Source organism: Ipomoea nil, unplaced genomic scaffold (assembly GCF_001879475.1).
Source record: "Ipomoea nil cultivar Tokyo-kokei standard unplaced genomic scaffold, Asagao_1.1 scaffold2510, whole genome shotgun sequence".
Taxonomy (NCBI): Eukaryota; Viridiplantae; Streptophyta; class Magnoliopsida; order Solanales; family Convolvulaceae; genus Ipomoea; species Ipomoea nil.
In genome coordinates, this window is record NW_017618938.1 from 131,555 (window position 1) to 203,643 (window position 72,089).

General features: G+C 35.8%; 1 protein-coding gene across 1 annotated transcript; it reads right to left on the bottom strand.

Moving 5' to 3' along the window:
* Positions 1-28,589: 28,589 nt before the first annotated feature.
* LOC109153574 lies at positions 28,590-34,329 on the bottom strand. The gene is made up of 2 exons (XM_019301430.1): positions 33,917-34,329; positions 28,590-28,928 (listed from the first exon to the last, which is right to left on the bottom strand). The coding sequence occupies exons 1-2, from the start codon at positions 34,289-34,291 to the stop codon at positions 28,590-28,592; spliced, it is 714 nt and encodes a 237-aa protein (XP_019156975.1). The 5' UTR covers positions 34,292-34,329.
* Positions 34,330-72,089: the final 37,760 nt, after the last annotated feature.

The window sequence follows — 72,089 nt, forward strand, 5'->3', positions numbered from 1 at the left end:
TGATTGTCAAACAAGGACATTGTGAGTTAGTTTCTCACTTCAATTTGTTGTGTGATTTGAATACTCTCTTTGTCAACAAATTCCTCAAGTAGTTAATATGATTGACTTTATTAATTTAAATTTTTAAAATTTTTTCATGGTATTAATAAAATACTTGGTAAATAAATATATAACATTATTTTGTATTATAACTTTGATATTTAATTAAAAAATAGTGCACAAAAAAAGATAATAGACAATGTAGTGAATATAATCAATTGATGAATTTAAATGTAAAGAATTTTTACATTGGAGAAAAATAAAGACAATATAACTAATGAAACTATTTCTCTTAATTAATTTATTAATAATGAATAAATTTTTTTTAATAAAGACATTGTAGGGACAATGTAGCGAATATAATCAATTGATGAATTTGAATTTCGAATGTAAAGAATTTTTATATTGGAGAAAAATAAAGACAATATAACTAATAAATTTATTTCTCTTATTTAATTTATTGATAATGAATATTTTTTTTTTGAATAAATGCATTGTTGACACATAATTCTAAATTAAAGAAATGCATATGTATTATATTTTGTTGTAGCTACTAAATTATTATTTAATTTAATAAGAGTAAAATAGAGTACTAATTATGCTAACTTTGATTAGGATGGGGTTCGAACCTAAGACCTTTTCTTATTGAAATCAATGAGTAAGTTAACGGTGAACTAACGGAAATTAACGGAAAATATAATATTTAACGGAAAAGTTAACGGAAAATAATATTGATTAAGGATAAATTAGGAAATTTCAAGAAAAAATTAAAATCTGATCAATCTGAGCCATTCATTTGATTAAAAAATTTGACCGCCATTTTTTCTACCCATTATAGGCCTAACTCTCTTGGACTCTTATTAGTATAGTAGATATAGTAGAAATCAATGAGTAAGTTAACGGTGAACTAACGGAAATTAACGAAAAATATAATATTTAACGGAAAATAATATTCATTAGGGATAAATTAAGAAATCTCAAGAAAAAATTAAAATCTGATCAATCTGAGCCATTCATTTGATTACAAACTTTGACCGCCATTTTTTCTACCCATTATAGGCCTAATCTCTTGGGCTCTTATTAGTATAGTAGATATATAGTAGATATAGATTATATAGCAAACAAAAGAATAAATTCTTAAAAGTAATCAAGGAGAAATATAATTTTGCCCGGCCTGGTCCATAGAGTGATTGGTTTTCTAGAGTAAAAGAATGATTGAAAGAAGGGGGTGACAAATTATACTATAGAGAAGATGAGCCACTGATAAATGTTCATATATTTTTAATATATTGAATACTCATTTGTAATTTATTGAAAAATTACTTTTAGGTATTGTTGAAAATAATTGTTAGGCGCTCTTTGGGTGCCTATCTAACGCCTATTTGGCGATTAATTGGGGCTTAGGCGCCCGTGTATTTTTTTTATTTTTTAAAAATTATTTTAAAGTTTTTCAAAATTTTAATACTTGATAATTATAAACTATTTAATAGTTAATACTAAAATATTAAATATTAACCTAAAAACATCTTGAGTTTGAATAATTTATGGTTATTTCGCTTCAAACAATGTCGTTTTGAGTGAAATATGTTCACTACTGGAAATTATGGAATTTCCGACCACCTGAAAGTGATCTTAAATCAAGTCGAAAGCCTTGTTCCAACCACTTTTGGCATCCGAAAAAATCTTTGTTGCTATTTCCAACCACTTTTTGCTTTCGACTTGATTTAAGATCGCTTTCAGGTGGTCGGAAATTCAATAATTTCCAGTAGTGGTTTTTTGAAAGAACAATAGTTAATCGGATGACTAGGCGGCCTAGTCAGTGCCTAGGAGGCATAGGCGGTCGACACTTAGACTGCCTAGTCAGCCGGCCACCTAGACCACCAATTATGGTGATACGCTAGGCGACTGGCCAGTACCTAGTGCCTAGGTGGAATTTTTGCAACAGCGCTTTTAGGTAGTACAAAAAATGAATTGCAGTACACTAAAAAGGAATACTCAGTATACTAAAAATAAACTTTATGTAAGTAGTCCACTTAGCAATAATGCAATCGTTATGCTGTGCATCCGTATGCATGGTGTATACGGATGCCAAAACGACGTCGTTTTATTAAAAAATGCGCGTCTCCCCTTTAAAAAAAATTCAGGTTCGATTCTCAGCAACAACATTATATTGTTCATTCATTCTGGAATTTTAGTTCATAGATTATGGAAATATAGTTCATTGATTATGGAATTATAGTTCATCGATTATGGAATTGTAGTTCATCGATTCTGAAATTTTAGTTTATAGATTATGGAATTTTAGTTCATTCATTCTGGAATTTTTAGTTCATAGATTAGATTATAGAATTATAGTTCATCGATTATGGAATTATAGTTCATCGATTATGGAATTTTAGTTCATATGTTGTTGCCGGGAATCGAACCTGATTTTTTTTTAAGGAGAGACGCGCGTTTTATTAAAACGACGTCGTTTTTGCATCCGTATGCACCATGCACATCATAATTTGCCGCAATAATGTGGAACATAGTCCACAAACCACAGTATAATGATCAGGTGTAGGTTGGACCTAATTAAAGAGTTAAGGACGGGTACATATTGGGCGTCATATGAACATATACTACAATATAAAGAGTCAATAGCATTCAAAGATATAAAATCATGGTACACGTGATTCAACCTTTTTAATAATATTATTATTATTATCTGATTCAACCCATGCCTTCTTGTTTATTTTCTGCCACATGACAACTAAATTTGGAAATATCTACTAGAAGTCGACCCGAATTGTTGTTCGTACACGCAAAGTACACGTAAAGTCGTAAATGCACCTGCCACAAGTTGCAATCATGCTTCAAGTTTTGTCCACAACATCAATATATGTAATGTGTGTGTAATTATCTGATCTTGTAAATAATTTTTAACTTTTTCATCATTTTTAGCTGTTTTATGGCTAATATAGGTGTTTTATGACATGGTAAATTGCTTTTGAGATTGTCTTTTTTTTTTTTTTTTTTTTTTTTTTTTTTTTTTTTTTTCTTTTTTTTAAAAGTTGATTTTGAAAAAAAAAAAAAACCATTTTGAGAGTTTGAGTAACTTTTAACTTTGATTTTTGAAATAAATTATCAAATTTCTTTAAAACCCTCACTTCTTTTATCAAATTATAGGATTATTTTACCTCATTTTATGAACTTTTTTTTTTTTATTTTAACCCACATATTTTTATTTTATTTTAAATTTTATGTGTTTGTTTATGAAAATAATTTTTAAATTAAATATTCTTTAATTATAATTATCATTATTTTTATTATAAAATAATTATTAACATATTTTTTTTATATCTATGTGTAATTATTAATAATTAATAAATTATTATTATAAAATAGATTCATATTCTCAAAAGTCTCTTTTCTTATGTTATCAATTAAAGTTAATAATTTGTTGGATATTTATATAGTAATTAGTTGAATATATTAATCCAGACATGTCTACTGGAATCATAAAGAATATTTTAGTGTTGTGGAGTTGAGATTATTATGTATGTTTGGTAGGAATTATTTTATTTGATTGATCAAGAATGTTGAAAAATGTACCTGGAAGAATTTTTAGAAGGAAGCAGTGTTTTACGGAAGTACTTGGGAATGAAGGAAGCGGCTTCTTTCGAAAGGACTAATATAATTTGAAATGGGTGATATCATCGGAAAGGAATCAACTTCTTTCGGAAGGAAGTGATATCTCCCGAAAGAAAAGAATGTCTTCTAGGAGGAGATGACATCTTCCAGATGGTTTTGGAAAGTTTTTCCAAAGTAATAGGAAATTGTAATATGTTCCCAGGAGTTTTAAATATTATATTTATTAATATAATGAATTCTTCATTTTTAATACATAAATTTAATAAATAATATAAATATTAAATTTAAATTATTGTAATCATTATGAGAATAATGATTGTGGAAGTTACAGAAAACTTCCAGTTTCATTACTCAGGTATTAAGAGGATTAAAGAAGGGATGCCTGATGATGGATATAAAAATAGAAATCCATGATCAGTTGCCAACACACAAGCAAAAAGAGTGTATTATTCTTGACTAAGTAATTGCAGTATTTATGAGAGATTATTTTCGTAGAAGACAAAAATTCCAAGTTGTTGCCTTGGTGAACTTATTAGAAAAGTAACCTAAAAAATTTGAAATTGTTCTTTGCATCTCAAAAGTTTTGATTTATTCACCATTGTTGCTTGCTAAAGGAAATCAGAAACTTTTAGGACAATGTGTCTTCACCATTTTTCTAACATAATTTTCACAAACACTTATTCACAAAAAAACTAATATAATCAATTAGTAGCAAACCATTAACAACTAATTGTCAAACAAGAGTCGTTATGCTGTGCATCCGTGTGCACCATGCATGGTGCACACGGATGCAAAACGACGTCGTTTTGACGTCGACTTAAAAAAAAATTCAGAATTACATAACTACACATCCATAATTTCATAACAATACATCCAGAATTGCATAACTATACATCCAGAATTGCATAACTACACATCCATAACTTCATTACTACACATCCAGAATTGCATAACTACACATCCATAACTTCATAACTATAAATCCAGAATTGCATAACTTCATAACTATAAATCCAGAATTGCATAACTTCATAACTATACATTCAGAATTGCATAACTACACACCCATAATTTCATAACTATACATTCAGAAATTATGCACAACATAATGTTGTTGACGAGAATCGAAACTGATTATTTTTTTTAAGTTGGACGCGCGTTTTTAGTCAAAACGACGTTGTTTTTGCATCCGTGTGCACCATGCATGATGCACATGGATGCACAACATAATTTGCCGTCAAACAAGGTCAAAGTCGCATTTAACTTTTTTTTTTCTTTTTTTTTTTTTTTTTAATATTTGCATGGAAGGGGAAACCCGAAGACAAGTTATTACAGACTATTAACTTGGGCATTCACGCTTCGCCATCTGGGAATGCCAGAGGCATCATCTTCTAGTACTCCTCTGGCCACGATCGGAGGGTCTGGGAATACATTGAGTCCTCCCGGAAGATTTCTGGAAAGCTTTGCCAGGCAATCAGCAACTCGGTTTTGCTCTCGGAGTACTGCTACCACCTGCCAGACCTCTAGTCTACTGAGCTCCTTTTTGCAAGCCTCTAGTATATTATGAGCCACAATGCGTGGGGGACTAGTGTCAAGCATATAGTTCACCACCTCATCCGAATCAGTCTCAAAAATAGCTTTAGGGAAGCCTCTGTCTATAGTCAATTGGACACCCTTTAGAAGAGCCCAGGCTTCTGCTTCTAAGGGGGAGCAGTTTCCAAGTCGCATTTAACTTAATTGAGCATATATTACCATATTATTAATATACTTTTGAGATAAGGGTCAAATAGGCCCTTCAACTATATGCCAAAGTGCAATTGACCCTCTAAACTAAGAAATGTTCCAACTAGACACTTATGGCATGTTTGGCTCATGGAATAGGTCAGGAATGGAATGACATTCCTTGGAATAGCATTCCTATTATCCAAAATTCATTCCGTGAACCAAACGTGCTGTTAATCTCTTCACTTTTAAGCAATTTAGCCAATACTTCTTAAATTTGTGCAATTAATTAGCTTATTTTGAAGGTAAATTCAAGGTAATATCATGTAAAATTAATTTTTTTAAATAATAATTTAAAAATAAATTTAACAAAATTACAGATTGTCGGCTTCTCCATCTAACTGGACAATGAAGCCAAGCCAGCTTTCTTCGTCTGGTTGGATGGAGAAGTCGCCATTGCCGGAGGTGTTTTTTTTTTTTTTTTTTTTTTTTTTTTTTTTAATAAATTTGATTACTTTATATTAAAAATATGTTTTTTAATTTTAATTAATTTTTTAAATTAAAAAATTATCGATTACTTAGAGGTAACTTGTTAATTAACTTAATTGCATAAAAATGAGAAGTTAAAGGACCTAATTGAAACTTTTCTAAGTTTAGGAGGCTAATTGCACTTTGACTTATAGTTGAAGGACCGATTTGACCTTTATCCCTATACTTTTTATTTTTTATTTTTTTATTTTACGTGAAGACTGATAAATTACAAGAGTACATGACAATGCAATATTAAATAGATCAATAAAATAAAATTTCAAGAAATTAAACATATGACACACATTTTAAAATCCATAAAGTTCCATAAATAATAATAAGATGATGAATTGATTGATCCAAAAGACACATTCCCTGTTGGGATTATGCATAATTTTTTAATAGAGACTAAAGATACTTCTCCGTTTGTGTTTCATAGATTTATGACTATGATACGTCACAGATCGAGCATATATACTAGCTTTGCTTAGCTTGATCTTTTGTGAGCAAACAAACAAAATTACGAAAAATGGTCCATCGATGTTTAGGGGGAGGAGTGAGGAGCGCTGTATAGTCTCGTTAGTGGGTACTGGGTAGCAAACTAACATGGTGCAATAATGCACAAATTATATTCATTTGTCTTTACTTATCTAAGTAAGAATGTTTTTGGCAATGTTCTGTTAATCTTAAGAATAATGATTATTAATTCCTAAAAATGGTAAGTGTTTATACACTAGTTTACTCTGATATTAAATTAAAACATGTGTTTATAATCTTAATTAAAAATCTAAACTAATAATTAAATTATATATTTATGTTTGTATATTATATGTTCAACAGTTCCTCATCAGTTCAACTATTAAAATAGCGGCGATGCATCATGCATCATTGCATTTTGGTGTGGATGCATGAATCTAGGTCAAACAACCCACATATATACATCAGTTGCCCTGTTCATAAGAATTATTTTTCTTCAACACTATTAATTATTTTAGCATTATTGAGATTGAGATGGCATCGCAGCCGTGCATTGTACTAACGCGTGCACGGAAATGTGGTAATATAGTTTCAGGGTATTGATCTAGTGGATAAATTTTAGTGTGGTAGGGTGGGAGTTCGATTCTTACCACAAACATTGGAAGGTTTGAATTTGGGTTTGACTACTTATGTGTAAAAGTGTACAATTTTGTGTTTAAGTCTAGAAGTAGAAAATTAGTTAAAGTAGAAAACGTCGTTGTGCCCAAAGCAGTGTTGCAAAAATCGCGCCGATTAATCGGCGCCGCCCTGCCGCGGCGAGGAAGGCCGGAATCGGCCTCCTCCGCGGCTAGGCGGCCGTAGGCGGTTTGTCCCACCAATTTCTCAAAAAAAAAAAAAAAAACTTCTTTTGTAATTTTAGTTTTTTTTATGTATTTAGATGGTTTCAACAATATTTTCAACAATTTTATAGCCACTTAAATAAATAGTTTGTAAGAAAAAACTATGGGAATCTTATGTTTTATTAGTGAACTAGCCGAGATACGCGCGTTGCGTGTAGCGGAATGATTATAACTGATGCCCAATAGTTGTATAGTTTATTTGTTTTCCATTAGAAATACATATGAATGCATAGTATAAATGTGTTGCGGCATAAATTCAAATTGTGTTTTTCAATTGAAAAGCCATACCAATGTTCGAATTCGAATCTCCATGCAAATATTTCCGAATAACAAAATAAAATAGTAATTACTAAAGAGACCGTGGGGGTTAAAAGATTAAATCTAATTAAATTCGTTTAGTATTTAGTAACTTTTGCTTACCATGACATCATTCTAACGTAATTTATGTAACTTAATGTAATGTATAAACGATTACTATATAGAATATATGTTAATTATAGTAATATAGATACATTTTCTTCTTTTGTAAGTAATCGTTCTATAATTAAATAGCGACTATTACGAATGAGAAGTCTTAAAATATAGTAAAGACAGTTGGTCCCAAAAGAGGTAAGGTGAAAGTCTAAAGGAGAGGGGTGAATAGACTTTCAAGCTTTTTCGCATAGCACAACAATTGCTAAGGCAACAGAGAAACCAAGACTCTTAACTAGATTGTTAGAGTCCGGTGCACAGCGGAAATAATAAACGATACGGTGTGTGTGTATTTGTGTCAAGATTATTCTCGTGAGAAGCAAGCAAGAGCAGTAAGTAAAGAAAGCGGTAAAGAACACAAAGCAATTTATAGTGGTTCGGAGGTGGTGTAATCCTCCTACTCCACTTGCTCTTATCTCCAAGAGCAATTCATTATATCCACCACTTCTTGGTTCCAAGATACAATGAATTCCGTGATCTAGTGCTTTGATCACCAAGCACACACTAATCACGCCCAGTGCCACCAACACTGCTGCTTCGGGTTTCACATCGCCGCGCTACTTTCCCAGGATTTCACGACTCCGGGTTACTTTCCCCCCGTCTTCTACGCTCCTGTAGAAACGCTCCTTCCGTGATCTAGTGTTTTGATCACAAAGCCCGCACTAATCACGCCCAATGTCTCCGACACTGCTGCTTCGGATCTCACAACTCCGTGTGACAATCCAGGATTTCACAACTCCGTGTTACTTTCCTCCTTTCCCTTGTTTTGCTCCAAAACAAGTTTGCCTTGCTTCCAACTTCGAGACTCTGTAGATGATCTTCAACGATGTGCTTAGTCTCTTGTAGTTGATGAAGATTCTAACACTCTTGGATATTTCTTTTGTAAGCTCTGTATGACTCTGAGTATTTATCTCACAAAGAATATGTCAATTTAAGCTCTTGAGATGGAAAGCTCTTTTGAATTTCTTATGCTCTGTTTAGCTCTGTTCTTTGCTTCTATTTCGTTCACCCCTGCTTTCCATTGCTTCAATCTTCATCCTTTTATAGCTGGTAATGAGAATCTGTCCGTTGGAAAGAAACGTTCTCATTTTTGAATTTCTTCTAGCCGTATAGCCTTTTCAGAGGATAAGATAACGTTGCAGATATGCCAGAGATTCTCTGCAAGTTGAGCTTGAGGTTCTCGCAAAAATGGCGTCCCAAAAACTTCATCTGGTGTAGATCATGCCTCTTGGGATTTCTATCTTCAAAAATATAATCTAAATTTAGACTTCTGCCCAAGGGTGAGATACGTAAACTTCATCCCTTCAAATTGAATCCCTATGGAAATTTCTTACTTCATCCCTTCAAATTGAATCCCTATGGAAATTTCTTCCCTATTGACTTACTTCATCTGATGGATTTAAACTTGGCTTCTTTAAAATATGTGGGATGTGAGATTCAAACCTATAACCTTGCATATGATATTTCAAACTTCTACGAACTCGTCCATACAACCTTTTAGTCATCATCTCGTTTCACTTGGTGTACACCTTTCTTTCTATAGATGCTTGATCTTCAAGATAGCTTCATGCAAACTTCAAGTCACGTTCTTTCTTCTTCGGGATTTGTTGAGGGATTTCTTCTTGAATATCTTTGAGAGATTTCTTCTTCGGATGAAAGTCTTCATAACTTGTGTACATATTTTCATATGCATACATCTTCCTCTTCTGTTTGCCATTTTCACTAGGCAAATTCTTGATTTTAGGCTTTATATCTTCTTCATCCATTTTCCTCAACTAATGAATTTATTTTTCCCTTTCTTGGTCTATGACTCGACTAGTCTAACTAAAATAAAATTGGGGTTCTACGATTTACAATATGGCATATCAAAATCTATTACAATTTATTCCTAACAAAGGCATAGGATCGCGATCTTTCGATTTCTATCAACATCAAGTATGAGTGGGCATGGCGTTTGCATAAGCGGCGTAAAAGTCCTATAGACAGACTTAATTATAGTTAGATTACATAGGTGTTGTAACTTCTTGCAGTTTAGGTCTTCAAGATTTTGAAGAAAGGAAGACTAAAGTTTGAGGAGATCGGATACGTGCAGAAGCGTTCTATCGTACAACAATGGGTTCTTACAAGATTTTAGCACGCGAAATCAATATGCTCAATAATACAAATGCAACCGACTTGCGATTTGTTCAGATATACGAACCTGATGTTTCAATCGGGTCGAGTGGGCCCGTGTCTTTGCACCTGATTTGTCATGACCGTGAGGTATTTTAGTTCTATATCTGTAATGGTAACACAAAAACTGTTATTGTATGGTAACACAAAAACTGTTATTGTATTTTAGTTCAAATTCGTCAAAAAAAAAACGTTCAAAACTTTAATATACATATATACAACCATAATATGTATATATATAATAGCAATACAAAATTAACGCATATATATATACACAAATTGAAATTAACGCATATATATACACAAATTTCAAAACAAAATTGGTAAATCATTATACCTAACCTTGCTCTGATACCACATATAAAACTATAACAATAGGCATTGAATGATTTAACCAATACTTTAATCGGAAGCGTTAAATCACTAACCTGATTCCATGAGCGATTGATGAAGGTTTTAGCCCTTTCTTCTTAACAGCTTCTTTCTTTAGGTTTGCAGAGTGTATTCAGAATACTTTTCTCTTCTCCCTCTAGTCTTTCACGTTTAGTATTCTCTGTGATAGGATAGAAAATAGTTTATGGCCCTTATATATTGCCTGCTAACCATAACAGCCATTCCATATTAAATATTGGAATTATGGCAATAATGGGCCATAAACTCATACCATTAAGTATGCTTAATAGCCTCATTTGAAAGTCAGAGAGAGGGGAAAGAATAACCCCATGATCCGTTACATATTTTATTCCCATTACCTATCACAACGGGATTTTAATTGTCCAGATCACTTTAATACATGGACCAAAATAATGTTAGAATAAAATATTCTAACATTCTCCCACTTGGTCCATGTGTATCATTGATGCATTAGGATAACTTTAATTTGCGAAATATCCCAAAACATCAATGAACTTTTACTTAAATTAAAGTTAGCTAGATCATGGCGGTCGCACGTTATTTGAACAACATGTTCGCTTCCATGCATCATAGGTCAACTTTAATTTCGATACTGACAACCATATGTCCAAACAGAGATATAACATTAATTGAATTCAACCAAGTCAATATATCATAAAACTGAAAACCAAAATTACAATGATAACAAGGCTCTATCCAAAACTCCCATACTCTCCACATGACAGGAGAAGGCTTTCGGTGCTAAACCTTTGGTCAAAGGATCAGCAACCATAAGTTCAGTTTTGATATGCCAAATTGACACTCTCTGTTTCTGTACTTCTTCTTTAACTGACAAGTATTTCAATTCCATATGCTTAGCACCCTTAGAGTACTTGTCATTCTTAAAGAAGAACACTGCTGCGGAGTTGTCACAATAAATTCTCAAAGGTCTAGAAATACTGTCGACTACTTTAAGCCCCGAGATCAAATTCCGCAGCCACAGTCCATGATTTGTGGCTTCAAAGCATGCCACAAATTCTGCCTCCATAGTGGAAGTAGCGATGACTGACTGCTTCACACTTTTCCAAGAAACTGCTCCTCCAGCTAATAGGAACAAATAACCAAATGTAGATTTTCTCGTATCTACACATCCAGCATAGTCTGAATCAGAATAGCCAATCACTTCAAGTGGATCTGACTTCCTATATGTAAGCATGTAATCTTTTGTGCCTTGTAGATATCTTAAAACCTTCTTCGCAGCCTTCCAGTGTTCTATGCTGGGATTACTTTGATATCGACCCAACATACCAACAACAAAGCTAATGTCTGGCCGAGTACAAGTCTGTAAATATCCCAAACATCCAACCGCTGTTGCATAAGGTATACCTTCCATTTGCTTTTGCTCAAGTTCATTTCTGGGACATTGAGCTAAACTTAATTTGTCTCCTTTCTGCATTGGAACCACTCCCGGAGAGCATTTATCCATCTTAAATCTTTCCAAGATCTTGTTAATGTATCCTTTCTGAGACAATCCTAATAATCCTTGTGTTCTATCTCGAAATATTTCTATTCCAATCACATAGGATGCCTCACCCATATCTTTCATTTCAAAGGTCTTGGAAAGAAATACTTTAACATCACGCAACATGGCCTTATCATTTGCAGCAAGTAAAATGTCATCAACATATAAGACCAAAATAGCAAACTTGCTCCCACTGACTTTCATGTAGATACACCGATCAACAGTATTTTCCACAAAGCCATAAGATGTAATAATACTGTCAAATTTAATGTACCACTGTCGAGAAGCTTGCTTAAGTCCATATATTGATTTTTCTAATTTACACACCAAATGTTCCTTTCCTGTGGTAAAAAACCCTTCTGGTTGGTCCATATATACTTCTTCCTCTAAATCACCATTTAGAAAGGCAGTTTTAACATCCATTTGGTGAAGCTCTAAATTGTAATGAGCCACCAATGCCAAGACAATCCATAACGAGTCCTTCTTAGAAACTGGGGAAAAGGTCTCGTTATAGTCGATGCCACTTTTCTGAGTATAACCCTTGGCAACAAGTCTAGCTTTATACCTTTCGATATTACCGTTAGAGTCGCGTTTGGTCTTAAAGACCCATTTGCACCCGACTCTTCTTGAATTTTCAGGTAATTCTACAAGGTTCCAAACTTTGTTGACTTTCATAGATTTCAACTCATCTTTCATGCATCTAACCATCTTTCAGAACTGTCACTTTCAATGGCTTGTTTGAAAGAAACTGGATCTTTATCAATGCTCAAATCATTTTCTTGTTCAGCAAAATATATGACGTAGTCATTAGAAATGGCAAGCCTCCAATCCCTTGTAGAGCGCCTTAATGCCATTTCTTCTCGTGGTTCATTGATTTCTTGCTGAATTGTGATTGATTCATTTTCATTGGTCACAATACCCTCATGTGGGTTTAGGACATTCTCATGTTGTTCCGGTGCACTAGAGGATGGCAATGTGATAACCGGAGCTACATCTTGAAAGAAATTTTCATGTGAAGAGGTTTCAACATGAATTTCTCGAATGTCCACCTTACATAGTTCTGTGCTCCCACTATTTTGACCATTTTCAATGAATCGGGCATTCCTAGTCTCTACAATCCTCATACTATGGTTAGGACAATAAAACCTGTACCCTTTAGACCTTTCTGGATAGCCAATGAAAAAACCACTGACTGTCCTTGGGTCAAGTTTATTCTCACGTGGATTATACAACCTTACTTCTGCTTGACAACCCCATACATGGAGATGCCTTAAACTCGGTTTCCTTCCTGTCCATAGTTCATAAGGTGTCTTATGAACTGCTTTACTTGGAACCCGATTTAATAAATATGTAGCGGTCCTTAACGCATACATCCACAATGAAGAAGGTAAGGTACAATTACTTACCATACTTCTAACCATATCCATGAGGGTTCGATTCCGCCTTTCAGCCACGCCGTTCTGCTGTGGTGTTCTAGGCATTGTATACTGTGCACAAATGCCCCTGCTTTTGAGAAATTTAGCAAAAGGACATGGACATTGTCCTTTTTCGTCAGACCTACCATAATACTCACCCCCGGTCTGACCTCACAATTTTGACTTTTCTATCTAACTGCCTTTCAACCTCATTAATGAACACCTCTAAAGTGCCCACAGACTGAGATTTATCATGCAGTAGATATATATAGCCATATCGTGAGTAGTCATCTATAAAGGTGATGAAGTACCTTTCGCCGCCCCAAGAAGGAACATCGAAAGGTCCACAAATGTCGGTGTAAATTATTTCAAGCAGCTCACTACTTCTTGTAGCAGGTTTCTTGGTTATGTGTTTGGTTTGTTTTCCTTTAATACAATCCACACACACATCCCAATCACTAAAATCCAAGGCAGGGAGGATTTCATTTTTCTCCAACCTTACTAACCTTTCCTTGGATATGTGTCCCAAACGTTTATGCCACAAGTAAGCAGAGTTTTCCTTTAATGCACTACGTTTAACTCCTATACTACTCTCAACATGAAATAAGGATTCAGCAAAATTTACATCAAGATTAAAACGATAAAGAGAATCAATTAAAGTACCAAAACCATAATATTTAATGTCCTTACATAAATGAAAAGTACGATTCTCAAATTTGATGCAAAATCCCAACATATCCAACTTACTAATTGAAACAAGATTTCTAGCACAGTCAGGGACATAGAGACAATTTGCTAGATCCAAATGATATCCAGTATCTAGGATCAATCTTTACGTCCCTATTCCCTCTATCCGTGACTTCATCCTGTTTCCCATAAATAAGAATTCATCAGTTTTTCTTGTGAGTTGGATCGAACTGAATCCCTGCAAAATATGAGAGACATGAGTAGTAGCACTGGAATCTAACCACCAGGTATTGTTTGGTACTTCTATAAGGTTTGATTCAAAAAACATAGAGATAGAATCATTACCTTTCTTTTCAAGCCAAGCTTTTCTTTTCGGACAATCTTTTTTCAAATGCCCCATTTTGTTACAAAAGAAGCACTTGACTCTTTTCTGGGCTTGACCCGACTGAGTGTTATGTTGGGTCTTGCCCTTTTTACCTGGTTTTCTTTTATTGGTGCTTGAATTTCCTTGAGATGTGAAGTGGATGGAGTGATTTCTTAACTTCTTTAATCTTGTTTCCTCTTGAGCCAGCAAATGTTTGGTTTCTTTAAAACTCCATTTTTCTTTAAGAGTATTGTAGTTCACATGGAACTGTCCAAACTCTGCTGGTGGAAGTGAGCTAATGATTAGATGAACTAGCCATGATTCAGACAACTCCATCCCCATCCCCTTTAATTTTGCGGCAATATTGGCCATTTGATCGCAGTGATCATGGATTGGCATAGACCAATCAAACTTCTTAGAAGTCAGTTCCGTCATCAGGTTCCCTGCAATTGACTTATCTGCAATTTCAGACATAGATAGCTCTTTCACTGTTTCTAGAAATTCAGATGCAATGTCCACTTTTGGCATCATCGGCTTCATATTTTCTGCCATGGTAATCTTCATGAGGTTTAAACACATTTTATTGGACCTCATCCATTCTTCATGATATTCCTTCTCTTCTTGCGAGCTTTTGTCTGTGAGGGCTGCAGGTTCCTTTGCGTTTAAGGAAAGGTCTAGTCTAGTTAAGCCCAAATAGAATTGGACTTGTACAGACCATTCTTGATAATTGAGGCCATTGAACCTCACAACAGCATTCATTGAAGCCGAGAATTGAGCAAAAGCTGAAATTTCATATTTACACTTTAATGCTCATATTTACACTTTAATGCTGTTATGCTAAGCGTATAACCAATTCAGACTTTACATAACTTTTAATAGATGCCAACAATACATAAAACAATAATAATGATAATCAAGTACTAGTCAAATAACCAAGTCATCTTTGGATAAACAAAGCTGTTTGACAAAGCACTAAAATCATATTCTTTAAGTATTATAAATTATTTGTAGTGATTCACCTTTGGGCAATCTCAAAGCAATATAATTTATAATTATTGTAATTGTCATCTAAGGCATCTCAATGATTTGGGCAACATAAATTCTATTTTTAATCAACATCTATCTCCATCTAGCTAGATCACTTTGGTGATTAACAAACTAAAAAAATAGACATCCTTAATGAGTGAAATAGAATTTTATTGCCATACACAACATTTATTTAGTCCAAATATTATATAACATGGTCACTTTGGTGACTCTTAGAATCCTTAATAGACTATAAAACAATTTAAGTAGGAAAAATTTAATTTATTTTAACCTAATTGTTTCTTAGCCATGCCACTTTGGTGACTAACTAGCTCCTCACAACAATAGACAAAATAACAATGATGCTAATTTGAGAACCATACAAATCCACGAATCACCAAACCAATAATTTATTTTAATCTATTTGTTCCTTAGCCAGGCCACTTTAGTGACTAACAAGCTCCTCACAACAATAGACAAAATAACAACAATGATAATAATAACAATAATAATTTGAGAGCCATACAAATCCACAAATCACCAAACCATAATAATTCATGAATCCAACAAATCTTTTCTTCTCATAATTAAAAACAACATTTATATTATTATTATTATAAACAAAATAAAATTAAAAAAAAAAAACAAGTGGGCTAGGGCTCTAGCCAAATTTGGCTAGAGCCCTTCACGTACAGCCCAAAGGAACAAAAAAAAGGATTCTCCAGCCTTGCGCTGGAGAAGCAGCAGCTTTCGCTGCTTTCCTTCTCCAGCCGCAAGGCTGGAGAAGTCAGGCCGTCCGTCTAGCCGACAACAGGTAATTTCAACACTGTACCTCTTTAATTTGTCAAAATTATCTTTAATTCGTCAAAAAAAACATTCAAAACTTTAATATACATATATACAACCATAATATGTATATGTATAATAGCAATACAAAATAAACGCATATATATATACACAAATTGAAATTAACGCATATATATACACAAATTTCAAAACAAAATTGGTAAATCATTATACCTAACCTTGCTCTGATACCACATATAAAACTATAACAATAGGCATGGAATGATTTAACCAATACTTTAATCGGAAGCGTTAAATCACTAACCGGATTCCATGAGAGATTGATGAAGCTTTTAGCCCTTTCTTCTTAACAGCTTCTTTCTTCAGGTTTGCAGAGTGTATTCAGAATACTTTTCTCTTCTCCCTCTAGTCTTTCACGTTTAGTATTCTCTGTGATAGGATAGAAAATAGTTTATGGCCCTTATATATTGCCTGCTAACCATAACAGCCATTCCAATATTAAATATTGGAATTATGGCAATAATGGGCCATAAACTCATACCATTAAGTAGGCTTAATAGCCTCATTTGAAAGCCAGAAAGAGGGGAACGAATAACCCCATGATCCGTTACATATTTTATTCCCATTACCTATCACAACGGGATTTTAATTGTCCAGACCACTTTAATACATGGACCAAAATAATGTTAGAATAAAATATTCTAACAGTTGCGGATGACCTTTGTTTTTAATATTTTAATATCATGTTTATTTAATTAACGCATAAAACAGAACTCTAGTCTAATCGATAATCGAATAATATTTTTCTTTTTTTCAGAAAAAGTTTACTGGTTGCGGCTGACCTTTGTTTATAATAAGATTTAATTTAATAGGATGCGTACATTAAGATGCTCTGTACATAGATATAAATATGTTTATATATATATATATATATATATATATATATATATATATATATATATACATATACGGTACACATAGTATATATAACATAATATGATACGATCGTAAAAGTTTTGACGTTGATATTGAAGGGCCGAGTACTACTTCAACCGAAACACCGGCGTGCGAGGAGTTTGTAAATGGAGTGTCAGAAGTTGTTAAATTCGAAGACATTTATGAACAAAGAAAAGTAAGTTTTGTTGTGCTAACGAGGCAACCGTAATTGTTTAATTATTTAATTATTATAACGAAATACCGTTGAAGCAAATATATTTCGTGCCATAATTCCATGTAGTAAATGTACCATAACTCAACCGGTGTGTTTTGAATTGTTAGATTGGCGACTTTTGGAGCGGTGGGAAAATTGATCGGATTGAAAATTCTTTTGACTGGTTCGATATTCGTTGTTCTTGCAATAGAAGACTTCTTCCCCGTATTGATGGACAACATGTTTGCGGGAAATGCAACACAATTGTGGCAAACGGAAATGTTGGGTACAAGCTGACAGTTGAAGTGAATACTACAATCGGCCCTATTCGATTGAATTTGTTTGACAAAGAATGTGAGCAACTCGTTGGTATGAAAACATCAGAGGTTCTTGCATTGCAAAAGAATAGTCAAGATCTTTTCAATCTGTCGAAACAAATACAGTCCTTTGCTGGTGTTGTCTTACTGTTTATGGTTGAAGTCAAAAGGGAACACTTGGAGAGCAGACAGCTTGCCATGCGTGTAAAGAAGATTGTAAATGATCCGGTGGTTGTTAATCTTTATTCTGAAGACTTGTTGGGGAAACCGCAATTGGATTTGATTGCCGATACAGTTGAAGAAGATCATGTATCTTCGAATGAGGTTAGCTATCCTAAGTACCAACTGTTTCTTTATGTATATATTTTAATTTTGCGATGTTGACATATTACGGGAATGATTTGGCTTGAATAAATTTGTAGGAGACTAGCAGCGATGATAATGGTTATTCCGGAGATGAATAATGATTCAGTATGACTCGTGCACTTGTTTCCTTGTGTCTTTTTGGATGTATGGGCCTTCTTTACATTTTGACAGTGGATATTAATTTGTAATTCACATTGTCGTGTGATCGCTATTTTCTTGTTTTTGTTGGACAGTTATTAGTTAATTAATATGTAACAATCTTTGCTATGTTTCGATCAATTGCGTTTGTTATTTGTTTATCTTACATATTTTTGGGCTGTTAGTTGATTGATCGAATAAAATTGGTACCAAAGAGCTGCGGTATAGTTCGGTTTTTTCCCGGCACAATAGTATTGGACCGGAGTATAATCACATGTACTGTATGCAATTCCGGAACATGATGCATGACTCCATTGTCTAAGTATTTAGTGTTAACCGGAACAAAAAATAACGTTACTATGATTCGCGCTTTTTAAAAATGCAAGGATGTATGTGCATTGTTTTATTCAATTGTTATACAACTTATTCACATTTGTAGCCGGGTTGCTTTGTACGCAAGGACTGCAACACGTATTTCTCTATACGTCGCGTATTTCTTGAGAGGTTGTTGGAAGTGTGTAGTTTGAAGTATCGAAGAGTTAAACAACCCATTGATTTAATAAGCTAGTGTACAGACTAATTCCATTTTACGGGACGGTTTAAAACATGGTACATATAATAAATACAATGGTATACTTAAGCTATGTAAAGAACGACTCAAGTAAGCCAGTATAACTGTATGTAAAAAAAACATATAATAATAGGCATACTTAACCTGTGTACATAACCATCCAAGTAGACCAGTATAAGCATGTGCAATGAAAAAAAGAAAGACATAGGAGCATTGACGCAACAATTAGCGCGGGCATAGGAAAACGAGGGCAAGAGCATAAACCTTTCTTAAACCATTGGTGTTCATACAATGACTCTGCAATGTTCATAGCGGTAGCACAACTCTTATTAGGGTCGTTTGCGGTTGTGCCTTCAGCCCATGTTTTTCATTGCATAGTAAGTTCGCTCAACCGGAACGCGCAAGCGTAGAAAACAACTCATTGAACGATGTCCTGCCAAACAAACAGAAAGAAGAAAGTGTAACCCATGATGATTATGGTAAAAGTATAATAACAAGAAGAAGGTCAAAGTAACTGTGCTTGGTGTGGCGTACTCCGCAACAAAAATGTTGCTACATGTGTAAGAGCATATAAGCACAGAAGAATAAGGCAGTTACTTTGAACTCTTCGATGTTATTGTAAAGTTATCGTGATTACCAATGGTTACAAGTTTCAAGAGGCAGAATTGATTGGCTGGACATCATACTACATCTTGTTTACCTCCCAGCTTGGCATTACCGGTTGAAGGGACTCCTTATTTCTGATGCATTATATGACTCCATTCCTTGTTTCGCACATCAGAGCTGAACAGATTTGGGAGATTGTTGCTTGTTTTGGGAGGGTTTGTGTATTGCGGTAGATACATAATCGTATAATGTTGCAGTTTCACTAAAGTGTGGAAAGACATGCTGGCTAAATCGTACGGTGCAAGGTTCGTCGAGATGTAGAGAAAACATTCATTGCTATATTGCATGTTTATGTTTAGTGAAAACTGATGAAAAAGGATTGACAGAATAGAGGTGTTCTTGGGCTCGGAAGACGGGCTGCACCACTGTATGTGCCGATAACTTGAAATGCATTTCTTGTGTTTTATAGAAGGTTTCCATCCTTACGTGTGTTGATTTGTGTCGTTCTGAATGACCGTTCAATGCAGTGAGCCTGTGTAAGATCAAGATCTTTTCAAGTTCCGAACGTTTGGAACACGATAAGACTGAGCGTAAAATCGCCACGACTGTATATCTTTTCTTTCTTATCTAATTTAGAATAACTGTTATTATTATGGAATACTTATTAGTATTACGACTATTACGTATTACGGAGTAGTATATATATTAGTATATTAGAATTAGCATATTAGTATATTTCTTACCAGTATATCAATATATAATTAAAATGGACGATATTTGAATAATATCAGTCAATTAATCAATAGACAATGAATAATTACTACAATCGTAATAGTCACAATATTTGTTCTTAGGTCCAAAAGAAATGCCGCAAAATTAATATGGGTAGTATATTATTAGTGTCAGTATTATTTGACTCTTATATTATTATATATATTATTATTATTATCGATATTGATTAGTATTTCATTTGCGTGTTCCTGCAAATTGGTTTGGGAACTAATGTCCGGAAGCGAGAATAGTAATTATTTCGCATTAGTTGGCTTTGGAATTGTAAGGATTCAATTTGTGAGTTAAAGTCAAGGGCAGGGTTATGTTTTCCGTTGACCTCATAACTACAGACGAAAAGATCTAGTTGGCCGGGGCAGTTCGTGATTCGTTGGAACGAGGGATCAAGCGGGATGGACTATTGGGTTTCACGTGAATATATAACTGAATATATAACCAATAAATGAAAAGTGAATTTCTTTTCTTATGCCTTTCTTCTCTTTTATAAGCGATGATAAGGGTTGTGCGTATTCAAGTTTGCGGTATTGTTTGTTCTAACCAGCACATATTGTCCAAGTGTTAAGAAGTCGGAAAAGCGCAAAACGTTACAAAGACGCACAAGCGTGAACGTACATCGTTACAACGGTATCATTTAAGGCCGCGTCAAATAATAATCTGTATGATTTATTTGTTTTTTTTTTAACAGTTGTTAGTACAATAGGCAACATAAATGTTTCCATATGGCATCATTATAATAAGAATCTTGTTTTTTTTTTCTTATATAATTGTAATGTCACGATAAGGGTGTACATTTATTGACTAAATTGACAATTGTGCAGTACATAACTGCAGTACATGTGCTATGAAATGCGATTTGATAGTTGCTTTGGAAAAACAGTAAGGTACGAAAGTACTAACACAGACGTGATGTCCTTATTGCGATAGGAGAACCAGAATCCGACCTACCATCATTTAATATTAACTTTCTTATCTAGTACACAGTACATATGTACTTATGTATTTCATTTCAGACTAAGAAGTGGGAGTCTATGTAGTAGTTTCCTTTGAGTAAAACTCTTTTATTCGGCAATACTTTAGTACGAACTACGTTTTTAATAGTTTGGTCAGATATAAAAGGACGGAATACAATTTCAGACCTTCGAAAACCACAAAAAAAAAAAGAAAAAGAAAACATAGAAAAGGTCGCCGCTTAAAACGACGTTACATATATAGGTTGTCATAGCCTCATTCTCCACGCTATAAGTGACTGTCGCAAGGCGTGCGTCGTCAGTTTCGAAAATCGCACATTTCACCCGTTCACAAGAAAGCTACGAGCTGTTCAAACCAACAGGACTTCCCAATTGAGATAGAACAATAGTTATCCGATCCCCCTTTCATTCGGGCTATTTGGACTTTTCCCTTATTTTTGACAAAGGTTTGTTTGATGTTCAGTTTAAAAATGGAGCTGAATTATGTTCATTTTAACACGTCCATTACTGAATCCGTAAAGGACGACATTTGTTCTGCATTAGAAAAGTCTCTTTCCCAGTTAGCACAAATAAATTCCCAGTATCTCGATGTACAGTAAATGTAGTAAGTATTACAACCCGGGTGTATACAACCCGTATACCTATTCGAAGAGTTTGTTGGTTTTTCGGAAGGGCTTTATTTTGGCCATGACGAATTACATATTTATATCGCATAAGATGGAAACAGCTAAAGTATCACAAACGGGTATGTATTTTTTTCCTTTTTAGTCGTTACAACCATTTGTCGACATTCCAGTCAGTGTATTTGGATGTACAGTTGTCCCGTGAACAACAACATTGTGAAAACAGACGGCATTAACCGGAATGGTTCATATATGCACCTGGATCAAACGGCTAAATTTGTAATATTTTTTTTCTTTGGTCCGTTTACATTTACGATAATCATTTAGGATCTATTTTGTGAGAGCATATAAAGCGCAAACACCGATATATAAAATTGTACGAATCGTGCATAAAAGGAAAGCGATCGCTGACATTAATAGGGTAAGTAAGGACGCAGCCATTTTCTTTTCCAGCTTACCTTTTGGTAACATGGACCGCAGAAAACGTTCTCCTAAACCAAGCCGGAAAGAAATTAACAGTTATTTTTGAGAATTGATAGTGAAATTGGCAAAGCGCGAAGAGGAAGAGGAGCAAAGACGAAGAGGAGCAAAGACGATTGTAGAGAATTCGAGCAAAAGGAAAGGCTGAAGTATGGTGACTTACCGGAAGACCCAATCATCTTATCTTCCGATGAAGAACGTGAAAGACAAGCATGACCGAATGAGTTTGTATTTAGTAATGGAAATTCACTTGGAGCACAGAGAATTCATCAGATTCATCATGCAAATCCACTGCTACAAGCAAACGCAAACGAAGAAGTAAAAAGAAGTTATAAGAGTTAAACACTATCTCTGTAATATATACATTTTGGTAATGAATTAAAATTGCATACGTTGAATTGCATTTCATATGTTTACGATTACAATTCAATTTCGCATAGCAGTAAGTCAATGAATACATATCGAATGCCCATACAGCCAGTACACTCGTCGAAGATTAAAAAAAACGTGTATTCAAAACCGCAAACAACCCATGACATGTCATAACAATGTACAAAAAAGGAAAAACTTACAGAAATAGTGTACCCAGAATCCCTGGTGGAAGTGAACAGTAAAGGCAAAGTAGCTTGCTGTGACGCAAAAGTTCTAATAATGAAGAAAGGGTTGAAGCTGTGGATGCACAGGTGAATCAGCAAACCAAAGCAAAGCATAAATGCTGTGACGAAGAACGCAATTAGTGATAATCGCATAGTACACACATAAAAGCGAACAACAAACAGAACATAATTAAGAAGAATACATACTGTAAAAGAATAGGTTGCGGGCATTGTAATTCATGGCAAACGCATTCCGCGTACGGAAATAAGAACTCAAATAATATATCTGATGATTTCTTGATAAACTACATTTTCTGTAACATTTGTCCATTCCAATCCGACTAGATTATCGCAGATAACCATTTTCAAAGCCAATCCAATTTTTGCACGAGACATATCTAGACATAACTGCCCGTGACTAAAGACTGGCTCCTTCAAATAAATGCCAACAAAATCAAGAGTTTGGCCTTGCGCCTTATTGATTGTCATTGCAAAGCAAAGTTTAATAGGAAATTGAGTTCTTTTAAATGGAATGGGATACCGTTCATCATTCGATGGTTGAAGTGGTATCCGAGGTATCAACACATGTTTACCTTTGTATTCTCCTACTGCAATAATGCAGCTCATAGTATGATCTCCAAATACATTACATACAAGTCTTGTATCATTACATAACCCTTCATATGGATTAAGATTTCTTAACAAGATAACTGGACAGTTTTTTTTTTCAAGCTTAACATATGAGGAGGTAATCCGGCAGGAGACAATGTATGTAAATAGTCTTGGCAATGCATATACTTTGTTTCATGCGGTTCGTCATAGCTAATATAGCATTTTGTTTTGCCTAGGAATTTGTCGAGCAACAATGTATTGACATCATCAACAAATTCATTTTTTGGCGTCAGAATTGCTCGATCTATTAAGAGAAATGGGTAGGTCAAAAAACAACGTATATTTGGATAGACAGTGTTACAAAGTTGTTCCAGAACACAGCCAGCCTCAGTATTTTTGACCAGAAATTCTGGGGGAACAGTAATTTTGTTTTGCTGAACAATTGGGTTCGTTCCATTGCCAACGCGCATCAAATATTGTGCAAACAAAGGGTCTTCTTGCGCACGCATGTTCTCTACCATGGTCAAACGAGAAATATGTGGCCATATAGAGCTTGACCGAACCAAAGATGCAGCAATGAAATCCTCTTTTTTTCCATGCCTCACAATTGGTAATGTTTGCCTAAATTCTCCACCAAAAACAACTTTCCCTCCAAATAAATCATTGCAATCCATAATATCTCTGAGTGTTGTATCAAGGCTCTCAACAATGTTTCTATGTGCCATCGACGCTTCGTCCCAAAGAATGAGTTTGCTACACTGAAGCAGTCTAGCTGTCGACGTTTGTTTACCTATGTTGCATACATATTTGTCCATAGCATCAAGAGGGAGTTTAAATCGAGAATGCGCAGTTCGACCACCTGGCAAGATTGGGGCAGCTATACCTGACGTTGCTGTTGCAAGAGCAATCCATTTCCTGGACCGTACAACTGCCAGTAAACACCAATACAAAAACGTCTTACCAGTCCCACCTGGGCCATCAACAAAGAAAACTGCTCCTTTACTTGCAATGACTGCAACTAAAATTCTTTCAAACGCAGCACGTTGGCAGACATTGAGTTTGTCAATAGCCAACAAATCAGCCGCATCAACTTGCAGGTTCTGTTCGTGAGCAATTTCGCTTGTAATAAGGCTAGGTATATCACTGTCCTTCCACACATCTGCCAAGTTGTAATCTTCAACTGTTTTGCCCATGTCATGCAAAATATTGGCGACCATTTTAAATGCCAGGAACTCTGCTTGCTCTGGCGAGTGTATTCCATTGTTAATGAAATCTTCAGACATGTTTGCCTTGTATTTCATCCATAATGCAAGAAGATCTGAAACATCACAAAACACCAAATGCATCGCGAATAGCCTACGCAGCCCTGATGGCATTTGAAATAAGACACCCTCATTCAACGATTCTTCTAAAATAAAGTCGCCGGCCAAAAGGCCAAGCTTTTCAGCTGCCTCCCGGAAAGATGATGCCATACAATTGTTGACAGTTTTTAAGCAATCAAATGATGTTGGCGCCCTTACATTAATCAACAACAGTCGCAGATAATACCGCTCTCCTTTAGTCGGTGCAATAGACACAAGTCACCCAGCAACTTTAAGCTGTTTACGTGGTTTTCATGACCTAGTCGATTTACACCAGAGAAAATGAGACGGGAATTCTACATACAGCAAATTTAGCAGTTTTGCACACTCATTTGTTAAATTCATTGAAAAGAATTCAGTTAACATTGTACGGCACGATTCTTCCCTACTTAGTATATAGGTAATCCTCTCATGTCCATAGAAATTAATGTACTGAGAATTTTCCAAATGAACCTGCAATTGTATAACAGGCGGTTTCATCTCAGCAATTGCAAACCGAAAAATGCGCCAGGCAGCCTCGGGAGGAGATATCCACCTTGCATTTTGATACTCTTTTATTTCGTCAATAATCTGACTTTCATGATGATCACCCAAACACATGCTTACCCTATCATGTCCTTTATAAATATATTTATAATATACTTCACAACCTTAATACTTGCACAGACCTCAACGTTGATGTGGCAGTCAAACATAAGCAACAGTTGCGGATTATAAGGAACAATCCATTTGTTATCAAGTTTGGTCCCCCTAACAGAAACAGAAAATCCCGACTTACGTCTCTGATAAACAGGATAAGAATCATCAACATACAAAGTTTGACAAGAAAATGGTCGCGGTTAGTTGCTTTTGCAATAAGCGACGGGTTGTAATCTGCGCTTAACCATACAGGGGCAAGCAGGATTGATGACACCACACGGGCCATGCACCATATGTTTTTTAACAAGTTTGTATAGGCGAGGCTAAATTTGTGGGTCAGGTATTTCTGCATATACAAAAACATTGACAAAAGATGCCGAAGCAACAAGAGATTTGTTTCTCAGAATGAGAAGAAAGTGAGTGTTAGGCATGCCTCTTTTTTGAAATTCAATAACATAAGTGTATGCTACTACATCACCAAAGAAAGATTTTTTGGTCAGCACATCCTTGAATGCTTGCAACTTAGCATGGAAACCTCGTGTAATGAGGTCCGACCTGTTTTGTGACTCATCGGCATGGCATAGAAGGTTCCTGATTTATGGCCAATTAGGATTACATATAATTGGCATTCAAAAAAAAAAGGATTACATATAATTGTTAAGAACAAATCAGGTTTTCCAAAGTTTTGTACCAGACACATTGCATCCATATACTAACTTCGCATATACCTAGGGCCTCCAATGAACGAAGACGGAAAAATAACTCTACGACCAACATCAATTCCAAAAACAGCACCAACACCAACACTGTCCACAAGGCCCTGATAGTTATTAGCCCTGCAGAACTGCTGTTTCTGACTGAAATAATCCAGTCGCTGTGTCTCGACTTTAATGTAAATGTCAACAATAAATTATTGGAATAGGCGGCCACTATAGAGCAGCATAGATCTGTCTCCCTAGCGTATCTGAATTTTATAAGCATTGTATTCTCTGCAAGACACACTCTGACGCTTCCTGCCTTCACAGAAGACCGAATCCTCTGCCTTGATCAATTCATCGGCAGTCATTAGATCAGTAGCAGAAATAGATACCGACTTTGTATAGCCAACTGGTTGCACATGACGCGAACGACGAATTTCCTAAATACCCTCATGCCATCCCACATCACCAAGGGGAAACAAAAGCGGATACTGTAACGGATCGTAACAACCATAATAGTACTGAATATTTTGACTACGACCACACCGACGATACACACGAATATGCCTATTTTCATGAATGCCATCAGACTCTTCAACCTAGACAGCTACAACTTGGGAAGTTGTTAGGGGTATTATAAACTCTCTGATCAAGTGAAGGCGAGGAGTTCAAACAAATACTAAACTCATTAGAATGGACAACATTCTTTGGACTCCTAAAAAATCTTGCATATGGATTGCAAGCTAGGAGCTCAACCAATTTCTTGACAGTGGTTTCATTTAGGTGCGAAATCAACCCGAGGCGACTTTCAATCTCATGCTCCGTATCATAAAAATACAATTGAAGATTACGCGGAGGACAACCATCAGGCAACATGTCATCGATAAAATGATACATCTGACCTTGAACTTTGAAAGTATAGACACCTTTATTACGCCTGCAGAGGTTCGGATCAGTTTTATGTATGCTAAGAGATGTGAATGCGAATGTATTATTATACGTTCTAACAGATGCCCTGAAATTCCTGGCCTCGTCATCATTTGAAGTATACATCTGTTTTAATATCATTGGCATCTCGTTTGACACAAGCACAACTTCACCTTTGCAACAACAGAACTGGGGTGGTTCATAAGCGATACGAATTGCACCGCAATAGTTACAATCACGGACAGACGGCAAAGTCAGAGCTTCAGTTGTATCGTACTCCCAGTGGATAAAGGAGTCCAAGAAACAGAAAAGAAAACCCCAGTCGTACAAAGACAATTGTATAAAGGAGGGTAATCAAATAAATGAATCAATGGCGGTCGTTGACATTGTTAGAATATTTATATTTATAAGCAATATCGTACTCTCAGTGGGTAAAGGAGTCCAACAAACAGAAAAGAAAACCCCAGTCATACAAAGATAATTGTATAAAGGAGGGTAATCAAATAAATGAATCAATAGTGGTCGTTGACATTGTTAGAATATGTACATTTATAAGCAAAAAATCAAATAAATCAATCAATAGTGGTGGTTGACATTGTTAGAATATGTACATTTATAAGCGAAGAATATAATTCAGTACATTTGTGACGGTCAACATTCGCAAAAAAAACACAAACCAGTAACAACAAATCATTCCAGATCGGGAAAACAACAAACATAACAGAAAAAGCAAAATGAAAATAAGTCAACTGCAGCACCATATAAAGACAACCATTTAATTATCAAAAGAGCTAATATGATTATGCACCTGTCTCATGTGCATTACACACAGAAGTTGAAGCCACGCCATTTGATAGGCCAGCAACAGCATCCCATGGTGGAATAGTATTGTTTTCATCAGCAATGTGGTCTTGCCACGTAGTTGCAGTTCGAGTCTTTTTCTGTGCGCGTGCCTCTTCAGCCGTAAAACGCTTTCGACTTTTCTCCATTGTTGTTCAATAAAACTACAAACACACCCATTTTTCAAAACGTAAAAATGCAAAAGAAAACGTAAGCACCTAACAACAGTAGTCATAAATAAACAATGTTACATCCAAAAAAGGGAGAGCAATTGACCTAATCAGTAAAAAAAAAAAATTGCCACTTTTCATTGAAATTTGTAAAAAACTACACAATCAGAATTTGGTTGGAGGGAAAAAATTAACAAAACAACCAATGTCATGTTTTGGTGTATACAAAGTTTTCGGAAAGACAGGCACTCAACAACATATAATCCGCGCACGACGAGAACTAACGCTACGATAAATATCTGCAGCGTCCATGATAGCAGCCGGTGACGGCCAACGATACCTTTTGTTCTGCCGGAGGTAACGATCGAGACTTAGAACGGACAGCACGTTCATAACAAGTGGCAAAGTCCATATAGTCGTTGTCACCGTTAGGGTCCTTCAGCATACAACGACACCATCCAAAATCAACCTCTTTATTCACCGGCTGCGACAGCATTTCGTCCATGCCCGAGGAATGCCCACCACATGCATGTTCATGTCCACGCGTCGGCAAGATCTGCTTCAATGGACGAGGCATGAGGTCCTAATCATTTGAATCAGAGAACAACCAATCCCTCACTGCGCTAGAGTCCTCGTCTTCGCCTGAAGAAACCTCTATCGGAAAAGTCTCAAACTCCCCTGAATAGGCACGAACTTCAGTGTGAACCTGCGCGGGCCGACGAGGCATGAGGTCCTCATCAATTGAATCAGAGAACAACCAATCCCTCATTGGCGTACAATCATCGTCTACGTCTGAAGACACATCTATACGAAAAGTCTGGGACTCCCCTAAATAGGCACGAACGTAATGGCAATCCTCGGCGGCCGACGGCGAAAATGGCCGCCGATTATCCCCACGCGTAATGTCTACGCTGTCGTTTTCCTAATCCATTAAGGGTTAAACAACTGTAAAATAAGAAAAAATGAACAAAAGACGCAACCACGCGGGCAATGTATGCGGTGTGTTTACGGCATAGTTCACAATCAATCCGTCAAAGGCTTAGACTAAGCCGGATACTAACGGTAATAATAATCATAATTAATAAGTAGTAATTAATTAATAATTAATAACATAACTAATACTAATACTTATATAATAATAATAAGAATAATATATATATATATATATATATATATATATATATATATATATATATATATATATAACATAACATAACATAACAATAGTAATAACATGGGACCGATTTTAGACGTAATACATTTGAAGTGTCGTTTCAGTTCGCCCAAATAGACCAACACAGACGACGTCGCCTGAACGTCCACCGCATAAAAACACAGCATGAACCGAGGGCGGCAAACGAGTCCAGACCAACAATGTATCCGGTAGAAGACAACAGAATAAACTAAATAATCGGCGGATGAGCGGTCAAAAAATAGATAGAAGTTCAAACCAAGGGAAGCAAAAAGCAATGTAATAAGGAAAGAAAAAACGCCAGCATTAATTCAAATCTTTATACCGTAGAAGATGTATATAACCAACACGATTGTTTGATGAGTAGGAAATGCTGACCCAGGTGCAACTCAGACTAAACGACGAAGAAAGAAACAAACAACCCAAATAGAGACGTTGTTGTTGTTCCAAATAGAAGTCAAACCCAGCAACATGATCCGAAAAGAACCAAACTCAAATACATTTTAAAAGAACCGCAAATAGATTTTATAACAAAGAGAAAGAGGAGAAACGACCACTGTTACACAAACTCAACGCATTTTTAATTTGTGAATCGAACACCTGCGACGGAGACAGCGCACAACACACAACACATAAAGAAGGAAAAGTTTTCTCCTGAGGAGTGCCGTTACAACGAAGAGAAGATGTATTTCCGCAAACACATAAAGAACGAACACGGGGAGGATTTTTGCGAAGCCGACGTCCTTAAAGCGAAATGAGTGAACACAGTGCGCATCATATGCTATGGTAGTACATTGCGCGATGTGCGCGGCCAGTAAAAGCTAAAAAAAGAGGTGCAAAGTCAAGATAAGTGTATACATGTCAGGACATTAATTGGTCCCTTCGGCGAAGGCGTAGCCAAGAAGAACTGTAGTTAACTGTTACCCCCAACGACTGCCGCATTCACAAGGGAATAATAGAGAATTCAAACAGAACAATCGAGGGTATACCAGGCAATCAAAATACAGGTATACAGGTACAGAGAAGGAGACAACGTGGCTTACTAAAGCGGATGTCATTTACGGGCCTGTGTCGGCCGGAATGCGAACCGAATGTGCCGGGCCTATTAACCGCCGATGCATCGGTAAGTGTAAATGAGTCAAAGCAAATGCATTGGTAAGGGTAAAACCACGATAGATTTTCTCGCGTGTAACAGCGAAAGCACAGAGTACAACCAAAACCGCCTGAAAATGTCATGGGAGAAAATAACTGAGCCTTTATGCGTATTTATAGATTTTTACAATTTTTAGTTTAAAATTTTTTTAAAAATAAAAAATAAAATAAAAAAAATCGGTGGCGCCTAACGTATTTTGCAACCTTGGCCCAAAGTAGTCAATATTTGGGAGTAGAGACCAAGGTTCGAACCGCAGCGACTATGTGAGAATTATTATGCCCAAAATGGACAGATCCCTTATGCGCACCGGCATTTGGCCCTGTATGCTGAGCCATCAATTGTTATGTTGTGGAACTGTGTCCACCTTGCAAGGTGGACACGGTTCTATGTTCATAATTACTGAACTATATGTTCATAATTATAAAGCTATATATTCATAATTATTGGACTCTATATTCACAATTACAAAACTCTATATTCATAATTACTGAACTATATGTTCATAATTATAAAGATATATATTAATAATTTTTGAACTTCATATTTACAATTGTTGAATCTTTATATTCATAATTACAGAACTATATGTTCATAATTATGTTCACAACTCTATGTTCATAATTATAGAACTATATGTTCATAATTTTTGAACTATATATTCATAATTATGAACAGTTTTGGACAATGTGAACACAGTTCCACGGTATAATTTGCCCTAAGCCATTGAGTCACCGTGATTTAGATCCTCCCAACTATGGCTGGAGATCAGCACGGCTACGCTTCTGCTATCATACGAGGTCAGGTTTCTCGTATATTATGGTTTATTATAGTTAGACTATTGTATATCTAACACAATGTTCTCAACTTCCCTCCATTTCTTTGCTAAATCATCCAAACATATATGTTTAATAGGGTAATTATATTGTCACACCTTTACTCACTTTTGAAACATTTGTATCACTATCTTGAGGTTCATGCAATTCTTTTTCTTCCCGTATGACCTGGACAACTTTGCCATGATAAGCTTTTTGCATATGTGTGTTTCTTTTCTAGTAAGTGAAGAAAGAATTGAATTGAGGTGCTTATAAGTTATAACCATGTTAGGGTGGGCTATATATATAGAATTCAATTCCCGTGCGGTGGGGTGTCTCCTGTGTGGTTGTGCAGTTAAATCTAAGTCATTGATCTTGCCTAAATTAACGTCCAGGATTAACAATGATTTTAAAAAACGCGGTGACAATTTGTTCATTTTGCATCTAGGTCAAATTTAAGGTGCGTGATTTTTCTTCTTAAGCAGCGTGGTTTTTGTGATTAAGGTGTGTGGTTTTTGTACTGTGTGGCTTAAGGCGCGTCAATTGTTCAATTGTTAAAAAATTAAGTGCGTCGATCTAAAGCTTTAGATGCGTGGTTTGTGTGCTTAAGGTGCGTCGGCCTAAAGCTTTAGGTGAATGATTTTACATCTTAAGGGGGGTTGTTTTTCTTCTTAAGGTGCCTGATTTGTATACTTAAGGTGCGTCAGTTGTTGAAACTTAAGTTGCGCCATTTTAAAACTTTAGGTGCGTGGTTTGTGTTCTTAAGGTGCTTTGTTTGTGTGCTTAAGGTGTGTGGTTTGTGTTTTTAAAATGCTTTGTTTGTGTTCTTACAGTTTGTTGTTTGTGTACTTAAGGTGTGTCGTATTGTATTAAACGCACAACCGCACGAGAAGCTATCTCCGCACCAGAACTCATTCCTATACACACACGCGCGCGCACACACACACGCACGAATTACAAATATGTTTGGTAAATTAGCTATTAGTTAATAGCTGATTTCATACAAAATGACTTTCTCAAAAAGCTGATGGAAAAAGTTATTTTGAACAACTTTTTGAATTTTAGTGTTTTGAAGCAATAAGCTGTTACAAAAATTAAAGCTTAATCAAACACTTATATTGGAAGAATTAAAGCTAATTAATCAAACACTTATATTGGTTGTTTAACTAAGTCAAATAGCTAATAGTAATCAAACAAACCAAATTAAATTGATTGATGGCCAACTATTTTACGAAAGAGGGCTAGTCATAGTAAGAGTGAAGATAGATGGGTCAGTTGTAAGATAAAGATTTATAAGAGGAAACCATTGCATGTGAATGAGGCCAGGTTTGATTTTATCCTGATCGAACTGCAAGTTGAAACGTCCCTTTTATAAACTAATGAACACGCGCATAGTATATAGTATCTTACTATTTTATAGATGGCCAAAGAAATTGTAGCTATTATCTTTTTTTTTTTTTAATGCTACTAGCTCTATTACAATGTAGTATCTGTTCATATACTTTCTCAACCTACTGAAGCACAAAGAGCTAAAAACGCCTCCACTGATGCTCGAACTCATAACCTTCCAAATGGAAGTTCAACCCGGGTACCATTGGACCACATAGTCCTGGTAATTGTAGCTATTATCTAAGAGTGGGTAACGAGTACATCCAGTCTTATGATCTAATTAGGTAAAAGATCACAAAGAGGTAAGTCAGTCTAAGTTACTCATAATTGATTGGCTCAAACTAAGAAAGCCAACAAGTTGATCTTAATTAATAGCAATCAAATTTGAAACTTTATAATTACTGAACCAACTACTTAACCGACTTGATTGGGGTTACCCCATATCTTACTATCTACATTGACATTTTTACCGTGATAATTTTCATAAATGATGACACTATACTAAACAAATTGATAAATTAATTTTTTACCATACATATGAATAACATTTTAAAATCCATAAAGATCCAAAATTAAGAACAGATGATCAAATGATTGATTCAAAAAGACATTCTCTTCTATTGGGATTGAGCATAATGTTTAAATTAAATAGAGACTAAACGATACTTCCCTTTTTGTATATGACTATGACTGATATATCAAGCATACGTTTAAGGAGTGAGGAGCAGTGTATAGTCTCGTCAGTGGGTACCAAACTAACATGCTGCAATAATGCACAAATTATATTCATTTGTCTTTACTTATCTAACTAAGAATGTTTTAGAGAAATGTTCTGTCAATTTTAAGAATAATGTTTAATAATATAATTAGTCAAATACCGTACACTGCACAATTGAATAAATATCTTATTAAAAAAAAAGTAGTCAAATTATAAAGGAAACATGACAACAGAAATAATTAATACATTGTGAACAAATTAAAGAAAAGTATAAAATCAGAAGACCGGCCTTGTTATGTTAGGGGTTGGCTTTGAGGATCAAATTCAGCATCAATCTTATCATTGAAACATAACATTAACTGCTATACAAATTGAAAATAAAGTTAAATCTTTTATAATAGTTAAAACTTTTCACAAAGTGACAAGCGTTTGATCATGACTCCGGCCAATAATTACAAATATATAGCATTCCAATGTTAATGTATCACAGTTTTAACATAAAATGTTTCAGAATGTATGTTTATCAAAATTGAATTGTATTAACTATTAATTAAAAAAATTTAATAAAATTGGACAATAATCTTTTCACTTCCACATTTTAATTTGAACATAAAAGCTCTTGACTTGTACAAGAGTTCCAATCTACTGATCTTCCATTATATTGGTTGGCAAGAATCCTGTCCAGCTCACTTGGCCTGCAAGGAAGCATGAGTGCACCTTCATGTTGGAATCCATACTCCTCTGCAGCTTTTTCCAACAGCCTTAAAAAACAAGGATTCCTCAAACAACTCAGTGGAACAATGAATCTCTTAACCTTATCATCATTGTCCACCGCCATCACCGTGAAATGCCCTTCTTTAACGTCATTAGCCACATCCTTGGAGTTCTCAAACTTGTCAAAATGATTCGGGGATGACCTCTGATGATCTGCTAAAAAACACTTTTTTTGAAACATTTGTACCATTGTCTTGAGGTTCATGCCATTCTTTTTCTTGCCGTTTGATCTGGACAACTTTGCCATGATCAGCTTTTTGCGTATATGTGGTATTTCTTTTGTAGTAAATGAAGAAAGATCAGAGTTGAATTGAGGTTGCATATAAGCATGCTAGAGTGAGCTATATATATACACAGAGTAGGTGTTAGTAACAGTGAAGAGGCCAGGATAAGAGGAGACAATTGCATGTGAATGAGGTTTGATTTTATCCTCATCAAATTGCAACTTGAAACTAACGTCCATTTTTATTAACAAATAAACACGCGTATAGTATATAAGAGAAAAGAGAAAGCCACACAAGCTTAAAAGAGAACAAAATTAGGGAATAATATATACCACAATGCAAGTACTTAGATTCCTCAAATCATTTTAAAGAAATTGTATATCAAATTAAATAACACTGAGAGTGTAACATGTACTTTTTCACCAAGAAGTAACTACATGGAGAGTAGAAAAATGTCAAATTAAAACATCAAACTCACAGGCTGTTTTTGTTTAGCAGCTCAAGGTTTGACGACACACGTTTTGGTACAGCAGTTTAGCTAGCTAGGAAGATCGATCAGAGCGTGTTACCAAATAGAAATTATTTCAGTTTCACTCGTTATATTTATTGTCCTTTTGCGGTTGTTGTAGCTCTTTGATTGTTTCTAAGGTGAGCTCAAAGAAGGTTGCTGAGATATTGGAGATCAGATGAGAAGTAGAGATGAGAGGACGAGTTTTGAAGCAGTTTTGTGACTATAAAGTTGGACTTGCTTATTCACTTATTAACTATTTTTTTTTTAAAGGACTTATTAACTATTTGAGCAAGTAAAAATACAAAATTAATCTTTTCACCCTTAAGAGAATCGTAATCTAACTTAAAATACTCAGATCACAAGTCACCAACTAATTTTGTCAAATTTTCCAACAAATAAGAAACATATATGCATGGCTAATCATTTTAGCACTAACGCGTGCACGGAGATGTGCTAATTCAGTCCCAAAGACTACGTCTTTGTTGGCAGTCCATGATATGATATGATGTACTCCTTGTTGACCCATGCAATTCAATTCATATCCGAAATTATAAGAAAAACAAAACAATTTGATGAAGGGGCGCCTACCTCAGCTCCTTCTTTAACTCTTGTACGTGCCGGGGAGACAAGAAACAATAGTGCACGGAGTGATATCAATAAGGATCTATCTGGTCGGGGTAAACTGTAACGTTTTCCTTATGTTGTTATTATTATTATTATTATTATTAAGGTCATTATAATAATAATAATAATATTAAGTAAATATGTGGTGCAAATCAATAGGCTGAATAAGTATTAGAACTTAGTCAGCATTAGGTAATTAGTTGCCTACATTGATGGGATGTAGGTATTTAGACTCTCAAGTTCTCTCACTGCTCAGTTGACGTATCATACACCATCTAGAGTCACTGAGAGAAGTGAGAGAAACACAATCAGTCTACGGTGATTTCACAGCAGCCCGAGGAACTCCCGTTCGTCAGACCACGAGTCCAAGCGATCAAGGTTCTAAACTATGGCTGGAGGTTAGTGGATATAATTTGTTTATTTATTGCCACGTATAAAGTGTTCTCTACGTGGATTATGTGCTTACATTTGGTATCAGAGCCATTTTTTTTAATCTCTGCCTAGCCTTTTGATTGATTGCATAATCTACAGTTTGTTTTACATATGATATACATTCTTGTATAATTTAGGATTTGTATGTAATATGCAATCATATTTGTTGGGCTGCTAGAAAATATTTGTGTTCCCTTTTTCCGCATTAAGAATAAAAAAAAAAATTGCAATTGGTTTTTTACGTACTGTCTTCGCCGTTCCATTCGCCAGTGGCCGGATATGCCGGCGGACCTCCGTTGTTGACGGAGGACAAACAATGCCGGATTCAAAAAAAAAAAAATTTCACCGGTAGTTCTCCCTTCATTCACGTCAGCAATGGTGGCCTTTTTTTCCGGTGTTGACAGATGGTTATGTAACACCCCTAATTTTTAGAACTTTTAAAGCTTATGAAATAAAGGCAATTCTATTATAAATTCTCAAACAGAGCATAAGCTAACACAATAGTCGGGGTGCTAGGTCACATCTGAGCTGGAGAACTCAGATGCACAGGTTAAACTATCCAAACATAAGAAATCCTCAAATCAACATTCGATACAACTTAAAGGCACGCAGGCCGATAATTTGAACTAATCTAACTAAGTCCAGGTTCTGACTAGCGCGCTCCGAAGCTAAGGCTCGTTACCTGAAAAACATTCGGTATAACAACCGTCAGCGAATAATGCTGGTAACCCACTCCAACGCGTTAAGTACAGTATAGGTAGATATAAGAAACTCATTTTGAAACTGGAATACATATATACTTAGGAGACTCTAATTTAAATCTGAGAGTAGACTCAATCAAGCAATAACAGGTACTTTCAACACAATTAAACACAACCATAAAGATTCTAGCATGCATCCTAAGGTCACATGACTACGCAGTACCAACCATATCATTACTCAGTCATAATTACACAATCAACAACAAGACACGCAACGGTGTACACACATATGGTGGTGCCGCAGGACCAATCGCATGCCCATACGTGAGGGTCAGTGCATATAGCTCTGACACGGCCCCGCAGCACTTTAACTTGTACCGCAACACAAGGGAATTGATCGCAATCAGATTATGAACCGCAGCCCTATATATATATATATATATATATATATATATATATATATATATATATATATATATATATATATATAACAGCCGATTGTTCTCAACCAATCCAACTGCCTGTATAGTGACCGATCGCAACCGGCCGGGTTAATACCTGGTGGTTCTCAACCCACCAGATAGTTATTATAGCCAATTGATCGCAACCAATTGAGGTATCATGCACAATCAACATAGAAGCCATACAACATGCAACCCACGTTAACACATACGAGGGGAATCATCGGGGAACACTTGTCCTAATATAACTCTTACGTAACAAACCATATTAAACCACTCATGAAACTCCTACGGGATCATACACCTTCCTCCTAGGCCAACGGGATACCAATTCAACTAGCATGCAATACACAAGACTCTTTTATCCTAAGAATGGCACCCGAAACATCAAACTAGACTCACACACGACAAACGGGGTACAATGGGACACAACGGGACACGGGGAAACATCAAACGGGAAAAAACACCATGAACAACGCCAGAATTCCAGTGGGTAGGTGGCGGGTGGAGGACCACCCGCCGCCGGCGGGTTACTATTCTAGCGGGTGGCCGGCGGGCAGACCACCGCCCGCCGGCTGCCCGCTGGAACAGTAGATCCGAGCAGCGGGTAGGTGCGGGAGGTCAATCCCCCACCTACCCCCCACTGATACACAGGCAACTTTATGGTCCCGGGGTCATTTGTGGAACCCGAAACCACGTCCAAACACATTCAAACACATAACGACGACACCACATATTCAATTAACGGAATTAATTAAACAAAGAATTACGACCGATACGTTCAGACACGATTCATAAACATGCCAAGACCTAACACGAATCATACAACGGTTCAGGAGAATCCGGAACCACAAGAACATCAAGAAGTCTACATGCAAGTCCTAAACGCAAGTCCTAGACTAGACTCAACACCCGATCATGCATAATCCCACCCAAATAAACCGAGAACATCATAATACGAATTTCACGATAAACCCTAGGGCTCTAGACACAATCGAAATACGAGATCATCATATAATTAATCATAGCACCAAGAACAACAAGATTATCACATAAACATCAAGATTATCACATAATCATCAAGATTATCATATAAACACAATATCAGTCCTAGGCAAAGCTCTATCAAGACTCTAGCACAGAATCATATATCAAAGGAGCCAATGAATAAGATATAGCGAGGAAAATAGGTTTTGTTGAGACATGAGTTACCTCTTAGCCTTAATTAATATCCTTGGCTACTAAGGTTCTTTCTCTAAGATCTTCTTCCCGTGGGTTCTCCTACGTTTGGTGACAGGGGAATTCCTGGGAATACCTTGTGTGGTAGAATCAATTATGGTGGGATTTCTAAATGCTTCCTAAGTCCTTATATATATTTAGGAGTCCTAACTAGGGTCCGAATAGTAGGGATTCACTTATTCTATTCCTTATAGGACTAAGGGTTTGGTTTAAGGATAAGGGTCCATGGTCCATGGTGGGCCACCTCAATTAATTAAGGGGATCCTGGCCCAATCAAATCCTTTCTAATTATTATTAATGGCAATCCATTAAATAATTAGTCCGGGTTAGAGGCATTAACACGGGGTGTTACAGGTTAGATGGCCGGCTGGCGGAGGCAGCAGCACGACGGGGGCGGTGGTTCGCGTGAGGTCAGGCAGTGGTGGCGGAACCGAGATTTCCCGGTGACGCTACCGCTCTATCTCCTCCTTCAGGCGACCAACGCCTGGGTGCTCGTCCTCCGTCGTCGCTGCTTCATCTGATCTTCGAGCCATGGTTGCTGCTGCGTAGTACGTAGCTGCTAGGTCTGCTGGTTGAAGAAGATGATGATTTATTAAGACATGGGCCGGTCTGGCCCAATTCGGCCAGACCTGAGCTTTATTAAAAAAAAAATCAGTTCTGGGCCTGTTTATTCTTAAGTTTATTGGGCTTCCTGAAATTTTTTTTTTATTTCATCATATTTGGCTTCTTCTTTTGGGTTTTATCCAATTGAATTTTTTTCCTAAAGTTGATGTTAAGTTATTAATATTGAATTTCAGTTTAAATTGTATTAAGTGTTACAATTTAATTGTGGAACATGAGTTATAATATGCATAATCTAAGCATGTTTTTTTACTGTTTTATTGCACTAATTATTTGATTGTTATAATTATGCATCTATTAGAAAAGCATGTTCTTTTAAGCATGAATTTAAAGCCTTTTTAGGTCTGAATTATATGCCTATTATGCATGTTATAGTGCCTTTTAGGTGAATTTAGTGCCCTTTTAAAGATAAATTAAGCATATTATTTTACTTATTCGGTTATTGCTCCAGTCGTGCCTTTCTAAAGTTATAAAGCACATAAAGTACCAAAGTTCTAGTTTACCCAAATTTAAAGCCTTATCCATAGGTGTATATCCATCTTATAGATCTTTCAAACAATTGTACTTCAAATATGAGAACACATGACTTAGGGAAGATTCTTGGGGAGGAATACTAGTTCTATGGCCCTGGCTTAAAAGCCTTGTTGCTACTAGTCCCCTTGCGACGCTACTCTGTATAAGGAGTTGGTATTTAACCGAGCTTCATCTCGACCAACTTTCCTGGGAGTATACCTAAAGATTGTCTATCATGTTTTGGTTTAATTTATTTGCTAGGCTTTAAATTACTATACCCTTTGCCAAGTGATTACAATTTTGTAATTAAAGAGTAGCCACAACATCTTTAATTGCTTAAATTGTTTTTTAGATTAACTCACATAAAGAGTTGGCAATATCCTTGTAATTAATTCTATATGATATGGTAAAATTTAGCCCACAGGCAATTTTGTTGTATTTGTAGGATTGATTAGGATGAAATGCCAGACTATGATCATAATTTGCCCACAGGGATTATGTATCAGCATATAGTTTTGGTAGTTTTGTCATTGAGGGTGGAAAAACCCAAATCGTACCCATTCCGTTTTTCACCATTCACTTTTGGTAAATTCATTATGTGTAAAAAATTTAGCCCACAGGCAATTTTTATAGCATTCGAATTTATCTTTTGCATAAGTTTACATTGGTAAAATATGCACTTCAGTTCTTTTGTGCCTCGATAATCAAAACTAACCAACTCATAATTTTCTTCCAGCAACTTCCCCAACTGTCGTGCACATTGATGTTCCAATGCTTACTCCTAATAATCATAATGTATTGAAAGATTCCCTTCTCATCTATTTTGGCTGGCTCGAAATGGACTATACTATCAACCATACAGAGCCCCCAGCTATCACCGCGGAAAGCACTCAAGAAGCCAAAGAACTTTGGGCTAAACGGGAATGATCCAACCGCCTATGCATCTTGTTCATTAAGTCTCAGCTTCCGAGTGATATTCGTCGCACGGTTGATAAAATTACAAAAGTTCAAGATTATATTGAGGCCATTGATAAGAACTTTGAAACTTCAGACAAATCCCTAGCAAGCACCTTAATAATGAAGTTCACCTCCCTTCGTTTTTCTCCTGCCGATGGTGCGCGCAGTCACATCATGCAACTCAGTGATATTGCAACTCAACTTGACAAGTTGGAGATTAAACTTGCAGACTCATTTGTGGTGCACTTTGCACTTAATACTCTCCCTTCTGAGTATAGCACCTTCAAAATTGCCTATAACACACATGACAAGAAATGGTCTGTTAATGACCAAATCAATAAGTGTGTGCAAGAAGAAGGGAGACTATTTCAGGAACAAAGGGGGGAGAGTGCCATGCTTGCAACAACCAAGCCTAAAGGGAGATCTGGAAAGCGTCCCACTTCAGCTAAAGGGAAAGCAAAAGTATCCCCTCAGACTGAAATTAAGAAGGCACAGTAATGCTTCTTCTGTAAGAAGAAGGGGCATATGAAGAAGGGTTGTGCAAAGTTTAAGAAGTGGATGTCTGAGAAAGGTATGATCTCTTCCTTTGTCTGTTTTGAATCCAATATGTCAAACGTTAATGTTAACACTTGGTGGATTGATTCTGGTTCAACAATCCACATTGCAAATTCTTTACAGGATATGCAAAATCTGAGACAACCGATGTCAAATGAGCGAAACATCTTCTCCGGGAATAAGATGGGCTCGCCAGTTGAAGCTGTAGGGACTTGCAAGTTGATTTTATATAGTGGCTTTGTTTTGGAATTAGAGAGTACATTTTATGTACCAACTTTTTCATTGGTTTCCATTTCAAGACTTGTACCGTTGGGATTCAGTTTTAATTTTTCAAACAAGTATTTTAAATTATTTAATAATTCTACTTTTATTGGAAATGGTACACTGTTTGATGGTCTTTATCGTCTTCACTTACAAAACGATGGAAGTTATGATTCCTTACATGTTGAAACTGGCACCAAACGCTGTAGTATTAACAATAAATCTTCAATGTTGTGGCATCGGAGATTGGGACACATCTCTCTTGAGCGCATTAAAAGGTTGGTAAATGATGGAGTACTTTCTACTCTAGACTATACTGACTTTGAGACTTGTGTAGACTGCATTAAAGGTAAGCAGACTAACAAGTCAAAGAAAGGTGCCAATAGAAGTTCAACATTGTTAGAGATAATTCATACTGACATATGCTATCCAGATATGGATATGCAGGGTCAGAAATTTTTCATTACCTTTATAGATGACTTCTCTAAATTTACCTATGTGTATTTACTTCATCATAAGTATGAAGCATTAGATGCCTTTAAAACGTTTAAGGCTGAAATTGAAAATCAATGCAAGAAGAAAATACAAATAGTTAGGTCAGACAGAGGTGGTGAATATTATGGTAGATACACAGAAAATGGACAAGCTTTGGGTCCGTTTGCTAAATTCCTTCAAGAGCATGGGATTGTTGCCTAATACACCATGCCGAGTTCCCCGGATCAAAATGGTGTTGCTGAAAGAAGGAATCGGACTCTTTTGGACATGGTGCGGAGTATTCTAAGCAACTCCACACTTCCAAAATCATTGTGGGCCGACGCTCTCAAGATGACAACGTATATATTGAATTGGGTTCCGACCAAGGCTGTCCCCAAGACACCTTTTTGAGCTTTTCAAAGGTTGGAAACCGAGTTTGAACCATATGCGTGTTTGGGGATGTCCGTATGAGGTGAGGATTTATAACCCACATGAAAAGAAACTTGACCTGAGGACTATAAGTGCTTTCTTTATTGGATATGCACAGTCTTCTAAGGGTTATAGGTTTTATTGTCAAAACATACTACTAGGATAGTGGAATTAAGAAATGCTAAGTTTCTTGAAGATGACTTGATCAGTGGGAGAGATCGATTTAAGGACTTAGTTCCTTTATTTGATCATGTTGACTCTTGTGCTTCTACGTCATCTAGCGGAGTTGTACTTATACGCAACGCGCCTTCAGTCTCGCCTGCGGTTGTGCAAACCATTGTTGAGATTCCACAAGCTGTTAAAACTCAACCATTGGAAGAACAAGTTCAGGACTTACAGCAACCTCCTGAACTAGACTTCGAGCCAATGGTTGAACCAATTCAAGATTTTTAGCTAGATCTTGAACCCACAAAGACTGAAATTGAACCAATTCAAGAACTACATCCAGTTCCTGAAAAGAGGTAGTTGCGCCACAACCTTCTCAAGGTACTAGTGTTCCAACATTAAGACGATCTACTCGGGTGAGGCGTTCAGCAGTTCCTAGCTATTATGTATCGTATCTACAAGAATCTGGCATTGGAGTCGAAAATGATCCCGTAACGTTTTCACAAGCTACGAATTGTGCACAGTCCGATTTGTGGTTAGAAGTCATGAAAGATGAAATGAATTTCATGAAGAGTAATGGAGTTTGGAACCATGTTCAGTTACCTAATGGGGCCAAGCTGATTGGCTGTAAATGGGTATTTAAAATCAAAAGAGACTCATTAGGTAACATTGAGAGGCACAAGGCTAGACTCGTTTGTAACACCCCCGATTTTACCATATTTTTAAAACTTAATTGCAAGAGATACGCAAACTAATCATCTATTAAACATAAAGCGGAAGCAAGTCTAATCGGGAGTATTATGCCACATCTTACAATACTAAAGATGCACAGGCGGGAAAACTAAACAATAAAAGCAAGTCAATAAGAGTCAAGGTATTTAAAAAAATAAAATAAAATAAGAGTCAAGGCACACAGGCCGCTCAAGAAGGCTCACAGGCCATAAAAAACAAACGTTTAGACAGGGTGACTAACTATCTAATGTTCTCGGGCATCTACTCATAACCTGTAGAACAAGGGAAACATAACATGGGGATAACACCCGGTCAGCGAATATTGCTGGTAACCCAACAACACGCATTAAGTATAATAATATACATAGATATAAACAAAAGCGCTTGAAACTGGGAATACAGTATATATCATTTTAAAGCCGGGAGAGGAAACATCAATAGACTCATCAATCACTCACAACAAAGGTCAAAGACCAACATACTCAATCAAGACAATAGAACCACAAGCAACAAGCTCAACAACAAGGTACAACATGCGACACACAACGAAGGATTCACAATAGACATGCTCTTAAGCAATGGAATGCCAGATTCACACCATAACGAGTTCCAAGTCCACATAGGACACTATCACACTAAGTCATATAGCGTGGAGTCAGCACCACGACCCGATTCATAGTGGATCAATGTGGAGGGCTCCAAATCATCAACAAACATATATCACGTGGTCTTCGCAACGACACGGATCACATGCATAGTGTCATCGCAATGACAAGGACCGCAGCCCAATGGAAACAGAGCTAGCAACTTTAAGTGTATACACCCCCTTTGAGATTCCAAGCTCAACGGGTTAGCTACCATCTCTGGCAACGGGGATAAGTTTCCCATGTTGCCCACAAGTCACAAGTAACCAAACGGCAATCCGGAGCTTCACTACCGGTCCGTTCACAAATAAGTCCCCGCACTGTCCACTTTACCAACTCAATCATCTCATCACGGCAATCCATCATCTCAACAAGAGTCAAAGCACACGGAATCTAGAGATACAACAACACCTAGATTCCACACAAAGTGTGTACAACAAGGATAAGCTCAACAATAGCTTAATGAAGGAATAATCATACACACGGGATCGCATCAAGGGATTCAATCAAGGGGTTTCAATGAAGGACATGAAACGATACTCAACAACAACAATGGACCTCTATCTAATATTAATATGATTGCCAACACGAGTTGCCAATCCTCAAAAGAAAGGGACAAACAACACATACTAGCATCAATGACGCCAAGAGTAGCATGCATATCAAATGGGTAAACCAAAATAGTTCCAATGAACCACAAAGACTCAACACCAATCCAACGAATCACAAGGTTGGATCATAAGCACGATTCAAGACACAAAATTCTAATATGGATTCCTAACTCGTCGTTCTAGACATACGAAACACCAAGAAGACTCACAAAAGCTCAATAGTTCAACAACGGGAGGTCAAAACATCAAATACCAAGAAGAAGGGATCACGAGGAACAAATCCCCACAATCCCCAAACATGTTCCCCATGGGTGGACCTCCACCCGCGGGTACACCCTGCACCCAAAAATTAGCATTCGCGATTTTGCACTTTTAAGGCCAAGTTCAAGTCCAAATGACCCCAAATCTTCCACACAACAAAGATATGACTTGAACCTATGAATAACTCATAAAATAGCATCCAAGAACCCTAAAATACAAGCTCTAAAAATGCATTATCACAAGATCATGCATCAATCACTCAAACACATCAAGAATGTCACATAGAAGCCAATAATCATTATGTAATTTTGCATATTCTCTTTTTAGATAGATTAACAGAATTAAGCAACTGTCAGTGATTACTGATTGATTCAGTTACGAAGTCAGTCAGTAATAATAAGTAGTGGAGAAGATGTAAGAGAAAGATAAGAGCACAAACCCAACGACACAGAATATTTACCCAGTTCGATACAGTGTGTATCTACGTCTGGGGGACGATCACATTGGCGTCCAATCCACTAAATCATAATCCAATGTACAAAGGTAGATATACAATAATCTTACCCAAGTGCCCCACACAAGGTACATACCCTGTCTACACAGGTTTAGTGGATTGTTGAAGATGGAGAGCCATGCATACAGAAGTCCAATGAAATCCCTTCACTTGGAGAGCTCACTCTGATGCAATCCACTTCAATGACGCTCTTTATAGTTGTTCCCACAACAGTGTGATCACAGTGTCCTTTCGTTTAAGCAGCAGTGATTCTTCTCAAGTTCATCATCTTAATCACCATGAACATATTTTATTGAGAAGATACATGACAATCAAAGATCTAATCTCATATAGCAGATGGGGAGTGTTTCTTCATATTTTCGGCGTAACCCTAAATCTCTTCGAGTGAGGGTACTTATAGATTCTTCAATAAACTCTCTCCATAAAAGACTTTGATTGTGTAAGGTAGGACTATAAAAGAGGAATGTAATCTCAGAAGATTAGGTACATACCTTTCTTGAAACTATACGCTGATCTTCTTTCCAAACTTGTCTGATAATACCGCGTAAGACTTTTAGAAATCAGCTTCCTAAATCAGATCTTCAGTGTCAGTCCTTCTGTTGTTGCTTCTGATTGATCAGACGACTGTAGAGCTGGACGGACAAACTCTAAACCTATCTTAGTTATGCCATAATAATATCGCCAATTATAATATGGGGTTTTTGAACATTAAAAACACTAACAAACTCCCCATTTGGCTATTATTTGGCAAAACAACTCAACTTTATAGATAGACACACCATAACGAACTAAGATAGGATAATAGAAAGAAGCAACCCAATAAGTCTGATCTGATTACAGGGAATAGAAACAGAAACATAAGATCTAAAGAAATTTATGATCAAAATCAAAAAGTGGTGCCATCAATAACAACGCCCAGCCAGGGCCAGAAGGTACTCAAACACAAAAAAACTCCCCCTGAGTTCATACTACTCCCCTTTTTTGCCAATGATAGCCAAAGGTCAAGCATTGGAGGGAGTGTCACTGTCAGACTTCGCAGGATCAGCAGCAGCAGCAGATTCAGATAGGCTTAAACGAAGAAGTACGGTTGCCAGCTCAGTACGGGCCCCTGTCAGTTGCTTTGCAATAATGCTATGTACTGTCTCAAGATCAGCTCAGTACGGGCCCCTGTCAGAAGCCTGCCAGTTACTTGGCAACAGTGTGGAGATGGGCTGATGGGAGCCAATTGTGAAGGGCCAGCCGATGTACAATCACATATCTGGATGTGAGATGCGAGCTCTGCAGATAGTCCTTATCTTCTGTAGGCCATGATTTTGTCTGTCCACCAGTAAGAGTTCTGGCCACCAAGTTCCAGTCAGTGACAGGGTTTTCTTGCACAGCAGTCAAACCATAGTATGCATTGATCATGTCCGGCCCAAAAACGTACCACCTTCCTCTGATGAAAATCTGCATCGGTCGTGGCCCAGATAAGATGTCAATCTCGTCATTGAGATTGCAATAGAATTCATACGTGAGAAACTTAGAGTATGGGCAGATGTTCGTGACAGACTTCAACAATCCGACTTCATTCAGCAAAGGTAAAAAGTCACATACAGAATTCAGCTGGTTCTCATCCACAGATCGTTGAACAATAAGATCCCTTCTAACCATGGTAGACCATTTGGTCTGAGCAGCAGGAGAAACAAACTGAGGCCTGTAAATAGATGGATCAGTTTCTTCGACAGGTTGAACCTCAGGAGTAATGCTTCGTCCTCTTGATCGTGTGGATGGTTTCCCTTTTTTGACAGATGGTGCAGGTACAGAAGTAACTTGAACAGCAGGCCCCTTTTGCTTCAAAGATGATCGCAGAGTCTTGAACACTTGTTGAACAGGCGGATTTTCTTCCGGCTTAACACCCTCACTCGACTTCCTTTTCTTCTCAGGTTGATCCACATCAGCACTGTCATCACCAGTCTCAACAACAACCTTTACTGGAACATTCTTCCTTTTAGACCTTCTTGTTTCTTTGGATGGGGATTGAATAGGAGTCACAGAATGACTGGAATCAGAAACATTGGCAGATGAGCTCCCAATAATATTCGAAATTTCTCGAATTTTGAAGGTCGTGGAGTCAGGATGAGAAGTGGCCTCAATAGTTAGAATGTTAGATGGAAGTGTTTGAGATCCATACACTTCAGCCAGTATTTTATCATCTTCGCTGGAAGATTCGGAAGGGTGAATCACTTGATACGGTTGAGGGATTGAAGCAGATGGTAAACAAGCAAAATGTCGCACATGTTCCAAACTTTCGCCTAATGATGTGGCAGTGTGGACTGGGATTCCACCTGTTTTCTCAGACTTGTGGGGACTTGACAGATCAACATATTCAACATTAGCAGGTAAGACAGGAGTGTCAACGACAGAACAAACTTCTTTAGGGTCATCGGCAATTTCAGCCGGAGGCAGAGTAATATTATCAGAAACATAAACAACTAAACTCAATTTATTTGGCTCATCAGAGGACTTTTCTTTCTCATCAGACACAGGCAAGACATCAGTTTTCACATCAACAGACTTACTCAAAGGCAGAGATGTAGAATCAACATTCACAGGGGGACTCTCGGAATCCAAAACAGTTAAATTTTCAGAACAAACAGGCACACAAGATGGGGTAGCAGAAACATCAGGTTTATCTGGTGAAATTTCAATAGGAGTTTCATAATTGTTTGACCTGTTTCGGAGGATCTCCTGTCTGTGTTTTGCCTCTTTCTGAGCAGCTTCGAGATACAGAGGGTGCACCTCCGCTTGCCGTCGAGAGACCTCAACCAATTCTAGGGCTCGATGTGCAAAGTATTGAAGGAATGCCCCGGCCCAATTTCCATCCGAGGGTTCTGGAATATATACTGGAGAAACTTCATCACTGGCTTCAGAAACCATCATAAGCAGTTCAGTCGCATCATCTTCAGACCATTCTGCATAAAACTCTGGGTAATAGGTCATCACAGTTACTAAAATCTCGTCGCGAAGCAGAGGATCAAGTTTGAGCTTCTTCTTCATAGCAAACTGCAATAGCGTCTGAATGTGCTTAAGGGCCACCTCCGGAGAATGTGTCTTGCTTCCGAGCTTGATGATGATATTTCTTACCGGGTCCGCCATTAGAGAAATTTTTGTGAGAGGAGAGAAATACAATACTGAGAGCAGATATGCTGAGAGAGAAAGGGTTTGAGTGCTGAGATGCTTGAAAGCCTGTTCTCTTCTTGGCCCGGTATCAAATAGACTAAAGGGTGAAGAACCCTAATCAATGCGGCTTGTCAAATATCATGCAGACGCGATTGATTGACACAACGGTACAGCTTCTTTTTAGGAAGGAAACGGAACCCAAAGACATTTGAATTTCGAAAAAAGATTAAAATCTTTTTGAGATATCATTAAGGCCAAAATAACACCACTTAACAAAAATAGAGAGGAGTCTTCAAAAAGTCAAATCGTAATACTGACCCATGTACACCACTCCTCTCTGATTGACCAACTGCTTTAATTAGTCAATTTTACAAATTCCCAGAGCAGACCTGAGAATTTCAAAACGATTGGCGTCCAGTGGCTTAGTTAGAATATCCGCCAGTTGTTTGTCAGTTTGAATGTATTCCAATTCAATTTCCTTGGATTCAACCAAGTCTCTGATGTAATGATGCCTGATGTCAATATGCTTTGTTCTGGAATGTTGAACTGGATTCTTGGAAATATTAATAGCACTGACATTGTCACAATAGAGTGTCATTATCCCTTGAGTGAGACCATAATCTAGGAACATCTATTTCATCCAAACCAACTGAGTACAACATCCTCCTGCAGCTATGTATTCTGCCTCTGCAGTGCTTAGTGAAATTGAATTCTGTTTCTTGCTTAGCCATGATACTAAGTTTTTAACAACAAAGAAACATCCCCCGGAAGTACTCTTTCGGTCATCAATATTTCCTGCCCAATCAGCATCACAGTAGGCAACCAGACTTAGTTCACTGTCTTTGGAGTACCAGAGACCATACTGCATCGATCCTTTAAAATATTTCAGAATGCGTTTTGCAGCTATCAAGTGTGATTCCTTTGGGTCAGATTGATACCTTGCACAGATTCCAACACTGAACATTATGTCTGGTCGACTGGCTGTTAGATACAACAGACTCCCTATCAAGTTGCGATAAACTGTGTTATCCACTGATACACCAGTTTCATCATTCGATACTTTTGTGGAGGTGGAGATTGGTGTCCTGGATGATTTACATGATTCCAGATCAAACTTTTTAACTAGATTCTTAGCATACTTCTCTTGTGAAATAAAGTATCCTTCAGGACTTTGCTTGACCTGTAGACCTAGGAAGTATGTCAGTTGACCAACCATGGACATTTCAAACTCTTCCTTCATCACTTTTACTAACTCGTCAGTGTATTTCTGTAAGGTTGATCCAAACACGATGTCATCAACATAGATTTGGGCAATGGTTACATGACTTCCAATAGTTTTTACGAATAGGGTTTTGTCAACACTTCCTCGTTTATACCCATGCTGGAGCAGATACTGTGTCAGTCGTTCATACCATGCCTGTGGGGCTTGTTTGAGACCATAGAGAGCTTTTCGAAGCTTATAGACATATGAGGGATGATCTGGATCTTCGAAACCTTTAGGTTGAGCCACATAAATATCTTCATGGAGATAGCCATTCAGAAATGCTGTTTTGACATCCATCTGAAACAAAGTGAATCCCAAAATGCATGCGACAGCCAACAAAATCCTAATTGACTCGAGTCTAGCTACAGGAGCAAAAGTCTCATCATAGTCAATTCCTTCAATCTGAGTAATACCCTTGAGCCACTAACCGAGCTTTGTTCCTTGCTATATTCCCTGCTTCATCAGTTTTATTTTTAAAGATCCACTTCGTTCCAATTACGTTAACACCATCAGGTCTTGAAACTAGATCCCAGACATGATTCCTCTCAAACTGATGTAGCTCCTCCTGCATTGCCTTGATCCATAGATCATCCTGTAAGGCTCCTTTAACATTTCTGGGTTCTATCTTTGAGGTATAACATGCAGACCCAGATACTTCTGTCAAATTATTTCTTATTCTGCTCCTGGTCTTCATCCCATCTGATGGATCTCCAATAATGTTATCTGATGGATGGTTTTTCTGAGTTCTGGTGGGTTTGTCTTTACCTGTATCATTTATGAGGTTTGTCTCTTGATCCGAACTTTCTTGATCTTCATCTGACGATTCCTGTGGTTTGGGCTGACTGTTGCTATTAGTGGCAATTGGATCACTGAGAGGAAGTTCTGTCACTGAATCTGTCACTGTTTATTGACTCCATCACAGATTGAGTCCTCTTGTTGTAGACTCTGTAGGCACGACTGTTTGGAGAGTATCCAAGGAAGATGCTCTCATCACTCTTTGGTTCGAACTTCCCGCTTTGTTCTCTATCAGCTAGCACATAACACTTTGTCCCAAACACATGAAAATACTTCAGATTTGGCTTCTTACCCTTCCAGATCTCATATGGTGTTTTGGTTGTTCCTGGTTTAAGATAGACCCTATTTATGGTATGACAGGCTGTGTGTACTGCTTCAGCCCAGAAGTGCTGCGGCAGATGCGAGGCATGTAGCATAACTCTAGCCATTTCTTGTAAAGTTTGATTCTTTCTTTTCACTACTCCATTCTGTTGAGCAGTTCTAGGGGCTGAGAACTCATGTGATATACCGTGCTTGGAGCAGAAGTCTGAATATAGTGAGTTCTCAAATTCCTTTCCATGATCGCTCCTCAATCTCTGAACTTTTATTATAGACTCATTCTTTTCCTTCTGAATACACAGAGTTTTAAAAGCCTTGAAAGCTTCTGTCTTTTCTCTCAGAAAGTATACCCAGCTGTATCGAGAGAAATCATCTACACACACAAATATGTATTTCTTTCCCCCAATGCTTTCAGTTTGTGTTGGCCCCATGAGGTCTATGTGGACAAGATCTAGGCACTTCTCAGTGGTGATGCCTCTTACTACTTTGTGTGGAGTTTTGATTTGTTTCCCAATAGCACATGCACCACAGATTTTTTCCGGATCTATTCTGATCTTAGGTACACCCTTCACTGCTTCCAGTTTTATCAACTTATCCATATCTCTGAAGTTTACGTGACCCAGTCGTCTATGCCAGAGTTTTGATTCATCAGATTTGGATAAGTGACAAGTAGTTCCATTTGCCAAGACGTAACAATTGTCTGAGGATCGAGTTCCTTACATGACTAGTTGATTTGCTTTGTCACTAACTCTGCAGCAGTTACGATCGAAGCACACATTCCAATTTTGATCACACAACTGACTGATGCTAATAAGATTCGCTTTCAACCCACTGACAAGCAGGACTTCTTCTAATTGAGGTAAACCTGGTACATTTAGGACACCTTTCCCAACTATTCTCCCTTTTTGTCCATCTCCATATGTTACAGCTCCACTGCTCGGTTGAACAGCCATTAGACACTTAACATTTCCTGTCATATGTCTGGAACACCCACTGTCAAAATACCATCTAGCGTCAGTTGTAGATGCAGTCAGAACAATGGTGGGGTAGCAGATAACTTCTGACTTCCTGACCCAAACCTGTCGAGTGAATGGTGTAATGGTCTTATTCTGATATTTTTCCTTCCTTTGATCTCTGTAGAAAAAATAACGCTCAGGCCGAGTATGACCTTTCGTTTGACAGTAGTGACAAACAGGGGTGTAATATTTAACTTTGACAATCTTATTTTTAAACCTTGAATAATGAGATTGATGAGTTAATCTGCCCAGGCCAGTATTAGTAGTCTGGTCGTACCTCCTTCCCTTGTTCTGCACTGACTGAGATGACTGTCCTTGTTCATAGTTATGATCAGTTGTGATCTTAGACATACCCTCTTTGATGAATTTGGGTGCGTTATTCGAAGATTCACCTCGTTCAAATCCCAAACCCTTTTTGTCATTAGGATTTCTGCCAGAGTCTAGAATCTTATCTAGGGTAGATGTGGTGTCCATCATCTGGATATTTTTCTTCAGACTCTCCAATTCCTTGATCAATTTTCCTTCTCTGGACCTTATCTGAGTGATGAGATCTTCTTTTATGACTAGATCTGTATTCAGTTTCTTTAGAAGATCATCTCTTTGCTTCAGCTCTTCATTCAGATTCTTATTCACTTTCACAAGTTGTTCCCAGCTAGCAACTAGTTTTGCAAATTCTATTTCAAGTTGAGTATGTCTCTCTTCAAAATCATCAGTTGATATGTACGATTCTTCATCTGATTGATCTTTTTCTGACTGAAGGTCTGTAGCAGTAAAGAAGGCCACAAAGTTTCCCACATTATTATCTGACTGATCGTTTGATGTTTCCTCCTCATCATCGCTTAAAGTAGCTACCGACATAGCCTTTTTCCTTTTGAGATACGTTGCACATTCAGCCTGTATGTGTCCATATCCTTCACATTCCCTACACTGCACTGACCAGTTGAGAGATTTACCTGTGTCTGTGGAACTGTTTCTGTTTTGTCTGGTTCGGCCAGTTTGAGATTGATTGTTCTGAGAGAAAGGTGATGTTTCAGCCTTTTGATATGAGGAGTTGTTGCCTTTGTATTGTGTCCTGGTAGTGTAACATCCCATATTTTCAAGATATTTAAAACTTATAAAATAAATGTGAAATCTCGTTAAATCCCAAACAGAGTACGAGTGTACGGGGTGCTATGCCACACCTGAGCTAGAGAACTCAGGTGCACAGGCTAACTAACTAATGTCTCAATGATATGAATGCATAAACATGGCACGCAGGCCGAAAAGGAAACTAACTACTTCTATGTTCCAAGCTCTAGCGCACTCCAGTGACTTAATCTTCTGTGCCTGAAAGCCAAATATATCTGTTCAGCGAGAGATGGTGGTAACCCACTCCAACGCGTTGAAATACAATACGTATAGAGATATATATAGATATACGAAAACCATTTTAAAGCATGAAGATATATCCTATGAGACCCTAGCTTTTAAAACCGGGAATGACTCGACAGATAAGGCTAGACACAAGCAACAGTTATAACAGTCGTATACAATCCACAACAGGCAAGACAGATAAAGCTGAGCACAATTAATAATCATAACCCAACATAAACAATCCCCAGCATAAATCCCTTAGTCACATCCCCCAATATACTCATAGACACAACTCCTCCATATCTCATCACATAGCACACTTTGTTGGCGCCACAGGACCAATCGCATGCCCATACATGAGGGTCAGTGCATATAGCTCTAACACGGCCCCGCAGCACCCTGCCCCGTCTCACATTACGGAGGAGCCGATCGCAACCGACTGATGGACCTTTGTCCTACATAATATTTATATACCTGATCGGTCTTTACCAGCCTGGTTAACAGTTGGGATGGTTCTCAGCCCATTCAACTGCCCGTATAGTGGACCTTTGTCCTATATAATATTTGTATACCTGACCGGTCTCTACCAGCCTGGTTAACAGCCAGTATGGTTCTCAGCCCATCCGACTGCCCGTATAGTGGAACTTAGTCCTATATAATATTTATATACCTGACCGGTCTCTACCAGCCTGGTTAACAGTCGGTATGGTTCTCAGCCCACCCGACTGCCTGTATAGCCCGATTGATCTTAACCAACTCGGGGTTACATGCACACGTAACACATAGCAAGTACATGCAACCCACATTAACACATTGGGAAGGGGGAGAAAACGTATAACAAAACCTATGCGTGATCCATCACATACTAAGAATAGTCCTAAGGGGTTCATACTTCTTTCACCTAGGTCAACGGGATACCAATTCAACTAGCATGCAATATAATAGACTCATAAACCTACGAACGGTACCCGAAATATCAAACTAGTCATAGGCACGATAAACGGAGTCCGTTGGGACACCACGGGGGACGGGGAAACATCAAACGGGGAAGCCGGGAACCCAAGATAGGGAAAATTCCAGCGGGTAGTCGGTGGGTGGGGGGCCACCCGTCGGATTCACTATTCCGGGCAGCGGGTCGCCGGCGGGCAGCTGCCCGCCCGCCGGTTGCCCGCTGCCGGGATCACCATTCCGACCGTGGGTAGGTGGCGGGTCCCCTACCCCCCACTGACTCTTATCACACAATTTCGCCCCGGGAACCATTGTGGAACCCGAAGCCATACTTAGACACTTTACAACGCAATCAACGACAACACGTAGACAATTAACAGATCAAATACGAGAAACGAACGGCACATAACCTATCATGCTTTTCTAAACATAATCAACACCCAAACATGCGATTACCCCACCCGATAATCCAAGAATATTATCATACGATACAACCTAGGGTTCTAATCACTTTTATATCAACAAGAATACGATTCGCCTTCTAATTGCAAGATTCGGTAAGAATAACACATAAGCATCAAGGGCATCATACAATTATCAAGAACAACACATAATCATCAAGAACTCCATATAATCATCAAGAACATCATAATTATCAAGAATCTCCCAATATCAAGATTATCAAGATCCCCCATGGGATCATCACATCAATCATCAATCATAATCATCACAAGCCATTAATACACAATAATATGGGGAAACCCTAAGGGGGAATCATAACTATGAAAATAGGTTTTGTTGAGACATGGGTTACCTCTTAGCCTTAATTAATTCCTTGGCTATGAAGGGTCTTTCTTTAAGCTTTCTTGCTTTCTTGATTTCTTCTAGGGGGATTCTTGGAGCTCTTTGGGGTGGTGGGCGTTATTCTTGTGGTGGGGGTTTCTAGGTGCCTCTTAAGTCCCCTATTTATATATTTAGGAGTCCTAGTTGGGAACTAATATTATGAGCTTGCTAATTCTATTTCTTTCGGGACTAAGGGTTGGGTTTAGGGATAAGGGTCCGTGGACTATGGTGGGCCTTTCCTAATTAATTATTGTGTTTTAATTCTTTCTTTTGGGTAATTGATTAAATGATTTAATTGATCTTAGGGGTCGTAACACGGGGTGTTACAGGTAGACTGACCTTGTCTCTTTCTGTTGAAACCTTTTAAGATTTTCTTGAAATTTTTGGTTAGAAGAGCCAAGGTTTCATCATCTATGTCGTCTGTGTCAGATTCTCGATCAGCCTCAGCCACAAAGGCCACTGACTTTCCTTTTCTGTTGCTTCTAAGATCATCATCAGCAAGAACTTCTAGTTCATATGTGTGTAAGCTTCCCATAAGTTCTCCAACAGTCTTCTTTTCCCAACCTGTGTGTTCCTGAATAGCAGTTACTTTCATTCGAAAGCGTTTAGGTAAAGATCGAATGATTTTTTTGACCACTCTTTCATCAGTGAAAGGTTCTCCAAGGATTGAGGCTCGGTTCATAAGATTCTGAACCCTACTGTGGAAGGTCGAAATGGTTTCTTCTTCAGTCATTCTGAGTGCCTCGAATTCTGACAAAACCATTTGTAGCTTTGACTGTTTGACATCACTAGTTCCTTCAAATCTAGTTTAAAGAATTTCCCAAACTCGTTTAGCCTCTTTTACTCCTGTGACAAGAGTAAATACAGATTCATGCAAAGATCCTACAATTGAATTTAATGCCTTCTTGTTTAGATCCGAGGCATTCATTTTATCGCCTGTCCAAGTCTCCATGGGCTTATCTTCAGTAACTCCTTGTGCATTTTGATTAGTGGGACGACTCCACCCAGTTAGAACAGTACGATAAACCCTGGTACCTTGTGCTTGAAGATATATCTCCATGCGAGCCTTCCAGAAAGAGTAGTTATGACCATCTAGTTCTGGTGGTTTCATACTTCCATCCATCCTGAATACAAACAACCAGCCAATGAACACACAGAAAAAACTTGCGAAAGACAGAGAGAATGCAAAACTAAAAACAACCCGTCGGATCAAGTCACTATGTAGACTTAAAAGCTCTGATACCACATGTAATTTTGCATATTCTCTTTTTAGATAGATTAACAGAATTAAGCAACTGTCAGAGATTACTGATTGATTCAGTTACGGAGTCAGTCAGTAATAATAAGTAGTGGAGAAGATGAAAGAAAAAGATAAGAGCACAAACCCAACGACACAGAATATTTACCCAGTTCGATACAGTGTGTATCTACGTCTGGGGGACGATCACATAGGCGTCCAATCCACTAAATCATAATCCAATGTACAAATGTAGATATACAATAATCTTACCCAAGTGCCCCACACAAGGTACATACCCTGTCTACACAGGTTTAGTGGATTGTTGAAGATGGAGAGCCATACATACAGAAGTCCAATGAAATCCCTTCACCTGGAGAGCCCACTCTGATGCAGTCCACTTCAATGACGCTCTTTATAGTTGTTCCCACAACAGTGTGATCACAGTGTCCTTTCGTTTAAGCAGCAGTGATTCTTCTCAAGTTCATCATCTTAATCACCATGAACATATTGTATTGATAAGATACATGACAATCAAAGATCTAATCTCATATAGCAGATGGGGAGTGTTTCTTCATATTTTCGGCATAACCCTAAATCTCTTCGAGTGAGGGTACTTATAGATTCTTCAATAAACTCTCTCCATAAAAGACTTTGATTGTAGAAGGTAGGACTATAAAAGAGGAATGTAATCTCAGAAGATTAGGTCCATACCTTTCTTGAAAATATACGCTGATCTTCTTTCCAAACTTGTATGATAATACCGCGTAAGACTTTTAGAAATCAGCTTCCTAAATCAGATCTTCAGTGTCAGTCCTTCTGTTGTTGCTTCTGATTGATCAGACGACTGTAGAGCTGGACGGACAAACTCTAAACCTATCTTAGTTATGCCATAATAATATCGCCAATTATAATATGGGGGTTTTGAACATTAAAAACATTAACACATTATTATCAAGTGAAAATAGGTTTCGTGTAGCATGGGTTACCTCTTGTAGACCACGAACACCTTCTTCAACCTCAAAGCAAGACCAAAGCTCCTCTAGATCAACGTAGCACTTCACCCACCACTAGATCTTCTACAAACTCCCAAAACCCACAAGGTAGAAGAAAGATTTAGAGAAAAGATCGAGGAATCTTGTAAGGAAAAGGTAGGGAAGGATAGATCTTACCATTCCTAGCCTTGTAGTGTTGGAAAGTTGGAATCTTTGTGGAAGACTATGCAAAGCTTGGAAGTTCCCTTTTTGACTTGGAGAGCAAGCTAGGATTCTTTTAGAGAGAGGTTGGAGAGTTTTTAGAACTTTGGCTAGCATGGAATGAAGACAAGAGGTCTTGCTAGGTAAATATGAGCACCTCTCACTAGTGAAAAGACCAAGTTACCCTTACTAAGGTTTGGATGAATAAGGGATTGAGGTACAACACACAAGGCACAAGGTACACCAAGAAACTAGTCAATTTCTAGTCCTTCGACTATGAAATTTTAGGATTTTAGGAAGAAATTACCAAGGAAGGCTAGGATTAATTCCTTAATTAATCCCAATTAGCATTTAGATTTACGGGGTGTCACATCGTTGCTAAGGGATTTACTCAAAAAGAAGGAATTAATTACAAGGAGACATTTTCTCCTGTATCAAATAATGATTTTCTTTGAATCATTCTGGCTTTAGTTGCACATTTAAATCTGGAGTTGCAACAAATGGATGTGAAAACCGCGTTCCTAAATGGTGATCTAGAAGAGGAAGTTTATATGAAACAACCTGAAGGTTTCTCTTCTAGAGGTTGTGAGGATTTGGTGTGTAGGCTTAGGAAGTCCATATGCGATTTAAAACAAGCCTCCTGTCAGTGGTATATTAAGTTCGACGGGGTCATTTCTTCATTTGGTTTTGTTGAAAGTCCCTTAGATCCTTGTATATACCAGAAAGTTAGTGGGAGTAAAATCTTTTACCTTGTTTTATATGTGGATGATATCCTACTCGCCATTAATGAGGTGGGGATGCTTTGCGACGTGAAACAGTTCCTTTCCAAAAATTTTGATATGAAAGATATGGGTGAAGCATCTTATGTCATTGGCATAAAGATTCATAGGGATAGGTCCCGGGGCATACTGGGTCTATCAAAGGTACCAAAGACTTCAATTTGGGTTTTAGGCAGACGAATATCCTGGATGTTGTTGGTTATTCTGATGCGGACTTCGCTGGCTGTGTTGATTCTTGGAGATCAACTTCTGGGTACGTCTTCATAATGGCCGGTGGGGCTATTTCATGGAGAAGTGTTAAAAAAAATCCTTAATAACTACTTCTACCATGGAAACCAAGTTCGTGTCCTGTTTCGAGGACACTTCGCAAGGTGTGTGGCTCAAGAATTTCATCTCCGGGCTTAGAATTGTGGATTCTATATCTAAGCCATTGAAAGTTTACTGTGACAACTTAGCTGCAGTCTTCCTAGCTAAGAACGACAAATGTTGGAGTCGGAGTAAACACATCAACATCAAGTTCTTAGTCATTAGGGAGCGTGTCAAGAATGAAGTTGTATTCATTGAACACATTAATACTGAGTTAATGCTAGCATATCCCTTGACTAAAGGCATGCCTCCATTTAAATTCAAGGATCTGATTCAGAAAATGGAACTTTCGTCCACTTTGTAAATTTGTATATACATTCAATTCAGTTAATGAAATTCTTTTGCACTTCAGTTTTCTTCAGATACTTCAGATATTTTCTTTGAGTGTGTACACAATTCAGTTTTATCTCAATAAGAAAATATACTTCAGTGGACTTGAAATGAACATATGGTTTGTTTCATTAAGTTTGATTACCTAAGTACTCGAAGACAATTTGCATTTGATCATAATGGGTATTATTCGCGCTAAGGAGGACATAGCATTATAGTTGGTGTGATCTTGTTCTTTGGGTTCCGTATTTGCACCAAGTGGGAGAATGTAACGTTTTCCTTTATGTTATTATTATTATTATTATTATTATTATTATTATTATTATTATTATTATTAAGGTTATTATAATAATAATATTATTAAGTAAATATGTGGTGCAAATCCATAGGCTGAATAAGTATTAGAACTTAGTCAGCATTAGGTAATTAGTTGCCTACATTGATGGGATGTAGGCATTTAGACTCCCAACTCCTCTCACTGCTCAGTTGACGTATCATACACCATCTAGAATCATTGAAAGAAGTGAGAGAAACACAATCAGTCTACGGTGATTTCATAGCAGCCCGAGGAACTCCCGTTCGTCAGACCACGAGTCCAGGCGATCAAGGTTCTAAGCTATGGCGGAAGGTTAGTGGATCTAACTTGTTTATTTATTGCCACGTATAAAATGTTCTCTGCGTGGATTATGTGCTTACATAAACAACTAACACTTCATTTCTTATACAATTATTAATTTAATCCTTAAATTCTATTTTCCTTCTTTTGTGTTTGGTATGATTGATTCATTATATTATTCAGGATAATCGTATTTATAATTTGTACTAGAGGTTTTAACGAAAAAATTGGTACCATTGGATTTGATGTAAATTAATTAACTTTTGATAACACCGAAAACATTGTTATTGTTAGGTTATGTCAGGCAAACCTAGCTGAAAGGTACCTCAAAGCTAAAAAACTATAAGTTAGAAGCTAAAAATTGAACAGTTGTTAAGCTTGTTGATTATGCCTAAAAGTGTTTGGTAAAATTAGTTTTTTGACAGAAATGTCAAATAGGCCCATCTATTTATGCGAAGTGCCTATTTGACACTTCTGCCTACTTTTTTTGATAAGGTGATGAATGTAAAAATACTAATAAAAAAGACATCTTCATAGAATTTAAATATGTTTGTTTAAATATTAAAATTTAACATTTTGAAATGAAACTAGCTATTAGCATAATCAGTGTCTATGTGCATAGCCACAATAAACCTACTAAAGCACAAAGACTCAAAATTGCCTCCACTGAGGCTCAAACCCACAACTTTTCATATGAGAGTCTAACTTTAGTGCCACTAAACCACAATCATACTCAACTTAGCTATTCAATTTCCCCCCAATCAGTCTATCACTTCTAGCTTATTCTCTATCGTTGATTTAAGGAAAAACATGTTTTAGGGAACCTTCCAACTTGGCTAAGAATTACACCTTGTAAATGCTTTATAATATCTTTGAACTATAAAAAAAGTTTGCAAGTCATTAATATGCAACACACTTTAACTCACAAATCACTCCCAAGTACTTCAAGATCCTTCAATCTTCATTTGATTTAAAACCACTAGGACTTAGCAAGTATAGGGCCGGGCCACTCTTTGATTGTTTCCGAGGGATATCAATAATTAGATGAAGTGATCTGTTGGTTTTATGACTTTTGGACAGTCAACGGCAGGTCAACGCTACCGTTTGAATAGCGAGAATATAGGAGAAATATAAGGAAAATATATGGAGAAAATATAGGAACTTTGTATTGAAGAGTATTATATTGCTCGTGAATAGAGAAAGTTGTTCCCCCTTCTCATTTATGTGAGAGGTCTATTTATACATATTTTGGGCCTAGAGACCTACAAGGAATAAGAATTCTAGATTGCCTCATATTGTGAGTCTTAGTTACATAATGAGACCTAATTCTATTATACTATAAATATTGAGTCCAATTCTAATTATATTGGGAATAACAGGCCCAATCTTTGACAAACTCTTGGGTTGCTCCATATCATATATCTTTCTTGGGCTTCCTCCATCTAGTTGCTTTCATGGGCCGATTCGTGTGGCCCAGGCCTAGTATATTATCCATCATCGAGTCCCGGCAATTTATATCCTACACCACGGCGCGCGTTGCACTATGCGCCCAGATGCAAAACGACGTCGTTTTAATTTTATTTTTTTTTTGAAATTTTCCGTCCCAGTGAATGGCAGTAGTTTTTTCTTTAAAAAAAACCCCGCTGTTCAAGAATGTACATAATGTTATACTAGAATACACATAATGTTATACATGAATGTACATAATTATATAACAAAATATGCATACTCTTTTTAAAAGATAATACACATAATCTAACATAATCTATCTATATCTATATCTATATATATATAAAAGTAAAATCCTCCTAACAAATTTCCCCCCCCCCCCCCCCAAAACTTTTTTAGTAAAACTTATTTGGTAAGTAAATGTCAAATGGAAATTAAATTAAATAATAATAATAATAATAATAATAATAATAATAATAATAATAATAACAATAATAATAATAATAATTTTATTACCTTAAATAAATAAATTATTATACTTTCCTTTTGAATTAGTATTTTCTACCTATAAATACAAGGGCTTCTTCAATCAAAGAATCTCAGACTCATCTCTCTCCTTCTTTTTGTATGAATTTTTTACATTTTTCTAACTATATTCTCACGTACTTCAATATGTTTTGCAGTTTATATCGTCTGGTATGAGTTTGAAGATATTTAAGGAGGCTCTGCTTCAACAAAAGGAAATTGAGGAGGAAGAGCATTTGTAACAGAACCATATTGGTTTAGTTTTTATGGAAGATTGTAGAGATGCGATCGAGGATGATAAAGACGGTAATTTTGATGATTTTGTAAGATTTTCTGAAACTTAGAGTTAGTATGTTGATTTCGAGATTTGTATATGCCATTCAAGTTTCTATGTTTTTTTTAACAAGCATAGTTCATTTTACAGCATTTTTATAATTAATATATATATATATATATATATATATATATATCTGTAATAAATATAATATAATATAATATTATATAATATAATAATAATAATAATGTTATTAACTTAAATAAATAAATTATTATTCTTTCCTTTTAAATTAGTATTTTCTACCTTAAATAAATAAATTATTTTGCCTAATTTATATTATATTCTTTAAGCTACAATTTTGACATGATATCTTCGTAGCCCATTTTATTATATTGAGCCTTGGTACACAAGTCCAAATCAAATATATGTATGTACACGCATAACAATAATCCTAATCTATCTATGTAATTATAATTAAAAGTAAAATCTTCCTAGCTAAATTTTTCCCCCAAAATTTAGAGGCATTTCTGTAATATCATCCATTATTTATATATAGATATTATTATATGCCATTATATTCAAATCAAATTATAGTAATTTTATATTCATCTCCATTTATATTAGCTATATTCCTATTTCCGTGTATTATAGGACTTCAATATATTAGGCATAATCAGACTAAAATCAAATCAAATTATAGTAATTTTATATTCATCTCCATATACATCCTAATAGTATTCCACTATTCCTATTTTCGTGTATTATAGGACTTCAATATATTAGGCATAATTAGACATGCCTAATAACATTTACCGTGCAGAATATATTATTATATTGGTTAAATTTAATTATGGTGAATATTTAATTTTAATTATGACCATTAACATTCAATATATTAGGCATAATTAGACATGCCTAATTTTAATTGTGGGGATGACAACTCAAAAGAGTGCGAATCGTAAATATATGTGTATTAATTTTTTTTTTTCATGTTTATATTCACTACCATTATATTTTTAAGATTCATATATATATATATATATATATATATATATATATATATATATATAGAATTACAATCATATAGGAACCCATCTTTAGGTAGGAACATAGGAACTAATCTTAGCCTTTTATCTTATTAATCAATGGTCCACATTTATAATAGTTTTAATGGGTTAATTTTCGTTGGAGGGGTTTTAATTTTGGCAAATAGGGGTATTTTAGCCTTTTCAGTCCTGAGTGTAGGGTGTAGTTGCGCGATCATCAACTTCTTCTCTCTTTTAGACATGACTTTCTACTTTTTTAGGAGTCTATGTTTTCTCTGCCGGTGCACGCCATTTTTCGATTCCACTCTCCGTCTTCGTTGCTTCAGTTATCAGTTAGATGGCCGACGGTGATGGTAGGAATCCCAAGCGTCCTCGTCCAACGACGATGGCGTCCGTTCGAGGTAGTTTTTTTTCTTTTATTTTCTTTTTTTTTTTACTGCTGACATACAACCTACTACTACATTCTTCTGCCATGGCCGGAGTCCTGCTGCGACCAAAATCCTATTGTTGCTTGGTCTAGAATTCTGGAGGTTGTTGCCGTGTGGAGTTCCTGCTGTTAATGTCGTCTAAAAAAATTCTAAACAGTCTTGTTGTTGCCATGAAGAATTTGGAATATGGTTGCTGTTGGGAGAATTTTAAAGTTTCAACGGCTACTGCAACAATGATTTCTTTCTGTTGAGGTAGGGGTTGTTATATGACTTTTGTCTTTATTTTGTATTTTCATGTGCATTGTGTCTGTGTTTTCATGCATACTGTTAGTTTTACAAAACTAGAATCAGTGAGTGTTTGTGATGAACTTTGTAGTATACATACTCTCATTGTCTCAAATTTATAGGCTCTGTTTATTTTTTTTTCATTTATTTTGTTGTCATTAATTGAGTTCATTCATTATATTTTTATCATGTTTATATTGAATAAAACTTGAGCAGAATAGTTAAGATCCCTAATGAGGACAAGTACGGAGCGACCCCTAAGGTGTTGGTATGTGTTTGTTTTTGTCTATGGTCCTCGTGTATTCATACTGACAGTATTATCTTGCATTATGTCACACACTTCAATCCAAGTGCACACCAGGCACACATAGTTCTACCTAAGTGCACACTAAAATGAGTGAGTGTTTGTGATGATCTTTGTAGTATACATACTCTCATTATCTCAAATTAATATGCTCTGTTTATTTTTTGATTTTTTCCATCATTTTGTTGCCATTAATTGAGTTCATTCATTATATTTAATTTTATCATGTTTATATTGAATAAAATTTGAGCATAATAGTTTAGATCCCTAGACAAGTACGGGCGACTCTTGAGGTGTTGGTATGTGTTTGTTTTTGTTTGTGGTCCTCGTGTATTCATACCGATAGTATTTTCCCGTATTATGGCACACACAATTCATTCCAAGTGCACACCAACTTGTGTTACATTTTTTACATATAGAAATTAATTATGGACATTACGGCACACACAGTTAAATCTATGTGCACACCGTAGTTTATCACATCAATCTTGTTTCCATATATTCCTTTAATCAGTATTGTTGCACATTATGGCACACATAGTTCTACCTAAGTGCACACACAATTCATTTACGTCTTTTCATACACATTTTTTCCTTATGTTTCATTTTGTTGTTCATTCAACTCCTAATGTTTTCCATCGTTGTACGCCCTTTGTTAGAAAGGTTTTTTTTTTTTTTTGTGTTCCTTGATGATGTGTTTGATGATCGACGTAGTGCTTTCATATGGAAGCTTGCTCATAGAAGGATGCAGATGCATTGGCATGATACACGTAACAAAGTGGATTATGGCTTCTTTGCGATGCGGCACATGGAGACTTTATTGGGGCAACCAGTGAATGAATGAGATTGTGGTTTATAGAATGATGAGGCAACCAAGACCTTCGTGTATTCAGGTTGTGGGTGGGTATGTAGTTGTATAGGGCCATTGGTTTTGTTTGTGGCCAGTGGCTATGGCGGCAGGGTAGATGGTGTATATTGTTTGTGGTGGTAGTGACTGTTGCTAGTGTGGGTATGAGTCATAGTTAGTATATTGGTTTTAATATATTGCTTCGTGTATTGGTTATGGTGTTTGGTATGTTATTTTGGCATTTTCTAATGTTTTCTATCAATTTAACCCCTTGCCAAAAAGATTTGTTGTTTGTGGTCCTTGATGACGTGGTTGATGAACGGTGTGGGGCGGTCGTAGGGAAGCTTATATAGAATGATGCAGATGCGTTGGCGTGATGCACATAACAATGTGGATTGTGGCGTATTAACAATGCTAGCTACTTGTGCTCATTTCAACTAGTTGATTAGTGCCGTTGTTAAGTTCATGTAGGTAGTATTATGTTTCATGTGTTATGATGATTGACATTTAATCCAAGGGAGTTTTATGTTCTATATGCTCTTTTTTTTTAATCTTTTTTTTTTAATCTTTTTTATTATTTTGAAAACACATAGTGTAATCAAGACATACTAATTGTACTCGTTATGGCACACATGGTGTTGCCCACGTGCATACCAATTGTGCACAGTATAACCCAAGTGCACATCATTGTACAACACATCATCTTGGTTTTTGAGTTTTCTTTATTTCAGTATCACTACACATTTTTGCACATAAAGTGTAACCCAGGTGCACACCTACTTGAGTTTCGTCTTCTCAACTACACACTCATTATTAACGTTATGGCACATATAATTTTACGCAAGTGCACACAGATTTGTATATCCTTATCCTGGTTTCTGTGGATTCAAAGTATTAGCATTTTTAGAATGTCATAGCACATGCAGACTAACCTAAGTGCACGAATGATCATGAGCATACTAATTCTACACATTATGGCACACATGTAACCCTGTGCACACCAACTTAGTCCGTGCATCAATCATGGCACACACAGTGTAACCCAAGTGGACATAGTTAAACCCAATTGCACATACTAATATATCAACTCAAGTGCACAAAGTCCAACCCAAGTACACACCGAATTGAGTTTCGCCTAAGTGCATGCATGTTCATTGACACACTAATTGTGCTCATTATGGCACACATGGTGTAACCCACGTGCACACCAACTTCTTTTCACGCCTTTTCAAGCACAAAAAAATTGTGCAGGGTATGACATATGTGTTTCCGTCCGCCATCTAATTGTGCACAGTATGACACACACGGTGTAACCGAAGGGCACATCTTTGTACGACACATCAACCTGGTTTTTGGGATTTCATTCCGTTAGTGTCACTACACAATTTGGCAACATAGTTTACCCCGGGCGCACACTCATTATGTAGGTTATGACGCAAACAATTTACGCAAGTGCACACGGATTCAAACTATTAGCATTTTTTGCACGACATGGCACACATAGAGCAACCTAAGTCCAACCTATTCATGGACACACTAATTATACACATTATGGCACACATGGTGTATCTCATGTGCACACCAACTTACACAACGTCTCTTAGTTCAGAAATAAATTCTGCAAAGTATGGAACACACGGTGTAACTCAAGTGCACACCATTGTATAACACATGATCCTGGTTTCTAATTTCTGAGATTACATTCTGTTAGTATCACTGTACATTTTGGCACATAAAGTTAAACACAGGTGCACAACGACCAGTAGTGTGTCTATTTATATGCACTTTCTACAACATTATGCCACTCACAGTTTAACCCTAATACACACATTAACCTATTAAATCAAGTTGTCCTACATTTATTCATTTACAAACAGAATAATAAAGACCGTGCAAATAGCTTTAGGGCAGCGGTATTCAAATGTATAATTCTGGAAATATTTCAACCTCCTCAGGACGGTTTTGGGCGTAACAGACAGTTTCAACTATCATAGTGTCCTCATTGACTCTTCACACTTTGGGATCCAGTATTTCATTTGCGCCTGGTGAAATATTCATTACACAACTGGATGAACTCCCTGATGAGCCATTAAGATCTGTAAAGCAATCAAATCGTTATAAAGTCAGAATTTTGTTGTATGGCACAGATAATTTTTCATATGTGCATGCAGTCACGTGTTCTATATCCTGTGTGGCACATACCTCTTACCGTATGTGCACACAGTATGACAAATAGCACACCACACTTGATGTGTTCATTGCAAAGTCGGATTTTCTCTTAGCTGTATGACACAATCAATTTTTCCTATGTGCACGCACTCAGGAGTTCTATATCCTGTGTGGCACATACCTCTTACCATATGTGCACAAAGTGCAACCAAATACCCGTGGGTTTCAATCAATCAGTAGTATTGCACATAATGACACCCACAATTCAACACATATGCACAGAATGCCGGTTACACTGGGTGTGCCATACTTTGTAGAATTAGTGTGTATAAGGCAAGACGGTAAACATTTTGGTGTGCACATGGGTTGTATTGTATGTGCCATACTGTGCAAAAATACTGAACCAATGAATTCACGGAAACCAGATTGATGTTACAGCCAATGTCGTGCACTTGTGCTAAATTGCGTGTGCCATATCGATTACCCAGTTTGCAAAATTGATAGAATCATAACATGGTGGTTGCTAAATTTTCAAACCACTATTGTTCAACATTCCCTACCAATCTAGAGTATCCACACAACACAGCAACACTTTTCATTCAATTGTTGGTTGCACACAAGAGTATGAATGGCTCAATTCAATTTAATCTCACATACCAATACGCATAGGTTTTGGGGAATAAATATATACATATGTTACCTTCATTGTCGTCAATAGCCATCCATGAGCAGCAGTCATCGTCGATCTGTGGTCGCCGTCTCTCTCTTCAAAATTTGACGTTTGGCGATTGTCCGAGGGTGCTGCGGTCACAGAATCCAAATTCACCAATCAATAGGACTCCTCCTTTATTTTTTCACCATAAAATCTTGGAAAAAATCTACATCTAATATTTTATTTTAATTGGTAGGTTGACAGAATTACAGTAATATCCTTTTTAATTAATTATTATAAAGATGCTCTTTAAGATGTCTAATATCTTGGCCATTGATTGAGAGATTCTGAATGGATTAGATTAGTTCTTATGTTCCTACCTAAGAAAGGGTTCTTACTTGAAGGTTCCCCTATATATATATATATATATATATATATATATATATATATATATATATATATATATCATATTAATACTGTTTTTTTTTTTCCTGAATAATTTTAGGCTTAGTTTGTTGATGTATCAATAACATTGTTCAATCTCTGTGAATAAGGATTATTCCTTTGTTGTGTAGTACCATACAGAATTTACTATACAATCATGTAAATGAAAATTAAAAGTTTCATATTTAGTTCTTATTAATATACATGCAATTGCATATATTGAAAAAGTAGTATATAAATTTAATAAAGTATATTTTATTGGTAGTTTTATTAAAAAAAAAATGCAATATTTCGCAACTATTTCAGGTAAGCACTTTAGCAAGTTGTTTGTATATTATATTTATTAATTACTTTATTTTTTTTTTTTTGTTAATATATTTCATGCATGAAAATTGAATTGTAGATGTATCATATCCAATTCTTTATCATAATATTCTTTTTATTTTTATTGTGATGAAGATTGTATTTATGAGTTTAGACATGGGATGGATTAACAACTATCATATTCTTTTTAATTTAATTGTGATGAAGATTATACAGATGAGTCATGAGTTTAGACATTGGACAAATTAACATGGATGTTAGTAAAGGATGTGGCAACACCTAACTTGCACAATTAATATATAGATTAATTAGTCTTGGTGTAATCAGAATTACTGATAAATGAGAATATAGATTTTCTTTTGTAGTTTACTAAGATGTTTGTAATAATTTGTTATTTTAAAACAGTGTATTAAAAGTTTATTATTATAGCTAATTATCCATTTTAAATATCAAATTTTATTTAATTGATAGTATGTTTTTGGAAATCAATAAAATAATAGTATTTTTTTTTCAATTGTAATATCGCAATGTTTCCTATATAGTTATTACACAACAAAACTTTAAAATGAATAAAGGTTACATATCGTATTTACACATGAAACTTATTTACAATAATAGTTGTTAGTATCATAAAATCACTTCAACATAGAAATATTAAAAAAAATTGTTATTAATAATTAACTAATTAATATGTATTTAAAAGAATCATTCACTGAGAATAAAAATGGCATGAAAAGTAGATCAATTTGAAAAGGAAATGATAATTAATACTTGATTAAAAATGACACAGAATATATTACTGGAAATAAAAATATATATAAATATGTTATTAATAATTAACTAATTAATATGTATTAAAAAATTATTGACTGAGAATAAAAATGACATGCAAATTAGATCAATTGAAAAGGAAAACGATAATTAATATTTGATTAAAAATGGCATAAAATATATAAATTCTAAATATATATCGACAATTATATTAATAATTATAGTATAAATTAATTGATATGTACCAAGACTATGTGGTCTAATGGTATGCGGGTTGGACTTCCATTTGGAAGGTTGTAAGTTTGAGCCTTAATGGAGGTGTTATTAGTTTTTTGTGTTTCAGTAGGTTGAGAAAGTATAAAATAATTGACTGAGATTAAAAATGACACGAAATATACAAATTATGATATTTTTTTTAAAAAGATCTCCAAATTAACAATGTCGAAAATGAAACGGATTAACAATAGTATATGTAAATTGGAAAAAAGGTATCTGTTATTAATAATTTACTGGAAATAAAAAATTATATTAATAATTATCTAATTAATATGTATTAAAAAAGAATTATTGACTGGTAATAAAAATGACATGAAAATTAGTCCAATTGGAAAAGGAAATGATAATCAATACTTGATTAAAATGGATTAGAATATATTACTGGAAATAAAGAAATATGTTATTAATAAATAACTAATTAATATGCAATAAAAAAGAATCATTGATTGAAAATAAAAATGGAATGAAAATTACTCCAATTAGAAAAGAAAATAATAATTAATATTTAATTGAAAATGGCATGAAATATATAAATTCTAAATATATATCGACAATTATATTAATATTTATAGTATAAACTAATTGATATGTATTAAAACAATATTTGACTAAGAATAGAAATGACATGAAAATTAGCACAATTGGAAAATGTAATGATTATTAATACTTAATTAAAAATTAAAAATAATTTCAAATTAATTCAAATGAAAAAGAAAAATGGCTAGACAGCCCAAACAATAGTATAGATAAATTGAAAAAATAATTGACTATAATCAAAAATGCCACAAAATACATAAATTATGGTATAATATATATTTAAGAAAAAAAAAACGATCCCCATATCAACTATGTAGGAAAGGAAACGGATTAACTATTGTATATGTAAATTGGAAAAGATATTTGTTATTAATAATTTACTAGAAATATAAAAAAAATATATGTTATAAATAATTAACTAATTAATATGTATCAAAAAAAAATCATTGAATGAGAAAAAAATGGCATGGTTGGAAAAGCAAATGATATATATATATATATATATATATATATATATATATATATATATATATATATATATATATATATTAAAAACGGGAAATGATAATTAATACTTGATTAAAAATGATACAGAATATATTACTGGAAATATATAAAAATATTTTATTAATAATTAACTAATTAATATATATTAGAAAAGTATCATTGATTGAAAATAAAAATGGAATGAAAGTTAGGCTAATTGAAAAAATAAATGATAATTAATACTTGATTGAAAATGGCACAAAATAATTAAAGAGAGAGCTCATCTATATAAAAGGAACAATGATCCTCTTATAAACATAATTGCTTGCCCATCAATGTGGACAAGTATTGAGAAGTCAAAAGGTTCTTATTTAAGAAGCTTTAACTTTGTCTTCTTATTTTAGTTTTTATTTATTTATTTATTATTAGTGGGGGTTGTGGAAAATTAACCCAAAATGTATGTGTTGTATTAATTTTTAGCAGTTTGGAGCAAATTACTGAGTTATTATATAATATATTTTGGTGTTTTGATTAAAGCTAAAATGTTAAAATGACTGAATTTATTAAAATTTTGGCGAATTGATCAATAATAATAATAATAATAATAATAATAATAATAATAGTAATCATCATCATCATCATCATCAAGATAAATTGTTAAAATGGCGAATAATAATAATAATAATAATAATAATAATAATAATAATAATCATCATCATCATCATCATCCAAACAAAACAATATACAAACTAAAATTAAAATTAGAAAAAAATAAGAAGAATGATGTGGGATGATTTTAATCTCACATTGAAAATGTTTGGAAAGAGTAGCTCTTGAAAATGTTTACAAACATAATTGCTTGCCCATCACTGTGGGCAAGTAGTGAGAAGTCCAAAGTTTTTATTTTTTATTTTTTTTAGAAGTAAAGGAAAATTAAAAATGGAAAGGAAATATTTCAGTAATAATATTTTACATCATCAAGTAGTAAAGACATATTTTAAAAAATAGTAAATGTAAATTAAAAATCATCAAATTAAAATGTAACGGAAATTAGGTAAAAATATCACTACATCTATATTCGAATTATCTAAAAATGAATCTAATATTACTAATTGGCTGAAAATATAAAATAAAATGAATATTAATAATTGACTGCAAATAAAAAATGATCCATAATTAACTAAAAAAAAGACAAATAAATGGTTAGATCATTGCATTTTAATTAAAAATAGAATGAAAATTAAAAATTTGAGGAAAAAATATTTCAATAATAATATTCTACATTATCAATAGTACATGCATATTTTAAACAATAGTAAATGTAAATTAAAAATGGAACGGAAATATTTCAATAATAATATCTACATCATCAATTAAAAATGGAACGAAAATTAGGTAAAAATATCACTGCATTTGATATTCTAATTGACTGAAAATAAAAAAAATAATTTGCTGAAAATGAATCCGATATCACTAATTGACTGAAAATATAAAAGGATAACTAATTGAGTAATATTCTACCATTATATATTTTAACCCAAATAACCCGTCCCGATTAATTGAAGGTGTTAGCTCTAGACGAAGATGAACAAGATTGCGTTGTCACTACCAATGTCGTCTACAAAGAGGTTTCAATAATGTGTAAATATAATCGGGGATATTAAGTTTTTTTTTTTTAAATGAAAAAATTGTTATATATCTTGACAAAAAAATATATCTTCCATACAAATGAATAAGGATACCAAATCATTTCTATAACTAAGTTGTTAGAGAACGAGCACATTTGCCTAATTTATGAAAATACTAAATAATGATAAATAAAATCTTCAAAGTTATAGCACCGTATGTGTACATCTAGACATTAGCTATTAATTTGAGCAATTATTTACACAAATTCAAACAATAATAACATCAAAATATATAAACGATGCAAACCATATCTTTAATTGCACTGTATAATATTGGATGTTCTAATTTAAATAATTATATATCGATTCATATATTCTTACTATATTACAACAAATTCATTCCGTGCATCGCACGGGTGCAAATACTAGTATATATATAAAAGTAAAA

Bases quoted from the DNA above. Each gene is read 5' to 3' on its own strand.
- LOC109153574 (XM_019301430.1), bottom strand. From the start codon at position 34,291: ATGGCAAAGTTGTCCAGATCAAACGGCAAGAAAAAGAATGGCATGAAC. The intron at 28,929-33,916 runs GTAGATTGGAAC...TTAATGGATTAG, and splicing joins ACCAATATAATGGAAGATCA to GAAAACGACAGCGTAGACAT.